Below are 71853 nucleotides of genomic sequence, written 5' to 3'. Positions count from 1 at the left end.
ATGTGGCTGCTAATAGGTAGGGGGGTTTCTTTGGGAGGTGATGAAAATGTTCTAATATTGATTGTAGTGATGGTCACACAACTCTGTGAATAGACTGAAAACCACTGAATTGTATACTTTAAATATGTGAACTGTATCTGAGTAAGTGAAAGTGTTAGTCACTCAGTCTTGTCTGACTCTTTGTGACCCCATGGATTGTAGCCCACCAGGCTCCTCTATCCATGGAATTCTTTAGGCAAGAATACTGGAGTGGGTTGCCATTCCCTTCTCCAGGGGATCTTCCTGACCCAGGGATTGAACTCAGGTCTCCTGTACTGCAGGCAGATTCTTTACCGTCTGAGCCACCAGGAAAGCCTATATCTCAGTAAAGGTGTTAAAAAGATGTGGATCTAGGGAAAAGAAACGAATTGCTTCTCTCAGCTATGTGCTCTTCCATGTATCTACTCCGGCAAGCAGTCATCTCGTAGGGAAAGAAACAAGATCCTAACAGTGGGTTTGAGACAGATTTCTGACCATCAGTTCTTCCTTTCCCTGCTCAGCAGAGAATAGTCAAGTATCAGAGTGGCCTTTAACATTCATTTTGCATTCTGAGTTTCTCCATTTACTTCCTTCTTCCTTCTTCTCTTCAAGGACCCCATTGTCCTGCGAGGGGACGAGGTGGACCACAGCTTGGATTACAGAACTGCGACAGCCAGTCTGTCTGGAAAGGGCATTGAGTATAACACCGATTCAGGGAACTTCAAGTGCATGTGGATTCAAGATGGTCCTTCAGCTTTTCTCTGTGCAAGATGCTGTAAAGATGGTCCCCGCCTGTAGAAAGCTTGTGGTCAAGCAGGGAGATTGGCCAGCTCATGTCAAAAAAGAGCTCAGAATGCAGGTAAAATTCCTGCCTTTTTCTCGATGAAATATTAAACTTGAGGCTGCCCATGGGAGGTCAGTTGTGGCTAGGAGGTACAGACAGAAAGGAATGGCTACCCACTTCGATGTTCTTGCCTGAAAATCCCAGCCCGTGGGGTCGCAAAAAGTTGACAATTGAGCAATTAACACTTACTTAAATTAAAGGCAATCCAGTTAAATTTGAATTTCAGAGAAATGAGTAATTTTTTAGTGTGTGTCCCATGCAATAATCTTTTCATGTTTGTCACCAAAATGTGTTCAATGTGGAAAACTTGCTTTTCTTACAAATGAACACTGTTTTCTGTCCCATTGAACACTGAGACTGTGCACCTCAAAGCAATGTTGATCCAACTTACTTTAAAAGCTAGGAGACATACGGGAAAGTGGCATTCAAGCCAAGGAAGGCCACAGAGTATTCCAAACTGCTGGAGTATTCCAGAAGTTTACCTTGATTCCATAAGAGGTACGACAGGGCAGGAACAGCTGGATGCGTGCAGTGATGTGGAGCAAACCAGGGAGTTGAGTTAACCATTAGGGCTTTGGCCCCTGAAGACTGTGTCACACTGTAGATGTTGAGATTGTGCTGTAATAATTGCTGACTTGTTTCATGTTGCTTTCATATCCCTTGAAGTATGCCAGCCCAAATTCTAGTGTTTGACATAGCTGAGAGAGCTAGTGATTATCTACTTATTTCCTAAAGTCCCTTCTGATTAAGATTGCTGGGTAAAATACAGGAAGGGCTTCTCTGGTGGCTCAGACAATAAAGAATAAGCCTGCAATACAGGACACCTGGGTTCAATCCCTGGGTCAGGAAGATCCTCTGAAGAAAGGAATGGCAACCCACTTCAATCTTCTTGCCTGAAAAATCCTATGTGTGGGGTGTTTTTTTGCCTTTTAAACCTTATTTTTTAACTTTTCATCTTGCATTGGGATATAGCCGATTAATAGGGCTTCCCTGGTGGCTCAGATGATAAAGAATCCACCTGGAATGCAGGAGACCTGGGTTTGATACCCTGAGTTGGGAAGATCCACTGGAGAAAGGAATGGCTACCCACTTCAATATTCTTGCCTGAAAATCCCAGCCCGTGGGGTCACAAAAAGTTGACAATTGAGCAATTAACACTTACTTACTTAAATTAAAGGCAATCCAGTTAAATTTGAATTTCAGAGAAATAAGTAATTTTTAAATGTGTGTCCCAGGCAATATTCATTGATCTGAAATTGAAGTTTAACTGGGAGTCTTCTATTTTTATCTACTAAATCTGGCAACCTTACCTCTGATTCCCTTCTAGTCACCACAAAAATGATAAATGCAGCCCCACTTCAGGGCTAATATTTTGTGATGTGCACCATCTAGTGGTTACACGAAGAGGAAACGAGGAACCGTCTCTTGAGAAACAACTTGAAAACTGCAAACCAGAAAGCTGAAGAGAAACAACTAGGCTTTAATTTTTAAAATTCTTAAAGAAGTTTTTTTTTACTTACTTCTTGGGTTTGCTGCCTGTGATCAGGTCAGCCCCTTAAAATGTCCGGCAAATATCTGAAATCTTTGGTAAATTGGCCAATGTTTAAACAGCAACCCTTGCTAGGCTGAGGCTCTGGGCTCCTCCGTTAATACCTAAAGGCAAACACCCAGGCTTGTCCTGGTCTGTTGTGGTCCCCAGCGTTCCTGGTGATGCTTTACAATAAGCATGTGGCATCCAGCCATATCCATCAAGTACAGTAAATGTCAGGCTAGTGCAATTTTATTAAACCCAGCCAGGCCTGCATGAAGACTGGAGGAAGCAAGTATTTCCTGTTTACTATTTTACCAAGAGGGTACAGGGTAAGTGCCAAAGGGAATTGGTCCGATCTGATGGGCCTCTAGCTGCACATTGCTATCACTTGTGGTGGTTTTTGCCTTTTAAACCTAATTGTTTTTATTTTTTAGCTTTTTATTTTGTATCGGGATATAGCCGATTAATAAGGCTTCCCTGGTGGCTCAGATAATAATCCACCTGGAATGCAGGAGACCTGGGTTCGATACCCTGAGTTGAGAAGATCCACTGGAGAAAGGAATGGCTACCCACTCTAGTATTCATGCCTCAATAACTCCATGGACAGAGGAGCCCAGCGAGCTACAGTCCATGGGGTCACAAAGAGTTGGACGTGACTGAGCATGCATGCACGCATCATTGACTAATAGTGTCGACTTAAGAAATAGTCACAACCTAAAAGCTAAGAGCTACGTTTTATTTGGTGGGAATTTTTAGGACTTCAAGCCCGGGGAAACAGCATCTCAAGTGACCCTGAGAGAACTGTTCCAAGGAGGAGGCGGTGGGGAGGAGTCAGATTATATAGAAGTTTGCAATGGGAGGGGAGGGGGTGCTGGAAGGTGGGGAGGTGGAGGGGGTGTGGGAGGGCAGCTAGTCTGAACATCAGAAGATTATTGTTAAGGAAAACCAGATATCTCAAGTTAAGGAATTTAGTGCTTTTCTATGTATGGGAAGATGGCTAGAGTCTGGGCTTACTGAAATCATGCCTTTAATATGCATCTCAGCTATCTGGGGCCAGTATCTAGTGTGTTCACATCCCCTCAGCTCCTTAGTGCTCACTGTAGGGAGTGGCTGCAGCTCTAAGGCTGCTAGATAGCAGGCATTGTTCTTTCTGGTTGCCCTCTGGGCTCAGAAATTCACTTTCGGAGGGCCGGAATCACTGATGCCTGCAACATCCTTATTTATTGACATGGCAGGAAATCCTCCATTTCTCAATAGTGTTGTGATAGTTTCAGATGGACAACTCAGCCAAAATAAACATATCCATTCTCACCTGGTGGCGCTAGTGGAAAAGAACCCCCCTGCTAATGCAGGGGACGTAAGAGACGTGGGTTCGATCCTTGGGTTGGGAAGATGCCCTGGAGGAGGAAGTGGCAACCCACTCCAGTACTTTTGCCTGGAGAATCCCATGGACAGAGGAGCCTGGTGGGCTATAGTTCATGGGGTTGCAAAGAGTTGGACATGACTGAGCGACTGAGCATTCTCACCGGGAGTGTTTTTGAAAGTCCCAGAGCCTGTGCCTTCCCACTTCAGCCTCTGTCTTTCCCTTCTCTTCCCTTGCCCTTCCTTCTCTTCTCTTTTTCTCCTATTTAAATCATGTGAGTTTATACATCTACGTGGGGTTACTCTAAAGGCCAAGCTGACAACAGTAAGAGATGGTCAGATTTCCGAAAACTGAAAACAGATTTCACCCTAGAACTTGAGATATTTTACGGACAAAACCTCAGCATATTCACTGAGGCCCTCTCTGGGTTCTTTTGCTTTACAGACCAGGCTGAAAGGCAAAGGAGCTTCCCTGCAGCCAATTCAGTGTCTGTGGTTCTGTGATTTCATCACAAATGCTCCTTACAAAATGATATAGAAACTCCACTGGCAGTTTAGCCTGGGAGAAAATTCCAGAGCTCAATTTGTTCTTTGAATAGGTTTTAGAATAAACTGGAAGGGGAGAGAGAATTTGGGGGATAGAAATTGAATTTCATAATACCCTCCAAATGGACAAGTTGTCTCTATCATAATAACAATTTTAATAGTGAAAACTAATACCTGCAATTTTTGATGGTCCCTTATTGATCAGGATGGTTTGCACACACACTATCCTCTTTAACTCTCAGAGCAACCCTAGGTGGCTGGGGACTATATCCCCATATCGCATGCATGCATGCATGCTAAGTCACTTCAGTCATGTCTGACTCTTTGTGACCCTATGGACTGTAGCCCGCCAGGCTCCTCTGTTCATGGGATTCTGCAGGCAAGAATACTGGAGTGGGTTGCTGTGCCCTTCTCCAGGGGATTTTCCTGATCCAGGGATTGAATTTGCATCTCCTATGTCTCCTGCATCGATAGATGGATTCCCTGGTAACTCAGCTGGTAAAAAAAAAATCCACCTGCAATGCAGAAGACCCCGGTTCAATTCCTGGGTTGGGAAGATCTTCTGGAGAAGGGATAGGCTACCCACTCCAGTGTTCTTGGGCTTCCCTTGTGGCTCAGCTGGTAAAGAATCTGCCTGCAATGTGGGAGACCTGGGTTTGATCCCTGGGTTGGGAAGTATTCTGGCCTGGAGAATTCCATGGACTGTATAGTCCATGGGGTTGCAAAGAGTCAGACACGACTGAGCGATTTTCACTTTATGACTAGCGCCACCTGGGAAGCCCATATTACGCACAAGCAAACTGAGGCTCAGGATTGGTGTAAATATTTCCCGCAAGGACACAACTGGTGAGCGGCACAGCTGCTTTTCACACCCAGCGTTCTCTGACTGCAAATCCTGGGCTCTTCCTGCTCTGATATTCTGCCAAGACTACAATGCATAGTGCTGCAGATTCCTTTGCCTTTTGGCTCAGGCTTGTGATGGAGAGCTCTCTGCCAAGTCACTCACATGTCAATGACACTCCATTGCCAGCCACAGCTGCCCAGTATGTTAAGGCCCTTGAAACCAGATTTTCAAAAATATTCACTTCCTTCTGGCTGGCTCAAGGAAGTCAAAAAGCAGTTTTCAGTTTTTATGACACTTACCTTTGGGTAGCTGAATCACCTTGGGGAGCCTTACTGGGGCTTTGGTGAGGATATTAAATAAAGGCTGTCTCTAAGGATCTGTGGAGCCCTCCTTGGAAAGAGCAACAGGAAACAACCACTGGTGAAAGGAATAGTGTAGATATACCAACCCAGAAACCGTGTTGCAGAATCAATTCATTCCTCCTGTTTGACGGCCCCTCATGCTGAAATGTCACCTCCTGTGAGAAGCCTTCTGGGATCTGCCTCTGTCCCAGGCCCATGTCCTTCTCACCCCACTGCCATTGGCACTGGCCTCTGCTCTCCTTCTCAGCACACAGGAATCAGAAGCGGGAGTGTGTGCACATACATCTTTCTTTGAGCAGAGCTGGTCTAGACTGGTTCAGGCTTCCAGAGTGAATCCGTGGGTGTCCAGAAGATGGGGTCCCAAGGAGTAGGCATAGGTGGTGGGCTGGAAGGAGGCAATTTTGCAAGACTTTGCTTGGTGATTCAGGGTCACATGGGTTAGTCACTGGGAGGGTTTTGAAAATCTTTACAGTGTCCTGGTACGGTCAACCTTGTCTATGTCACAGCCTGGGTTTTTCAGAGCACACTAGGTTTTCCCAAGCACCTTTAGCCTCTCCTCTGTGATCTGTCCTAGGACTTAACACACTTAATCTTTCATTCAACAAATATTTCTTGAGAGCTTGTTCGGGCCCAGGCACTATGCTGGGTACTGGAATCAGTAATAAACAAATCTGGATTTCCCCTGTAGTCCAGTGGTTAAGACTCAGTGTTCTCAGTGCAGGAAGCACAGATTTGATCCCTGGTCATGGAACTAAGATCCAGCATGCCGCAGGGCACAGCCAAATAATAATAATAATATAACCATCAGGGCAGTTGAGTGGTTTTATATATTCACAAGGTTGTACAACCATCACCACTATCTCATAGCAGATCGTTTTTATCAGCCCCACAATAAACCCCACGCCCATTAGCAATCACTGGTCACCCTCCCTGCCCCCAAGCTCTGGAAGCCATTCATCTGCTTCCTGTCCTCTGGGTTTGCCTTTTCTAGACATTTCACATAAATGAGATCATGCAATAATGTGGTCTTCTGTGACTAACTTCTTTCACTTAGTGTAATATTTCCAAGATTCATCCATGTTGGACCAGGGCTCCGTTCCTTTTTATGGCCAATATTATCCCACTCTGAATATTCCACCTTCTGTTTGTGCAGCCATTGGTGGCTCAGTTCAGTTCAGTCACTCAGTTGTGTCTGATTCTGCAACCCCATGGACTACAGCACGCCAGGCTTCCCTGTCCATCACCAATTCCCGGAGCTTGTTCAAACTCATGTCCATCGAATCAGTGATGCCATTTGACCCTTCTCCTCCCGCCTTCAATCTTTCCCAGCATCAGGGTCTTTTCCAGTGAGTCATTTCTTCACATCACGTGGCCAAAGTATCAGAGTTTCAGCTTCAGCATCAGTCCTTCCGATGAATATTCAGGACTGATCTTTAGGATTGACTGGTTTGATCTCCTTGCAGTCCAAGGGACTCTCAAGAGTCTTCTCCAACACCACAGTTCATGGGTGGCTAGACTGTTACTTTAAAAAAAAATCCGTTTATATTTAATGTAATTGTTCAGAAGGTGGGATTTATGTGTGCCAATTTGCTGTTTAATCTCTATATGACATACTTTTTTTTGGCACCATGCTGCATGTGGGCTCTTAGTTCCCTGACCAGGGGTTGAACCCACACTCCCTGCATTGAAAATATAAGATTTTTTTTAAAAAATAATTTTATCTATTTATTTATTTTTGGTTGTGCTGAGTCTTCATTGCTGTGAGCACTTTTCTCCAGTTGTTGCTAGTGGGAGGCTGCTCTCTAGCTTCGGTGCAGAGCTCCTCATCTTGCGGCTTCTCTTGTTGTGGAGCACCGGCTGTAAGATGCTCGGGCTTCTGCGGCACGTGGGCTCTGTATCATGACTCCTGGGCTCTAGAGCACGGGCTCAACAGCTGTGGAGCACGAACTTAGTTGTTCTGCCACGTGTGGGGTCTTCCCAGATCGGGGATTGAACCCACATCTCCTGCACTGGCAGGCAAGATTCTTCACTGCTGAGCCACCTGGAAAGTACAAAATCTTAACCCCTGGATTGCCCGGCAGTCCAGTGACAGTCACTTTTGAAGTCTGTACATTGCTGCCTTCCTGCTCCCTCTCACCCTGTCCTCTTGCCTGCCTCTCTCCTCTCTCCTTCACTCCTTCTCTCCCTGTTCCTGTTTTCCTCGCTCCGATGCTTGTTACTCCACACATTATGAGCCCTGTGATTAAACATCTCAGAAAGGTTCCAATCTAAGGGACCATTTAAAAGTTTTTAAGTAAATGCTTTATTTTGAAATAGTTTTAGGTGTATAGAAAGGCTGCGGAGATGGTAGAGAATTCCCACACACCCATCACCCAGTTTTCCCCACTGTTAACATCTTACATACTGTGGAACATTTGTTCCGACAAGGGAGCCTGGTAGGAGGCCGTCTATGGGGTTGCACAGAGTTGGACACGACTGAAGCGACTTAGCAGCAGCAGCAGCATCAAGGAGTCAGCATTGTTACCTTACTATTGACTAAACTCTGCCCTGTATTCAGATTTCGCTATCTTTTCCCTGATGGCCATTTCCTGTCCTAGGATCCCACCCAGGACACCTCACTGCATTTGATTATCATTGTCTCATTAGACTCTGCTCCTCTGTGACGGTCTCTCAGGCTTCCCTGTTTCTGATGACCTGGCTGGCTTTGAGGAGGACTGGGACCGTTCTTGGTGGAATGGCTCTACATTGGGGTTTGTCTGATGTTTTTCTCATGGTTAGGTGGGGGATTATGGGTTTGGAGCAGGGGGATGACCACTGAAGTGACATAAATTGCTGAAAAGCCCCGGAACTAAGAAAGGAGACTCGATTTTTCAAAATTACTCAGAAAAAGCTGGGAAACTTGACTTTGAACACCTTCAAATGGAAGAAGTGCTGTGTGGGAGGATTCCCTGATCTTTTTTCCAGAGAGAGTGCTAGGCTGCCTGTCCTCAGGGTGACGAGGAAGTGAGTTTTTATCGGACGTGTGAGCACAATGGGACACGTGGTCTCTCTCCTGTCGGCGCTACAGTGACCTTGGGTGAGTCGAGCCCTCTTTCTCGGTGTCTGTAGGACTGGGAAGTTCAGACCCACGAAAACTCCAGGGCCTCTTCCCACTGCAACTGTTTATACTCTGAGAGATGACCCATCGGTCCCTGCAACATCCGAGCGATTTCCAAAATTTGGCTTCCCGTTCTTTCTTGTCAGTCGCAGGCTGTCTGTATTCAGTTGTATCTTGTTCCCAAAGGATAAGCCCACCCCAATCCTACTTTTTTGTTTGCTTCCTGATTCATGTGTCCGTTCATCTCTGTCTGGCTGCATGGGGCCTTCACTGCTGTGCTCGCTTCTCTCCTCTTGTGGCGAGCGGGGGCTCCTTTCTAGTTGCAGTGCCTGGGCCTCTCATTGCGGTGGTGTCTCTTGTTGGGGAACCCAGGCTCTAGGTACATGGGCTCAGTAATTGTGGCTCGAGGGCTTAGCTGCTCTGTGGCACGTGGGATCCTCCGGGCCCAGGGATCAAACCCATGTCCCCTGCACTGCAAGGCAGACCCTCAACCATTGGACTGCCAGCGAAGCCCCCAATTCCATTTTTAAAACGTTTCTTGCAGACAAACAGACTGAAAAAAGCCAATCCAGCCCTTGGCCCCCAAGCCACACTGAGGGGCCCAGTGAGCATCCCAGAGCAGCAGTGCCCTGGGGAGGGGGGAACCCCACACTGGTCTCCCAGCTCCCCTGCTGACACAGCACGAGGCCCAGAGGAGGGTCACAGGCACATCCACAGCCTCACGGTGCTGGACGCTCTTCACCCCAAGGGGCTGTTTTGGTTCAGCAGCTCCCGGGGCTCGAATAAGTTAATCACTGATGACAAGAGATTAATTTGTAACTGCCCGGCAGACAAGATAGTTCAGACTCCGGTGGGGCGGCACTGAACTGTGACGTGGGCATGTCTCAGAAGCTTGGCGCAGAGGCTGAGAACTTAGGATCCACACCGCTTCCTAGAGGCCACCCCTCATCCCTCCAAAGGGAGGGGTGGTGTGCCGAAGACTCTCCCTTCCTCTCTGCAGTGTGTGCACTGGCCTTAGAAAACCTATCCACGCACCGGCCAGGCTCAGTAGCAAAGTTCAGCTTATTTTTTAAAAGTTATTTATTTTTAAAGGTATTTATTTGATCTGTCAGTTAAATACATCTTTTTGACATCTTTTTTTTTTTTTTTTTTTTTTATTTGGCTGCAGTGGGTGGCAAGTGGGATCTTCAATCCTCATTGTGGCCTGGGGCTCTTTAGTTGATCTTTAGCTATGGCATGTGAACCCTTTCGCTGCAGCATGTGGGGTTTAGTTCCCGGACCAGGGATCGAACCCAGGGCCCCTGCGTTGGGAGCACAGAGTCTTGGCCACTGGACTACCACGGAAGTCCCAAAAAGTCCAGTTTGAAAAACCCAGATAAGGGGGAGCGTCTGCTTACCAACCGAGCCAAGGCCTGTGGACCAAACCTTGTGGGAAGGGAGGAGAGGAGGGGATGAGTAAGGAGAGAGGAGGCGATGGACGAATGTGGAAGGATGGATGGGACCTCAGGGTGGTAGGTGGTGGGTAGTGAGAGATGTTTCCTACAGCCTGAAGCCCGCAGCTTGTGGATTGCAGTCACTCCAGGAAAGCCAGGTCATTGAGGGTCTGCTCTCCCACCCCAAGAGCATCCCCTCTGTCATTCCCAACCTTAGCTCCCACCCCACCCCCCATTCTGGGCCCAGGAAAGACAGGTGAGTCATGACACGCAGGTGCCCTGGGGGCCTGACACTTGTGCTCCAAACATCACTTCTATATCAAGTAAAATGACTCTTTCCTGACACCCTGGACATCCATGGCCACAGATGTTGGCTGTGGGTGCTGCCATTCGCCAGTTTGAACCATCTCTTCTTTCTAGCCAGGACAGTTTGGAATTCTTAAGTCAAGCCTATTTATCAAGACAGGCCCTGGCAGTAGTGCCCTGATGGCCTTGGGCTCAGAAGGCTATTCTTTAATGCCACAGTCTCACTAGAGAAAGAAGACAAGAAAAAGTGAGTGGAACCCAAAGTAGGAATGGGGCCTGCATTAAAAAAGGGGTGCAGAGGAAATTCTCTGTGGGCTGCTGGAATGTGGGTTCCCTATCTAGAAGGCTCTGGAGCTCAGTTGAGTAGTGGGTGATTTGTGCTTGACTTTTTTTTTTTTTTTTTTGGCCACACCACATGGCGGGATTGTAGTTCCTTGACCAGGGCTCAAACCTAGGTCACAGCAGTGACAGCAGCCAGTCCTAACCACTGGACCACCAGGAACTTCCCTGGGCTTGATTTTCTACCAGGAACTCAGCGCCTGTCATTTTGGTTCAATCCCACTGCCCTTGCCCATGAGTGTGCCCCATGCAGTCTCCTGTCTCTCTTTTGGTTCATGCTGTTCCTTCTGCCTGTGAGGTCCTTCTCTCCTTTTCCATGTCACTCACTTTGATCAAGACCTGGCTGAGGCATCATTTCCACCAGAAAGCCTTCATGAGCCTTCAGGATGGCCCTCAGTTCCCTCTCTTTGGTATCTAGGCTTCCTTATACCCATCACAACCACATCTGTGGGTTCTCAACCATGATGGGTGGCTTGAAATCACATGAGGCACCTTGCTAAACATACAAATACTGGATGCCTGGGTAAACTTGGAAAACTGTATTTCTTTTTCTTTCTTTTTTTTTTTAATGAGTTTGGCTGTGTTGGGTCTCAGCTGCAGCCCTTGGGCTCTTCGTTGCCATGCCCGGGCTTGTGGTGTTTGGCTTAGATGCCCTGTGGCATGTGGGACCTTAGATCCCTGACCAGGGATCGAACTTGCATCCCCTGCATTGGGGGATGCAATGACTGGACAACCAGGGAAACCCCGGGAAGCTGTATTTTTATTAGTCTTCGTGTGTGTTTTGGATGCCAGGCCAGGGTTGGGTGTTTCTTCTCTAGTCTTTGTCCCCTGGGCCTGGGCACAGGGCTGAGGTCATGCAGACTGCATGTCCCTGTGCCCAGACGGCCCCTGTGGTTGTTCAGTTGCTAAGTCGTGCCCGACTCTTTGTGACCCCATGGATTGTAGGCTACCAGGCTTCTCTGTCCTCTACTATCTCCCAGAGTTTGCTTAAATTCGTGTCCATTGAGTTGGTGATACTATCTAACCATCTCATCCTCTGTCCTCTTCTCCCGGCTGGAAAGGGCTGCAGAAGTACAAGACCCATGCCCTTTCATTCACGCTCCATTCATAGTTCCTGCCCCAGATGCTGTGCTGGGGATCCAAGAGCAAAACCCAACATAGTCTGCCTCGTACAGCTGACAATATGGTCAGAGAGACAGATGAACCAAATTACCTACACACATCTTATTGCAAAGTACAACATGAACTTTACAGAGGGAAAGCTGAGCTGCTCTGAGAACCCGTAACAGGGACTCTATCATCAGCTGGGAGGTCAGGGAAGGCAGGGTGGAGCCCTACGTGAAGGGTAGTAGGGAGCGGTCCCACTGCGTTCTTCCCAGTGGTCTTTTGGGAATTGACTGGGAGGCACTGGGGGGTCTAAGCCCCTCCAAATGCTAAGATGGTTTCCAGAAGGAGCTTCTCCCCACATTCACCCCATGACCTTCCTTTGATTCTGCCTGCCTGCTCTCTCTTCTCGCCATGAGCTCTGGAAAATGGTGTATTTGTAAGCAGGGGTTAGGCTGTATCTCCAAACAGGGGCTGTCTGCTAACATCTGCAATGATGTTGCTGAATTTCCAAAAGGTTCACCTCTCTTTGACCCAACATAATCATGTCATGTACTGGACACATGGCTTGGCTAGGGAAGGACAGGCTCCCCTCCAGAGTCCCTCCCCACTCATCAGCGGAACACCCTTGTGCAGCCAACAACACAGGCAACCTTCCGTGGTCGGCTTGCTGCCATCTCAAACAGGACATTCTTGCTTCTTGGCTCTCCCTTGTAGCTAGAAGATTCCCTTTATCCCAGAAGGAGATAATTACATCTTCTGTGACCATAACTCTATTTGGTCATTTAGACACAAATTTATATGTATTTTCTGGAGGACTGGGTGATTTTCTTATCTGAATTGAAAAGAGGCTTTCTTTAAGTATGGTCCAAGAGAGCTCTTTCATATGGTAATTCACACACACACTCTGGCGGATAAGCCCTAGACTTGGCAGAAGGTTCAAAGCAAAAATTGTGTTCAGATGAGGCCCATGGACGTTTTTGATCGATTTGCTTTTGCCACTGACGTTGGGATGATTCTGGCCTCTGAGTGGCAGTGGGCCTCAAACACCTGGTAAAGGGAAATCTTTTTAAACAAAGTCCGAACCATGTAGAGTGAGTAGAGGAGTCCTTGTTACATTTGAGAGCTGGAAAAAGAAGCATTTTCTGGTGGAAGCAACTCATGTCACAAGCTGGCTAAGCTGGAGTGGCCCTAGAGAGGCAGCTCATCTCTTCCTGTTACCAGTGGGGAAACTGAGGCTTGGAGAGAGAACACAGATTAGCTTAGGTCACCAACTGAGTGGCAGAGCCAGGCTGACTCCTCACAGGCACTTCCTTCTGCACCCGAACCCTGCTGATGGCCAGCAGTGGCCAGTGTGAGGATGGAATGAGCTATGTGGGTGACCGTGTGTATGGGAAGGTGAGAGGGGACACATGGGCTGGAAGACAGGGTGTCTCACCAGGTCTAGTGGGACCCCCTCCTGTTTCAGATATGGGAAGCCGCTTTTCCTACTTAGGAAGGCTTAAGCATAAGCATCACCTACAGGATGGGTTTCCCTAGTGGCTCAGATGGTCAAGAATCTACTTGCAATGCAGAAGACGCAGGAGACACATGCTCAATCCCTGGATTGGGGAGATCCCTTGAAGAAGGGAATGGCTCTCCAGTCTGGTATTTTTGCCTGGAGAATCCCATGGACAGAGGAGCCTGACTGGCTGCAAAGAGTCGGACACGACTGAGCGACTAACACTGCTTCTAGTACTACAGGAGAGGACGCTGGCCATCGAGCGGGAACTGGGAGGGAAGAGGAAGGGGGACGTGCGCCTTACACACACCAGAGAACGACGCGTGAGCCACGTGCCGTGTGGCTGTTTCACAAATGGCTGTAGTACTACTTGGAGCTGGAGGAGGATTGGCTGTCATCAGAGTGATATGCTCCCTCGGGCACCATATCTTCCCATGTCTGACCTGTGTGAAGACACTTCTGGTTGTGCAGATAACTTGAACTTCCTGAGCACCCACTAGTTGAGCAACCTCGTGAGTGCTCAGTAGAGATCCTGCGAAGAATGGGGGCAGAGGAAGGGTACATGCTTTCTCCTTCAATTCCCCTTAACGATAGCTTCGAAAGGTATGATTCTCTCTACCTACCAGATGAGGAAACAGAGAGGCTAAGTTTCCTGCCCATGTCACACAGCTCAGCAGCAGCAGAGCCCAACTCCCACGGTTCTGTTTCCATCAGCATGCCTCCCCTCAGCTTCCACTGAAAATGCCTTTCCAAGCCTCCAGGCCCTGCCGCCCCTCCCCAAAGGACAGGCAACAGACACGGTCACAGAACCTGAGTGCCTTTGAGCAGAGGCAGGGTGCCTCGTGCATAAGCTCTGATGTGGGGAGGCATATGTTGGTGGTTCAAGCATTTGAGCACTTCCAATGCTGGAAGTGGGAGTCTCTCTCCCCAAAACGCAAGGTCGGCAGACACTGGGGGACATACCTGGGTGTGTTAGTTTTTCACTCCAAGACCAGCTTGTTTGGAGCAGGCCCAAGCTCCACCGGTATGCCAGGACCCTGTTCTGATGGAGACTTAGAAAGTCAGCATACACATCTCCACTGAGGCTGCTCCTTCTTGGGTCTGAGAAATCCAGGGACCCTCCTCTTCCTTGCTCTTGTCTCCTGGTTCCTCTGCTTCTGGTGACAAGACAGGGACAGCTTGGAACGAAGGCCTTCATCATTTCTGTTGTGAAACTGTCCCAAGATTTTGGCAACTGTGAGTTTTTGTTTTTTTTTTTAATCAATATTCATTTCTCTAGTGAATTTCAACAAGATTAACTCTAAAAAAATAAAATTTAACATTTCCATTCCCTGTGAAGGGTGTTGGTGGCTATGGAAAGAGAAGTTCTAAAGATGAAATTGCCTACCTTGGAAGGGCGCATGCAGGAGTCCTGACTGAGGGTGAGGGTGAGGAGACCTACTCTGTGGTCCTGACTCCCTCCTGCTGTCTGTGTGTCTTGGGTAAGTTGCTTGACCTCTCTGGGTCTCCGTGCTTGCTAAGGACTCTTTCGGTGCAACTATGTTATTATTATAAATAGGGAAAGAATCCTCTCAATTGTGTAGTTCCTTTGTAGAGCTGACTTTCACACATTTGCCATGGACAATGGTACTTGAGTTATTTCCAACAGTGACTCTAGGTCTGTGGGTTTGGTAGGTCCATCAGGCTGTAGCCTGCGTGCTCAGTCACTTCAGCCATGTCTGACTCTTTGCGACCCATGGACTGTAGCCTGCCATGCTCCTTTGTCCATGGGGTTCTCCAGGCAAGAATATTGGAGTGGCTTGCCATTTCCTCTCCCAGGGGATCTTCCCAACTTACGGAATCAAACCTGCATCTCCTGCATCGCAAGTAATTCTTTACTCACTGAACCACCTAGAGCCATATGCATTTTACACTGTAAAAATACTTCCCATTTGCTTAAATTAAAATCCTGGACATAAAATATGGTGCATACATTTCATGGTCTAAAGATACTGAAGTCATACAGAGTCTGTTCTCTTATCATTGTGGAATTATGTTAGACATCAATATCGAAAGATTGTTTTTATGTCCCTGGCTATGTTCCAGTGTTTCCTAATTTATAGTCCATGGAAACGTGAATAGAATTTATATCCTACTGTGGTGTGAAAATTGTGTACATCTTAATTATGTTGAAAAAAAAAATCCTAGAGGTAAAATGGTATGTCCAAATTGCTCTGAATTGTAGCCTCAAAACTAGAGAACCAGACCATGTGATCCAAACTCCTCAGTTTATAGGTATGAGGGCCTAGCATCAAGGAAGGAAGAACCCCAGGACTCAGGGAGAATTTGAACAGAAGGGAAGCTAGAACCTGGATACCATCACACCCAGTCTAGGGCTTCACTTATGTCCTCTCTGTATGCATAAAATCGAGTAAAAGCCAACTGGAAGAGTAAAAGGATTATAAATATCAGACTGTAATCTTAAGAACAACCTTAATCCATGTAAATACTGGCCCAGAGATTTCTATTTATATTTTCAGTTTAACACACATCAAAACCCTGTCGTCTTCAGACACCGCTATGGACATTCTATTTGCATTTCCTGAAGCCACCCCAGTGAGCAACTCTGAAATAAATTAAAAAGAGTGGTCAAGCCTGAATGCACACCGAGGTTTCCATGTGCTCAGCTCAGCAGATTCAGGTATGACCCCTACAGAGCTTGGACTCTGGACTGGCACTAACATTCTCTACGCTCAATGACCATTTCACACAATGAATTCATCTGTGTAATTGTGCTTAGCTGTCCCCAGATTAACTCCATGTTTGCATGAAGATCAAAATGCTTACTTTAAAAAGTTTGGTTTTCTTCCATTTCTGTCTTATCTGGGGAGGTATTCATGCTTGGAATTTCTTGGGCTTTTCTTTTTCGAATCTCTTCTAGGGATTGAGACTGTGAGGGTGTGTGTGTGTGTGTGTGTGTGTGTGTGTGTGTGGTAGAGGTGCTTTACCTTTTATTGTTCTTTTTTAGAACAACTGGCAATCATTCTTCACTGTTTTGATGTCCTCTTGTCAAAGTCAAACCAGCACATTGGGAGCCTAAAGTGAGTGGCAGCATTCTTGATTGCCTCCACTCCCAGATCCTACATTAGTTAGGATTCTAGAATTCTGCTTTATTAAACATTTTTATCCTGGGTTACAGTGTACGTAAAGAGAACGCACCGGAAGTGTGCCTTTTGGGACACTTTTATATGTGTCTGTACTTCTGCTTTGCTTATACCTTTAGTTACTGCTTGGTGGCACTCAGTAGTGAAATATCCGTCCTGAGTTTTCCCAAAGGCTGCCACATTGCGTGGGGTGGAGGCTGAGGTTTGGAGTTGCTGGGAGGGTGGTGGTGTGATTGGAGTCAAGAGGATTCACTTACCACTGTTTGACCTCACTTGCACCCTAGGCACAAGTTCTGGGAGGGACCCTGGAAGGCACACTGTGCTTTCGCTCGCCATGGGGATCTACAAGGAGGAGGGAGACTTTCAAGGGGGTGGGGCGTTGCCACTTAATCATTACCACTGCTGACACCAATGGAAAGCCGGCAGTGGGGATCGTCTGCCTGGACACCTACGATGAGTAGAAAGGAGGCTGGATTCTTATTAAGTGTTAGGATGAGGTAGGGATGGGCAGAATATAAAACTGAGAAGGGGAGAGCAGAGTGTATTTCAGCTTCAGTGTTCAATTCATTTTTGCAGTCAAAGGGTCCAAATTGCCCTGGTTATTTCCAAACACTATCAGGAGAGGAACGGTTGTGTTTTCCAGCACCCCAGTGGGTGCCCAGCATACGAGGCAGCCTTGGGGACAAATATGTCCTTCCCTGAAATAGGAAGCCAACTATTTACTTACACAAATAACACTAGAAAAGGGCTTTATAAGCAGAATTGCAGCACCTGAGCTTTGGACGAAACCCTAGATTCGTCTCAAAAGGTTCCTTCCGGAGGAAGGAAAGTCCTAAGACTCTTAGGTGGAGCACTGGCTCAAACAACAATTTAAATCAAGTACAGCCTCCACGGTCTCCAGGTTGAACCTGCCCAGACAAACACCCTCGAGACCGCTTCCGAACAAAGATGACAATACTACCATTTCAACCCGAACGGGCATCACAACCTGGTTTCAGTATTCACTGTGTGAAATTAAAAAATCATATATATATCTATATAGTATAAAAAAGAAAATTCCCTTTTAAATCCTATGAATTTTCATCTTATTCACTTTCTCACCCCCTTCCTTCGTCACACTCCTATGACAAAACCACAACCCTGGTTAGATCTGACTCTCTGCTCACTTAGCTCCTGACCTCCATGTACCTGAAATGAGATTTGAAAAAAAGCACAGCAAAGCCAGGCTGGCAGCTCACACTTCAGATTCACGACCCCGAACTTCAGTGATGCCTTAGTGCTGCTAGGCAACCGTACGATACACCCCCAGCCAATGTAGGTTGCTATATATCCCACTCAACCCCACTGAGTGAATGGATTAAATAAATAAACTTTATTTAGGGTCCTGTTGATGCTACAGTTATGCTTGTCCGAGTTTAAAAGTGAATTTTATTTTAGAAACATTTTTTTTAAGGTGAGCACTGGCCTTGGCATATTACCAGGTCAAAGAGAAGTATAGTGAAAAACGCACTAAATCCAGAATCAGGGGACAAAGTTTCCATCATTTTGCCACTAGCTCTTGGTATTCATCTGGGCAAGCCACTTACCTCTTCTGACACTTGGTTTCTTTCTTTTTTTTAAATTGAGGTGTGGTTGATTCACAACTTTGTTATTAACATTGGTTTCAGATATGCAGCAAAGTGATTCAGTTATATATATATATATGTATATATTATTTTTTGGATTCTCTTCTGTTACAGGCTATTATAAGATATTGAATATTAAAAATAAAAAATAAAGTGAGCACTGTTCTTGTACCCAGAAGACTTACATTCCAGGCCACGCCCTTCCACTTCCTAGCTGGATGGCCCTAAGAGAGTCATGTTTCCTCCCTGGGACTCGGTCTCCTGTATGAGTGGGGCAGCTGGACCAGGACTCTTAAAGATGGAGAGTCTCTCTAGGTATTGGTTGTATGAGTGAGATGAGGTCCCTACTTTCTGCCGGAGTTCACAGATCCATGATTCTTCCAGCCAAGCAAGCCCATAGCTGGGTGTCAAGCAGGAGAGAGAGACTAGAGGTCTCTGACATTTAAAGGAACCAAGGAGAAACACCGGCAGGAGGACGTGTCTCATCTTTATTGGTCTCTGGTTTTGATTTCTGGTCCTGCAGCTGGGATGAGTTTCCAAAGTACGCAAACCTCTCACACTAAAAGCAAACAGTGACTTTGGAGATGATATTGGACTGGGGTTCAAGGACCCGGATTCTAACCCAACTCTGTCACTGATGTTTGGTCCCACCCTCTTCTTGGGCCTTGGTTTCTTCATCTGTATAATGAGTAAGTTTGTGTCCTACTCTTGTTGTTTAGCCGACAAGTCGTGTCTGACTCTTTGCGACCCCATGGACTGTAGCCCACCAGGCTCCTCTGTCCATGAGAATTTCCAGGCAAGAATCATGGAGTGAGTTGCCATTTTCTCCTCCAGGGGATCTTCTTCACCCAGGGAGGGGACCCACATCCCCTGCTTAGCAGGCAGATTCTTTACCACTGAGCCATTAGGAAAGAGCCTAAGTATTCTAAGGATTTTTTTAAAAAATTATTTATTTATTTATATTTATTTATTTGGCTGCACCAGGTCTTAATTGAGGCACGAAGGATTTTTGATTCTCGTGGCAAGCAGACTCTTAGTGGGATCTAGCTCCCAGATCAGGCATCAAACCTGTTTCCCCTGCATTGGGAGTGCAGAGTCTTAGCCACTGGACTACCCCGCCAGGGAAGTCCCCAAGTGTCGTAAGCTTTTATCTGGCCTCTGCTATTTCCCAGTACTGGTCGTATCCTTTTCCCCTTTTAAACTTGCCTGTCCTGTGTTAAATCAGAATTGGCACAGCATCAGCATGTTTATGGTTTTACAAGCCCTGAAACATGCTTTGCAATTAAATGATGAAGTCATTGGAGTATTGCATGGAAACACCAAGGTCTTGAACAAGGGTAGGACTTTGGAATTGTAAGAGGAATGGAAAGGCGTTCATGGTAGAAACACCTGTCCTTGATCTTGAAACCGGCTGGACCAGTGACCACAGACTGAGGGAGACCCACTGTTTTGGGAATACTGTCTGGCACATTCCCCTAGGATGTGGCATAGGGGGCAGTTTGGGTGCTACTTGGGCAAATCACTAAAAACAAATCAAAATCTCCAGGGAAAAGGTCATTTCAAATATCTTTCAGTCTTCCTGATTCTTTTAAGAGGCCAGTTGTGGGGCTCAGACATTTTAATAACTCTCAAACCTTTGCTATTCTGTCCCTCTATCCCCACTTTTTACTAAACAGAGCTCAGGCTTGGAATCTTTACCAGTCTAGAATTTGATAATATTGTCTTGCTTTACTGCATTTATTTTGTGGTTACTTTCCATGAGTGAAAGTTGGTATTTTTTTTCCATTTATCTTAAAAGACATATATTTAAGTTAAAAAAAAAAAGAGCTGATTTCTATAAAATTATTAAGGAATAGCATGTGTTCTACACAGATACTACAACATAGGGCCTGTGGTCCCTGGGGTTTGGTGGACAGCATTCCCCAGCCCAAACTGGCATCATTCAGATAGGGGAGGGTTTTCTGGATACCACGATAGTGCTTCTAATGCCATTTAGATCTACTGGATAACTCAGATTTTGGTCATTTTTTTTTTCCTTTTAAAATCAATGTTTATCTTTTCCTGATTAATTTGTGCAAAACCTGGAACTACACAAAAACATGTAGAATTAAAGGAGAAAATACTTTAAAAAATATATGGAATATAATGAAAAATAATTATCTCTCTATTCAGAAATAAACACTCTGAGTATGTTGGAAAGTTTTTATTCCTCAGAGCACCAACATAGCCGTTATTATAATGTACATGTTTTATTTTTGTAGCCAATTTTGCTGCCTTAACATATAACATAAATGCGACCCCACACCATTCAAGACTCTTTATAAACATCTTAAATGGCTGTAAGGTTTTTAACACAGAGAAGCCCCATAGTGGATTTCACCATTTCCCAGCTGCTGGAAATCTGGGTTATGTCCAATTTTGTCTATTAAAATGTGATGAATAGTTTTATGCATGTTTTGCCTGCATTTGGGTTTCTTAAAAAGTTTTTTTATTAGAGTATAGTCGATTTACAATGTGGTGTTACTTTCAAGCGTACAGCAAAGAGAATTGGATCAGTTATACATATACATACATCCACTGTTTTTTTAGATTCTTTCCCCATATGAGTCATTACAGAGTAGTAAGTAGAGTCCCCTGTGATATACGGTAGGTGTTGCTTGCATTTTGGGTGGTTTCTTAAAAATAATTCGAGAAGTGGCATTCCTAGGTGGGAAGATTTTTAAGGCTTTTGGGATACATATTGCCAAGCTTTTTCCAAAAGCGTGGGAACCTGAAGCTACTCTGATCTGAACTGATGTGATTAAACACACTCAGGTTTGTGCTTTTAAGGTGGCCTTGTTATTGGAAAGAGTGCAGACTGGGCCACTTCGGGCCAGTTACCGAAACTTACCACCTCCTGCTGATGCAGGTCTGAGTAGCCCCTCCCCCATCTGTAATTCAAAAGCAAGTTTTCTCCACAGCTAGGCTCTCAAGTGTTCATATTTTGGCTCAGAAAGTACACGTGTCATGAACTTCACCTTATGTGATTCTTCGTCATGTAAAGGGATCAACAACTGTTTTTTTCTTTTTTTTGGCTGTGCCAGGTCTTAGCTGTGACGTGGGATCCTCATTCTAGCACGTCGGATCTAGTTCCCTGACCAGAGATGAAGCGTGGGTCCCTACATTGGAGCGTGGACTCTTAGCCACTGGACCACCAGACAAATTCCAGGAACCGTCAATTTTTGTTTGAGGAATCTCCATACTGTTTTCCACAGTGGTTGCACCAATGTACACGCCCACAAACAGGGACCAAGGGTTCCCTTTTCTCCTATCCTTGCCAACACTTGTTATTTGTTTCTATTTGATGATAGCCCCTGCAAGAGGTGTGAAAAGGTATCTCATTGTGGTTCTGATTGCCCTGATGATTAGTGATGTTGAGCATCTTATCATGTGTTTATTGGCCTTTATATATCTTTCTTGGAAAAATGTCTATTCAGGTCCTCTACCCATTTTTAAACTGCGTGACAGTGAAAGTCGCTCAGTCATGTCCGACTCTTTGTGACCCCAGGGACTGTAGCCTGCCAGGCTCCTCTGTCCATGGAATTCTTCAGGCCAGAATACTGGAGTGGGTAGTCAGCCATTCCCTTCTCCAGGGGATCTTCCCAACCCAGGGATTGAACCCAGGTCTCCTGCATTGCAGGCAGATTCTTTACTGTCTGAGCCACCAGGGAAGCCCAATTCAGAGGACCTTTGAATTGGGATTGGGCTTCAGGTCTTTTTTTGGGGGGGGGGGCTTCAGGTCTATTCAGGTCCTCTGCCCATTTTTAAATCGGGTAGCTGGTTTTTATGATGTTGAATTATATGAGTTCTTTGTATATTTTGGATATTAACCCCTTGTTAAATATATCATTTGAAAGTATGTTCTCTCGAGTGGAAATATGTCCTCCCGTTCAGGAGGACATATTTTCATTTTGTCGATAGCTTCCTTTGCTACGTAAAAGCTTTTCAGTTTGGTGCAGCCCCATTTGTTTACTTTTGCTCTTTTTTCCATTGCTTGAGGAGACATATCTAAAAAAAAAAAAATACTGCCTTTGCTTTCTCCTAAAGGTTTCATGGTTTCAGGTCTTACATTTGTCATTAATCTGTTTTGAGCTTATTTTTGTGCATGGTGTGAGAAAGTAGTCCAGTGTGTTTATTTGCAGGTGACTGTCCAGATTTTACTGTATCGTTGGTCACCTCTGGGAGTTCATCTATCAACACCAGGTAACCCTTCTTGGGAGTCTCTGTGCCTGATTTGGGGAGGTGTGTTTGTGCCTCATACGTAAGACAGGGCACAGCAGCCTTCAAACCTAAGAATGAGATACATTTGGGATATGTTGGTCTTTAACCTTCTTTCGTAGGTCGAAGTTCTCATTATTTTCCTCCTCCGTGCCAACAGAATAAAATGCAAAACCACTCACCACCGTTAACAGAGCCCTATCCTTTTCACCTGGCTGTGTCCTAGCTTCCCTGTGCTCTGTTCTGGAACACTTTCCCACTAAAATGAGCTCTGTGTTCTAAGAAAACGCCCTGTCCCCAAATTCCTGTCTATCTTATCCCTTCCAAGCCTTGCCCAGGCAGTCACCTCTGCCTGCTCCGTGTCACTGTCCCACTTCACCCCCACGCTGCCTGACAATCTCTGCAATGTTGAGCTCAAGTCCCACCTCCTAGAAGCTTCTGGAAGCCAGCATCGGGCTTTGGCATTAAACAGCCTGTGTTCAAACTCCAGTTCTGTCCCAGACAGGGCAGCTGTAAATATGTTACTCAGTTTTTCTGAGCCTCAGTTTCCTGATCTGTTAAAAAAAAAAAAAATAATAAGAGAGGGGGATATGTACTTCACAGTTTTAAAGATTAAATGAGATGACATGAGTGAAACCACCTGGTACGGAGGGGACAGTCCAGAACTATTTCAACTATTGATGTTAATTTCCCTCCTGGACAAGTTGGATTTACTCTCCCTTTTCTGCAGTTCCAGAGCATTCTGTACCTCACTCCTGCCCTGATGGAGAGACTCCAGTGTTTGTGAGGTGGGATCGGAAGCTTATTTTACTCACCTTGGTATCTGCCCTGGGGCCTTTAGTATAATATTTGTGCTCAAAAAGTAAAATTAAATTGAACCAACTCTTTGGGTTTTGCTCTCTTTTTTTCTGTGACATTCATTCTAACAGCCTCTGAGTCTGAAGTCAGTGAAGCTGCCCGATTTTTGGGGGGTGCTCTGGCCTCACCAGTCTGCTCAAGGGACATCTCCACATAAAGGCCTCCTAAGCACCCCCCCTCCACTTCCTGTGCACACTCCCCCCTACAGTCTGGAGCAGCGGTTCTCAGCCAGGGCGCTTTTGCTCCCCAGGGGATGTTTGGCAGTGGCTGGAGGTGTTTTGGGTTGTCACACAAGAGTGGAGGGGGCTCCTCCTGGCACCAGTAGCGATCAGGGATGATGCAAAACATCCCATGTCCCCAGGACAGCCGCCAGACGAGGAATTATCCTGCCCCAAGGGTCGACAGCACCGAGGCTGGGAGACCAGAAGGAGAGGGCAGCTTGTGTAAGGCAGTGAGACCGCGGTGCCCCTCTGCTCACAGCCTTCTCAAAGCCCCCATCTTCCCAGGGTAAAATCCGCAGTCCTCACACCTCCCCTTTCTCTAACAGCTTTGTTGACATTATAATCTGCACAGAACCCATTCTTCTAACGTGTAAAATCCAGTGGCTTTTAGGAATCAGTCATGCTTCCATGGCCACCATGGATTTCATGTTTTATTGGTGTACTTATTTTTTAAAAACAGTCTATTCATTTAGTTTTGGCTGTGCTGGGTTTTCGTTGCTGAGAGGGCTTTTCTGTGGTTGCGGTGAGCAGGGCTCCTCTCCAGTCGTGGTGCGCGGGCTTCTCAGGGCAGTGGCTTCTCTTGTTGCGGAGCGCGGGCTCTAGGTGCACGGGCTTCCAAGGGGATGTTTGTGGCTTCTGGGCTCAGTAGTTGCGGCTCCCGAGCTCTACAGAACAGGCTCAGCAGTTGGCACACGGGCTTAGTTGCTCCCCGGCATGTGGGATCTTCCCAAATCAGGGATCGAACCCATGTCTCCTGCATTGGCAGGCAGGTTCTTTACCACTGAGCCACCAGGGAAGCCTTCACCATGGATTTTGGAATACTCTGATTATTCCTCCCAAGAAAACCCACCTACACCGCCTAAGCCATCAGTTCCCAGTCTTGCCTTCCCCCTAAGTCCTAGGCAAGCACTGGTCTACTTTCTGTCTCTACAGAGTTGCCTATTCTAGACATTTCATATAAGTGGAATCATACAATATGTGTGTGTGCTTCCTCTGTTACTGACTTCTTTGACTCAGCGTAAAGTTTTCAAGGTCCACTCATGCTGTAACGTGTATCAGTGTTTCATTCTTCTTTTCAAGGAATAACACTCTATAGTCATGATTTGCCACATCTTATTTATCCCTCCAATAGTCGATGGACATTTGGGTTGTTGCTACTTTTGGGCTATCATGAAGAGTGCTGCATGAACATTTGTATACAAGTTTTTTTTTTTTTTTTTGGCGAACATGTTTTCATTTCTCTTGGGTGTGCGTCTAAGTGGTTGGGTGATCTGAAAACTCTATGTGTAACCTTTTGAGGAGTTGCCTGGCCGCTTTCTCCTCCCTTTTCTCTAAGGATACACATCTGACCAACCACTGCAGGCTGCGGTTCTTCTGCCTGAATGTGCGTCTTCCTCTGTCTCCAGACTTCTCACCTGGATGGCCACAGTGCCTCCTAATAGGGACCCCCGGAGAAACAGGGACCCCAGAGCACTTCCTGCACCCTGTCTGGAGGCTGGCCCGGGCATCAGCCTTTCTGACGCTCCCCAGGTGGCGTCGATGGACGGCCTAGTGGGAGAACCACAGCGCCTCCTTCCCTCCAATCGGTCATCACCCTGCCACCTGAACGCGTTTTCTAAACTAAATCGGATCGTATCACCCACATGCTTCTCGAAACCCCTCTTTGGCTCCCCCACAATAAAATCTGAACACCCTGGGTTGTGCACAGGTTTCTGTGATCTCCATCTGCCCACCCCCCAGTCTTTCCTCCTTTCCCTTCCCGATTCAGGGCGCAGGCACACCCGGCCATGCTGAGGCACACACTCTTTCTTCCGTGTGCCCACTCGCCACACGTCTGTGCCCTTTCTCCAGAGCCTTTTTTCGTCTTTCCAGCCTCCTCTGGCAAGTCTTGCCTGACTGCTTCCCTGGGGACCTGGCTCAGGCTGAGTGAGTCTCCCTTTGGGCAGCCTTCCCTCCCCACGCTGTCATGCCTGTGTTCATTGGCCTCGCGTCCGTCAGGGCCAGGGCTTGTATGTCATCTATCTCTGCACCCTCCGCCTGCTGACACCCAGGTGCCGTTTGTCTGTCTGGGTTGGTGTGAAGGGTGAAGAGGTAAAAGCCTGTTGACCCACGGGGGCAGGGACCAGGGAGGAGACCCTACCATCTGCCCAGCGGTCCACTCCCGAGTCCCAACAGGAGCCCTGGGGCAGCCAGCAGGCTGCTCAGGGGCCTCCCTGCCTGGACCCGTGAGTCCCCATGCCTTCCACCCTGCATCTTCATCCAGCTGCATCTCCCGCCCCGAGGCATGGCCAGCAGGAAAGGGGGAGGGGTGCTGGGTGGGACAGTCCTTCTGCAGCTAAAGGCCAAGTACCCCAGCGCAGAGATAAATCAGATGCTTCTACTTTCAAAGGGCCCCAGTGGGGTGGAACGTCCCCTCTCCCGTCTTTGGCCATAAACCTCCAGGCTCAAGAAGTTAATTGTTCTCTGCTGGAGAAGCTATAAAGAGCAGGTCTCATCAACGGTCGGCAGAGAACACAGGCTGGACCGACCCCCCGTGCGCGGCCCCGGCTGCAGGCGCCCCACCTGTTCAACCTCCTGGGCCTCCCCTCCCGGGGTGGGCCGCACTGTCTTTGGGGGGACCTATTGGAGGCTGCAGGCCTTGACTGCTGTTGCTGGAGGCCCCTGGGTGTTTGCGCCCTATAAATCCTGGGCTCCTTTCTGCCGCTCCGTCTATGCGGATGCCGCTTCACTTGCCGTGACTAAGAGGAGCACTGGAAAGAGTGTCTGGCTCTGCTGTCAGCCACGTGACCGTGGACGACTCCCTTCCCCTTTCGGGTTCGTGGTTCCCTCTGAAGTTCGGGGATGGGGTGGGGTGGACCAGGTGACCCTGAAGGCAGCTGTCAACTCCAATGTCACAGTTCGTCCCACCTGAGTGCAAAGCTGAGTGAAGTCTTCCTCTTAGGGCCTGAGTTGTTAGGAAAACTATAGTTGGGAAGATCTGAGCCAAACACAGCAAAAAAAAATAGCAAACTTGAAAGTAACTCCTCTTTGTATTTTCATATGTTCTACATCTGGCCTCTGCACACACCAGGGGAGAACAGCACTGGAAGAAGCATCTCCCAGACCTGAGTTCCGCTCCTGCTCTGACAGGCAGTGCCCTCTGGGGCCAGTCACTTTCCCCTCCGTAGGCCTCAGTTTTCTGATTGGAAAATGGGGACACTCATATCTCTACCCGTCATTCAAGAGACACGTGCTGAGAGTCTCCTGTAGGCGTGGCCTAGCCCCAGGTTGGGGAGGAGATGGAAGGTGGGTGAGATGCGATGCAAACTCGCAAGGAACTCCAGGTCGAGCCTGGAGACAGCCACATAAACAATTGTGGTCCACGATACTGAGGGATGCAAGAATCGCAGTAAAAGAACGACAAGAGCTGGCATTCAGCTAGGGCTTCTCAGCGCTGGGCTCTCAGGGGCTTGCTTGTTGCATTCAGTCCTGGATCGACCCTACGAGCTGACACCACAAACATCCTCGTTTCACAGGTGCTTAGGAAAGGTGCCCTAGAGGAAAGGGTGTGTGTGTCTGTCGAGACCTGCGGTGTGTGTAGGAGCTTGTAATGTGCAGTCTGAAGGGTGAACCAAGGCCTGGGCCCACAAGCCCATACAGCTGGAGCCCATGTAGGGCTGGGTGGGTTGGGGGCTGGTGATGACAAGGAGGTGGGGGAGCAGCCACGAGGGCTCTTGTGAGCCGTGTGAAGGGGTGAGGAAGGCCCCAAGGAACCAGCTTGGTGGCCGGTGGTTCAGAGAATAGGTTGAGCAGGCTGAGAAAGGAGACTGGAGCCCCACAGACCTGCCAGTGACTGAGGCCCTCCTGGAGAATGTTGTCATAGTTTTCAGGAAGAGGTGAGGACCTGAGCTGAGGGCTGGAGGGCAGAGGGAACTGATGGCCTAAGCAGGTGACCATGCATCATGGGGGCAGAGGGTGGTCAAGGCCAGTGGGGTCATGCACCAGGTGGGCTCCTGGAAAGCTGGAGCCCAGGTTCCAGCACCAGGTTCATTGCCAGAATGACCACTGGCCCACCTGCCACCCCAGCTGTCAACATGTGGGGAAGGACCCAGAGGTGGAGAAGGACCAAGCCTTCCTGGCCTGGCAAGGATTCTGCAGAACAAAGATGCCAGGAGGCCAGACCTTACAGAAAAATAACTTTATGGACCTTTGTTAAACGGAAACAAAACAAAACAAAACATTTCTTCCTCTTACAGCTTATATTCATTTCCTCTTAAATACGAGGTGTTTAAAAGTCAATACTAAATGTTCAATAATGATTAGCTGCATCTGAGATTCCCAAGCGAAAGATGGAGTCAATTGCCCTGTCTAGTCAAGAAAGCAAGGGCAGAACCAGACTTGTCTGGTGGGTCATCTGGCTACTGAACTTCCTACTACAAAGTCCAAGAGTTAAAGAGGGTTGGGACAAGCATGGGGATAGAGGAGCAGCAGAATGAAGACCAGGGAGCACACACAGTCCTGCGGGAAGATAAGAGTGTGGTGACTGGGCAAGGAGGCATGGCAGACCTGGGGGGAAGGATGGCATGATCACTGTTTCTATTACTATACATTGGTGGTTCAGCACCCGGCTGCCTGCTTGGGAAGGCATGGAGTTATCTCTCTGCCTCACCCCACACGTCCCCCACAAAACCCTAACATCTATGGTAGAGTGCATATAAATCAACAAACACCTGGAAAACAATGTCCAATAGAGAACTGGATATGTTATGGGATACTGATGCTATGAACTATTATCAAATCGTTGAAGTCAGGTTTTAGAATATTTAGTGCTCATGGTATATTATTAGGTGAAATGGCAGGCTACAAGAAAGTATACAGGTTATAACCACAATTTTGTTGACTGTTTTCTCACAATATATCTGGAAGAGTGTTTATTTATTTATTTTTTTTGGCTGCAAGGCACGTGGGGTCTTAGCCCGTGGAGCAGGGATCGAGCCCGGTATTGGAGGGTGAAGTCTTAACCACTGGACCACCAGGGAAGTCCTGATAATAGAGCTAATCTCAAGACATTTTTTACTTACATATTTGCTGCTGCTGTTCAGTTACCCAGGCTTGTTTAACTCTTTGCAACCCCGTGGACTGCAGCACGCCAGGCCTCCCTGCCCCTCATCATCTCCCAGAGTCTGCCCAAGTTCATGTCCATTGAATCAGTGGTGCCATCCAGCCTTCTCATCCTCTGTCACCCCCTTCTCCTTCTGCCTTCAAGCATACTTACATAGACTTACTGTTTTGTTTTTTCTTAAACTTCCACAATGAAGATTCGTCACTTGTATAATATGAAAAATCAATAAATATTATTAGGAAATAAACCTAATATTAAAATGATTTAAACCCTTTGGTGAACGAGAGTGGAAGCAAGTTGGGAGAGCCTCCCTCTTGAAGGCTGGGTTGCGGTTGCCGGAGCAGCTCTACTTCTTCCTGATGTCCTGCGGCGGAATGACCACACATGGCTATAAACTTCTGGAACCTGACACCGCGTGTAGGCTGTGCTCTGCTGAGGGAACCTGCTGGCCCAGTCTAGGAACCTGCTCTTGTGTGACACCAGACAGTTGAGGGGTGACCATCTCTCCATTTCCAGGGGGGAAATTAAGTTCACGGTTAGCATTTTCTCAATTAAAAATGTTCTCCTATAAAATGTTCTTAAACATTTGACACCTGATGTTACCCTGATATATTACCATCCAGTTTTGAGACTGTACCAGATTTAGTCCTTTTTTTTTTTTTTTTTAGCTGCACTGGGTCTTCATTGCAAAGCGCAGGCCCTTCATGGCGGCGTGGGGCCTTCTCTAGTTGTGGTGTGTGGGCTTCGTTTGCTGTGGAGCACCAGCTCTAGGCGGGCTCGGTAGTTACGGTGTGCAGGCTTCTCTAGGTGGCGGCTCGTGGGCTTAGCTGCCAGGCAGCATGTGGGATCTTAGTCCTCCAACCAGGGACTGAATCTGCACTGGAAGATAGATTCTTAACCACCGGACCACCAGGGAAATCCCAGATTTATTCTTGATTTTATATCTAACTGTCTTAAGCTGATGGGCTTCCCTGGCAGCTCAGCTGGTAAAGAATCCGCCCGCAAGGCAGGAGACCCCAGTTTGATCCCTGGGTCTGGAAGATCCCCTGGAGAAGGGATAGTCTACTTACTCCAGTATTCTGGCCTGGAGAATCCCATGGACTATAAAGAGTCACAAAGAGTTGGACATGACTGAGCAACTTTCACTTTCACTTTTTCACTAAGTTGATACATCAACATTTCAGTATGCACTGGTTCTTGAAAGAATGAAGATTACAACAGCCTGGGTGTCTGTTTTTCACAAGTTCCTCTACGTGATTCTGAAACGTATCAGCTTGAGACCTCCTGTTGGTGTGTGTTTTAAAGTAGTGGGCCTCACAGTTTGCTATAATTAAAATCATTTGTGCGATTTTAAACCTCCCCATGGCAAAAGTACACCCCAGAAAATGGGGAAAAAATGGAAACAGTGGCAGATTTTATTTTCTTGGGCTCCAAAATTCCTCTGGATGGTGACCACAGCCATGAAATTAAAAGACGCTTTCCTTGGAAGAAAAGCTATGAAAAATCTAGACAGCATATTAAAAAGCAGAAACATAATTTTGCCAACAAAGGTCCATATAATCAAAGCTATGTTTTTTCCAGTAGTCATGTATGGATGTGAGAGGTGGACCATAAAGAAGACTGAATGCCAAAGAATTGAGGCTTTCAAACTGTGGTGCTGGCGAAGACTCCTGAGAGTCCCTTGGACTGCAAGGAGATCAAACCAGTCAATCCTAAAGGAAGTTAACCTTGAATATTTATTGGAAGGATAGATGCTGAAGCTGAGGCTCCAATACTTTGGCCACCTGATGTGAAGAGCCGAATCATTAGGAAAGACGCTGATGGTGGGAAAGATTGAGGGCAGGAGGAGAAGAGAGTGACAGAGAATGAGATGGTTGGATGGCATCATTGACTCGATGAACATGAGTTTGAGCAAACTCCGGGAGGCAGTGAAGGACAGGGAAGCCTGGCGTGCTGTAGTCCATGGGTTCACAAAAAGCTGGACACGGCTTAGTGACTGACACCAACAGATCACTAAACTCAGAATTGGTATTTTTTTAAGTCCCCCAGGTAATTCCAATGTGCAGTCCAGTTTGAGAACCACTGTTCTAATGAAAGCAACCTGAAATTCAGGTGCTGTGGCTCCGGAGCCTGAGAAACACAGCTTTGGTGAAAAGCCTGCGTCTGACTCATTTTGTGTCCTCTGTCTCCATCTCTTGGCCATTCTGCTACATTGCTATAGTTTGCAGTTTGAGTTTCCAAGACATGCTGCTGCTTTTAAGAATGTTTGTCAACTACTGAATATAACAAAAAAAGGAAGCAGTTTCACGGATACAGAGAACAAACTAGTGGCTATCAATCGGGGAAGTGATGGGGGAGGGTCAAAATAGGAGTAGGAGATTAAGAGGCACAAACTACTTTGTATAAGATAAATAAACCACAAGGATATACTGTATATAGCTCAGGGTTTATAGCCAATGTTTTATAACAACTATAAATGCAGTATAACCGTTAAAGACTGTGAGTCACTATGTTGTACACCTGAAACTTATTATATAAGTTTATTTATATATATAACATATGTATTTATTATATATATTTATGTTTATATATATTATCATATAATATATAATGTTATATATAAAAAATATCTCAACTTTTAAAAAAGAATATTTACTGAAAGAAATCAGAGAACCAAAAAAAGTTAAAACTTTTAAGTAACAGAAATAGCTGCAAAATATATTCTTATTTATAATAGGATGATTTAAGTGTTAGAAAAAGAAGTAATGTAATGCATCTAGGATCTTTTCTGCGCTTGGCAAATAAAAAGCAACCAATGGGGTAAAGAATCCACCTGCAATGCAGGAGATGTAGGAGATGCAGTTTTGATCCCTGAGTTGGAAATATCCCCTGGAGGAGGGCATGGCAACCCACTCCAGTATCCTTGCCTGGAGAATCCCATGGACAGAGGGGCCTGGGTGGGCTACAGTCCGTGGGGTCGAAAGAATTAGACACGACTGAGCATTATAAATTTTCATCAAAGCCTTGCTTTAACTGTACCTATACATTTTGATATATTTTCATTTTTGCTAAGTTTCAAATATTTTCTTATATGCTTTGAGACTTCCCCCTTTGACCTACGGATTAATTAGAAGTATATTATTTATTTTCAAGTACTTAAGAGATTTCCTGGTGATTGATTTCCGGCTTAATTCCATTATGGTCAGAGATCATAGATGGCATGATTTCGACTCTTTCAAATCTGTCCAGGTTTGTTTCATGATGCAGAATATGGTCGAGCTGTTCTGTTGGTTGCTGAGAAAGGAGTGAGTGCTGAAGTCGACAACGGTAATTGCTGACTCGTCGTTTCTCCTTTCAGTTCTACGGTCTTTGTTTCATGTGTTTTGAAGCTGTGTTGTTAGGTTCACAGCCATTTAGGATTGTTAGGCCTTGTCTGTGACGTGACACTCTTATCTTTATACAATTTCCCTGTTTATTCCTAATAAGTTTTCTTGCTCCAAAGTCTATCGTGTCTGATAGCATATAGCTACTCCAAATTCTTTTTTATTAGTACTAATATTTGCATGGTATAGTTTTCTTTTTTTCCTTTCAAACTTCACTAATTTTAAATGGATTTCTTATAAATAGCATATAGTTGGATCTTGGATGGGCTTCCCAGGTGGCAGTAGTGGTAAAGAACCCGCTTGCTGGTGCAGGAGACATAAGAGACGTGGGTTCGATTCCTGGGTCGGGAAGATCCCCTAGAGAAGGAAATGGCAACCTACTTCAGTATTCCTGCCTGGAAAACCATGGACAGAGGAGCCTGGCGGGCTACAGTCCACAGGATCGCACAGAGTCAGACACGACTGAATCACTAGCCTTAGCACAAATCTTGGGTATTTTTACATTCTGACAATCTCTTTTAATTAGTGTATTTAGACTGTTCAAACTTAATGTAATTGTTGATATGCTTGGATCTACTATTTTGGGTTTTCTATTTGTCCCCCATGTTTTTCATTCCTGCCTTCTTCTGTATTATTTGAATAATTTTTAATACTCCACCTTAATCATCTAGTGAGTTTTTGAATGTATCTTTTGTGTAATCTGTGTGTGTGCATGTGGTTTCTCTAGCGACTACAAAATACTTTTAACTTTTTATAGGTTGTTTGGAATTTACATTTTATTGTTCAAGTGAAATATAGAAATCTTAACTACCATATAGATCTCTTTACCCTTCCTCTTTAGATGGTAATTTTTACGTGAATAATTGGGCTTCCCAGATGGCACAGTGGTAAAGAATCTGCCTGCCAACACACGAGACGTAAGAGATGAGGGTTTGATCTGTGGGTTGGGAAGATCCCCTGGAATAGGAAATGGCAACCCACTCCAGTATTCTTGCCTGGAAAATTCCATGGACAGAAAAGCCTGGTGGGCTACAGTCCAAGCCGGTCACACATAGTCAGACCCAACTGAGCACACACACACATACATACCTATATTCACTGAAGATTCTATCAGACAATATTAGAAGTTTGTACATGTTATGAAAAGCTTAAGATGAGAAAAACAGTCTATTTACCCAAATATTTCCCACATCTATTGCTCTTCCTTCATTCCCAAAGTTTCAAATTTCCCTCTGGTGTCATAGTTTTATCCACAAAATGTTCCCATGTCAAGAGGTCAAGTGAGAAAAACGCAGAGAGCAAGGGAAAGCAATGGGCTTCACTCTCGTGCTGTTGGGACCACACTTCCTCTGGTCAGAGAAGGGCTCCCCTCCCTGAAGCTTTAGGCACCTGCCTGGCTGTGGCAGCCACGGCTGCGTTGAGATTGCCAGGGGGCAGGGGCGGGAGGGGAGAGAAGCAACAAACAGGGCTGTGGCCCTCTCTCCCTGACCCACACAGTCCCTCGTGCCCCATCCTAGGGCCAGAAACAGAGAGCTTCGCTGGGAGCTCAGTCCGCGTGGTGTGCGGGTCCAGGATTCTGTCCATCTGGGGTCCAGGCCAGGAGACACCAGGGGGCGGTAACAGCAAACTTTCTGTCAGCTGGGTGGTGCTGAGTTCCCCTTTCCTTCCCTGGTGTTCCTGTCATGCTTTCCTTTTCTAGATAGCAGCTGTACACATTGAGTCCCGGCACTCTAGCTGTGTTCAGAGGGAGGGAGAGGGTGGACCAGCACTGGAGTAAGAATGAGAGATGGATTTTTATATCACAAACAGAGCCGTGGATTTATAAAGGCTGAAAAACGCGATGCACCCTTAGGGCACCCTATAGCGTATAGCGTATAGTGAAGTCGCTCAGTTGTGTCCGACTCTTTGCGACCCCGTGGACTGTAGCCTACCAGGCTTCTCCATCCATGGGATTCTCCAGACAAGGATACTGGAGTGGAGTGCCATTTCCCTCTCCAGGGGAACTTCCCGACCCAGGGATCAAACCCGGGTCTCCCGCATTGGAGGCAGACGCTTTAACCTCTGAGCCACCAGGGAAGCCGTAGGGCACCCTAACTGAGGATAAATTCTCTCCCTGCACACCCTTCCCCCTTACCCCCCGACCCTGCTCCGCTAGAGCGTGGTGTGGTGGCTAAAAGTCGAATTCCTTGGTTTGAATTTTTACGTCCATTTTTCCAGATGAACCTTAGAATCATTTTGCCATTAAAAGTATTTTTTTTTTAATCCTGATAGAAATTTAGCTAAATTTCTGGATTCAGAGAGAAATAGTCTTTTTATAATTTTGGTTCCTTCTATCTAGGAACATGGTAGATCTTTTCATTTTTTAAAAATGTCTTCTTCAATGACATTTTTAAAAATTTCAGTTAAAAAAATTTCTTCTACAAAATCCTTGTGTTACAATTTGGTTCGATTACTCCTGGTATTTTGTCAGTACTGCAATGAGATCTTTTAAACATAAAATCTTAATGGTTATAGCTGATATATAGAAGAGCTATTGATTTTGGCCTAATTTGTAACCAGCTACCTTACAAAACTTTTGGAATTTATTTTCTTGATTTTCTACAAATAATGATTCATGAATTCAGTCTCTCAGACTGGTGTTTTACAAATAATGCTAATTTGGAATCTCTCTTTGAAAAAATTTCTGAAAAATTCTGCTTTTGGTTTATTTAATCATCAGTCAGTCAGTCAGTTCAGTTGCTCAGTCGTGTCCGACTCTTTGCAACCCCATGAATCGCAGCACGCCAGGCCTCCCTGTCCATCACCAACTCCCGGAGTTCACTCAGACTCATGTCCATCCAGTCAGTGATGCCATCCAGCCATCTCATCCTCTGTTGTCCCCTTCTCCTCCTGCCCCCCATCTCTCCCAGCATCAGAGTCTTTTCCAATGAGTCAACTCTTCGCATGAGGTGGCCAAAGAACTGGAGTTTCAGCTTTAGCATCATTCCTTCCAAAGAAATCCCAGGGCGGATCTCCTTCAGAATGGACTGGTTGGATCTCCTTGCAGTCCAAGGGACTCTCAAGAGTCTTCTCCAACACCACAGTTCAAAAGTATCAATTCTTTGGCACTCAGCTTTCTTCACAGTCCAACTCTCACATCCATACATGATCACTGGAAAAACCATAGCCTTGACTAGACAGACCTTTGTTGGCAAAGTAATGTCTCTGCTTTTCAATATGCTATCTAGGTTGGTCATAACTTCTTCCAAGGAGTGTCTTTTAATTTCATGGCTGCAGTCACCATCTGCAACTGACCATCAAATCTTATACAATGTTAGGTAACAGTGGTGATGATAGACTTGTCTTGGTTGTGATTTTAGTAAAGTCACTCTTCAAGATAGAAATATTTCATGATGTTAATATCTTTTAAAATTCTTTTTTAAAGGAATTTTGATCAGAAAAGGGCACTGAGTTTTATCAAACACTCTTTCACTATCCATAAAATGACCATTTGCATTTTCTTACTTGACCTATTAATGCGGTAATATTTTAATAGAGCTGTTAAAAAAAAAACCTGTGTTCCTACAGTCAATCCTAGTAGGTCACAGAATAGATTGCAGAGCAATTAATTCTCAAGGGAAGGGCTTTTCCCCAACACAGGTGCTTTTCTTTGAATTATGTCCCCAGAGAGGCCATACCACCACCACCTTCCCCCTGGTTACTGTTACTGGAGGCAGCATGAGGGTCCTTGGGAGTGTTGGGCAGAAATGGCAAGTGAATGCTGGTTTGCTGAGAATTTGACACAACCCTAATATACTTTGGCCACCGAATGCGAAGAACTGACTTATTGGAAAAGACCCCAATGCTGGGAAAGGTTGAAGGCAGGAGGATAAGGGGACAATAGAGGATGAGATGGTTGGATGGCATCACTGACTCAATGGACATGAGTTTGAGTAAACTTTAGGGAGTTGGTGATGGACAGGGAGGCCCGGCATGCTGCAGTCCATGGGGTTGAAGAGAGTCGGATACGACTGAGCGACTGAACTGAACTGACTGAATATAACATCCTCACCCACTAGAGCTGAGCTTTAGTTTAGACCTGAGGACTCAAGGACAGTCCTAGAAGTAGATTAGAAGCTCCTTCCCCAGGATCCCACTCCAGAGATCTCACCCTAGTGAGGATGAGGAGACAGTAAGCCCAGGGAGGAAGTTAAAGAAAAGGGTAACGAGGGCAGCATCTGCTTTGTGCCGGCTCCAAGACAATGCTTTACATGTATTATGTGACCGACTCCTGAAACTCTATGAGGTAGTTATCCCCTTTTTACTGATTAGAGGTCTAGAAACTTGCCCAAGGACATAATTACTAAGAAGAGTTGTTATTTAAAAAACGGGTGTAATTCCGAAGTTTGTGTAAACTGGATCTGTAATTTCTGAAGACTGGCCCTAGGGATGGGTCACGAGGCAGAACTCACTTGCAGTCCTTGCCCTTGCCCATTAGGGATCTGTGGGGACCCACAGGGGGCTGTTTCTGGCTGGCCACAGACATCCTGGGGACAGTGCCCATCCCACCCTGCTGGATCCAGGTTCACTGCCTAGAAGTGCAGTCAGGGGATTCCAGCTGTTCAACCAGCATCACAGAAGCGCATGGTGTTGACAGTTTCTGCCTGGTGCTCAGAAAATTCAAGGAAAGCAAACATCTGATTTTATTGAGTACCAAAAGTTGTTTAAAGAACTTTCCATGTGTTAACAAATTTCACTGTTATAACATCCTTATGAGGCAGGCACCATCATCCCCATTTCACAGATGAGAAAATCAGGCATGAGAGGTGAAGTAACATTCGCAGATGGACAGCAAAGCCAGGATTTAAGCCCAGGCTCTCAACCACTGCACTCTGTTAATGACATGAAGGCCAAATGAACCAGAGTAACTAGAACTCACTTCAGCTGGTGGTGAGCTTCTGCTCCTGGTCTGGATTCACGCACAAATATCAGAATCAGGGGAGCTGTTGCCTGGTTTCCTCGATGAGGTTTCTGTCTGACCTCTCATCACCTTAGGGCACTGACTCTACCATTAACTAAATCTGCAAGAGGTTACAGTGCATTTTCCTCGGGCTCTAGGAGTGGGTTTATTATCAGTGAGTTTCACAGCAAAGGTTGGAAGGTAAGTGATGTTTCCTGATGCTCTTGATTCAATGAGTTTGCTCTACACTTCTGTGCCAAGCTGACTCCTCCTCCAAATTTCTTCTTTTAAATATCAGGAGAAACATCGGTATCATGTATCAAAAGAAAGTTCAGAATGTGGCATTCTGAATCAGAGCCAGACTTCCTACTGTTTCTGCAGCATATAAATCCTGGCCCTTTATTCTCTGGGTGGCTTCCTTCCAAGACGGCAGCTTTCCGGAGCCTTCAGCCTGGGTGTACAGCCACAAAGTCACAGGGCGAAGAGAAGCAGCATCCGACCCGGACAGAAGCCCTCAGTCCACACTTACGGATTTCTGGGAGTGCTTATTAGCCTTGGTTTCTTCCTGCATATGAACGTTAACATCTGTTTTCAGAAACCTGGAAACCTCAAAGGCAGTGAAAGGTTTAGAAAGAAAAAAAATTTTCTTCAAAGTAAGCAAATGGTAAGAGTGAATCAGCAAGGGAAACCGTTCAAAATCATTTCAGAGATATTTTATCAAGAAACCCACCAGTGAAAGCTCAAAGAACCAGGCATGAGTTATATATGGCATATTTTTACTTTTATGAAAATAGCAAGTAAACAAGCTGCTACTTAAGAATATAGTCCTTCAAGAAAAGGAAGTTCTAAGATTCAAGACAGGGTTGGTACAGGTTCAACTCAGTTCCATGGGCTCTGTAACAATTCTTGCCCAGAATCCTCCAAAGAAAATCAAGTCTAGAGAATGTTTCATATGGTGGTTTTTACTGTGCTGGTAGTCTCATGCTTTGGAAACTGGTATTCTAGCAACAAAAAGAAGTGAGACTTCAGCTATTTGAATACTCTGCTCCCTAGTCTCTGCCTAAACGTATTTTCTGAACAAAGCAACATAGATGGGAGAGGGTAACTTAAGGGTAAAGGAGAAGAAATGGACACATGGATGCTCTGAAATACGTATTTTAAGCTAAGTTAACTGCAGTTAAATGATATACTGCCAAATATCGTTAGTCACTCGGTAATGTCTGACTCTTTGCGACCCCAGGGACTCTGGCCCACCAGGCTCTTCCATCATTGGAATTCTCCAGGCAGTAACACTGGTGTGGGTAGCCATTCTTTCCTCCAGGGGATCTTCCCAACCCAGGGATCAAACCTGGTCTCCAGGATTGCAGGCGGACTCTACCGTCTGAGTCGTAATCTACTGCCAAAACTCACTCTATGTACCCTGATTCTTAATTATCCACATCAAGTGGAAGTATGGGATCTTTTACCATATATCTCTTAAATTCCTGACTGAAATCACTTACGATAAAGTTGGTGGTCAAGAGACATGCAAAATTTAAACATAAATAATGTTTCAGTGAGAAATGACTTTTATAACTGCTTGGGCATTATCAAAATATAATCTAAAAACCTCTCCTTGTTATCATGTAAATTAAACAAATAATCCTTTTTAAGGCACAAATCCAAAGGTGGCAAAATCACCAAAAATTCAGTGTAGGGGACCACATTCTCCTAAGGGGCGTTAGGAAATTCAAATAGAAGCTGATGTTATGGCCAGGCTGAAATGGACACAGGTCTTGGCCAGAGGGCCCTGAACGCTAGTTCATCTTTACAGGGCTGTGGAGGGGGCATGAAGGGGGCTTCCAGGGGTGCCACTCGGGGAGCTCAGTGCAACAGCTATTTATCAACCTGAAAGGAACCGACTCAGTATTTTAGCAACCGATGCAGCTGAACCAGCACGAACTGGCTGAAGAGCAGCTCTGCTTGCAGCTTTCTATAAATGCAACTTGACAAAAATGGTAGACTATGGGCACACTGCTTTTACATGAGTTTATTACAAAAGAAAAACAATTCCCAGAGACACAATATACAACATTCTAACTCCTAAATCCTTTTGCTTTTTCCTTTTTTTAATACTCTTCTGAGACCACTCTTCAGAACCCAAGCCTACTCAGTCCACAGGACAACCCAACTCCTTGGCTCCCAGATGCACAAGTCAGAGGTTCCAGCAGCCACAGCCAAAGCCAAGGCAGTGAAACCACTCTGCAACGTGGATGAGCCCTCTGAGAAAAGTTTCAACAGCTGCTAACCCGCTCTAAATAAACAGTTAAAGGACTGTTTCTGCCCCTAAGATGAAACCCCACACATCTGATGCTCAAGCTCAGGTCTTCCTGTTTTCACTTGACACCTGGAAAGTATGGTAGACTATTCACTGATGGGTTAATCCTAAGGCTGCTACTTGAGATCCAGATGAGTCAAAATAAATGGTCAGGGTATCTTCCAAGAAGGCCACGATGGCCCTTTTGGCTGGGTCGCCAGCCAGTGCCTGGACACTGTTTATGTGCCCCAGGGCCGTTCTGACCATCTGGTCTCTTTCCTGCGGGTGGTGGGGTGCTCCAGTGTCATCTCTCTCTGTTCCTGATTTTAAAAACTGTAGGATATAGGACTGGACCATGTCCCCATGCAGTTCGAGGGTTTTCCTGATGCAGGACAGGTCTGAGGGGCTGGCCAAGCTCAGGAGGTGAATCAGTGCCTGGCAGATTTGGGTCCGCAGGCTGGCACAGTACTTGAACTCCAGAAAGTCTGTGGTGTCTTCGCTCTTCTGCAAGGCGGTGACCAGGGCATCCCAGATCTGAGCGTACTGCTCGACAGATCCATAGTGCTCCCTCCTGCGGGGAACGGCCAGGGCAGCGGCTGATCTGATGCGCACTTTGAAGTTCTTGCATGACGTCACAACTGATGTCAGGGCGTCGTAGGCCTGGGAGGTCCACGGGGCTGTTTCTAGAAAGAATCCACAGTCATTAGAGCAAATGCAGGTTTAAAAGTAAGTGGGGGGAGAGAGAGGGGGGCTGAGGGAAGCACATACACTAGTGCTCAAGTTAGTCCATGTTTTCACCTAATTCTCACTTAAAAAGCGGGTCCTGCATTTTATTGCAAAGGAAAAGAAAATACTGTTTAGGCAGTGACTGGGGGACAGAGTACTCAGATTAACTGGAGGCTCAATTTCCTAATACTGAGAAGATGCCCAGATTTCTGTCTTGGCTCCCTTCCTGTTGGCCCCAGAAAGTCAGCCAGCTTTATTCCTCGTCAGAGCTACCACTACACGCTCCGTTTTGGGAGTTCTTATTCCTTAAGATAGGCAGCAGAGTGAAATGCAGCTTCCTTAACGCTCCCAGCCCTTCCCGACTCCTCTGCTTCCTCTGAAGACAGGAGGGAGATACCCAGTTCAAAGAGTGCCAATGCCAAAGGCCACTTCAGGCTGCTTCCTCAGTGGATGAAGCCACGAGGCTCCCGGCTGACTGGTCTGCCTGGACGCTTCTGGAAGTACAAGGAGCAGAACAGACCTCCCTAAGGCGATGTAGGTTCTGCTGGTTCAGAAGAACGTCACCTCTCCAGGAAGCTGGCAATTCAAGCAAGTGGGATCTGGAGGCTGTGATCCAGACCCCAGAGCAGCTATCAGCCACTGATGATGTACCGAGGTGCAGGGCCTGTCATCCTGAGGCAGATCCCTCCCTGCCTGCAGCATTCCACCCCGGGGCCAACATCTCCTGTAGGATTTCCAGTTAAACCCTCTTTCTCCCATGTCTGTTTCCCCTTTAACTTTTTTCCCTGTTTGCTAAAACAATGTATGCTCACTGCAGAAAATTTTGAAAAATAAAAGCAGAAAAGAATCCTATTTATCATCCCATTGAGAGACAATCACTGTCAATATTTAGGTTAATTTCCTTTCAGTCTTTTTTCTACCCATTTATTGAGATCATACTGTAGAAACAATTTCCATATTTCATTTTCATTTGCTTAACATCAGAACTATCTTCCTAGATTATCAAAAACTTTCTGTAAATGTAATTTTAAGTGGCAACACAATACCCCTTTAAATATACAGACCATGATTTACCTCACCTTTTCCTTAAACTAGGGTGTTCAGTAAAATACCATGAATAACAGTGTGGTTTTATTAATAATGGAGACTGGTGTGTATTGCCCAAAGAAGCCCTCCATCAGAGAGAAGAAGGAGACGTTCTTACCGAGGGGAAGAGCAGGATTTTTAAATACATTTCCCATCGCATAACAGGCATTCCATCGGACTTTCATGGCAGCCTCAATCAGAACAGTAGAAATCAGGGCCTGGATAGCCTCCTCAATGATTTCAGCAAATCTGGGTTTTTCTATATGAGAAGGTTGCAGAAAATGGAGCAAATTTCCAAGGGCTCGGACTGCATTGCTTTTTACCTGGAGTAAGATGTAAAAGCATTAGAAATCTGTTTTGCCAAAGATATGTGTCAGAAAGTATAATTTTAGTTTAGAAAAAAAAAATCAAAGCACCAAACAGGAGGCCCAAAACATCTTAAAGCAATGAGATAATGAAAATGTAGCTTGTAAAGGTGCAAGTTCTTAGAACTCTGCAAGGTCTCGTGGGGTCAACATTCTGAGTCATCAGAGAGGTGAGGTTCTACAGTTCCTTGCCCTGATTTTTTTAATGTCAGACCCATCTGACATTCAGATGGCCTTCAGAGAGGTCTATCTTCCTTGTTTTACAGAGATGGTGTGTAAGGCCCAGGGGCAAAAGGACATGGCTGATTTGCAGCAAGGCTTGGAAAACCTAGGTTTCATAATTCCAGTCCAACACTTTTCTGCCTAAAGTCTCAAACTTTGTAGCATACTAGAATCATCTGGGGAGCTTTTTTTAAGAAAACAAAAACCAATTCTGATTGAATTAACCTATGGAAGGGTTTCTCGGGTCTTCAGAACCACTAAGTCAAGCACTTGGTTTGGCCTGGTGCTATGCTAGGTGCTGTAATAAAAGGCATCTTGGAGTCCAATGAGGTATATGGAATGATTTTCAGGTCACAGATGAGGAAACTCACCTTCAGAGAAGTTAAATAATGCACCAAAGGTCACTCAGCTACTAAAGGGCAAGCCGGGATTTGAACTCGGCTGATGTCTGCTGACCCTAAAGTGCACGTCTACACTTTTAAAACTTAATAGCGTAACAGGGAATATTCAAAGCCAAGCTGCTCATCTTTCTGACTTGTCAATTCTACTAAGAGATTTTTGGAAAAAGCAAGCATGGAATAGTCTTACAAACGGCACTGATATTTTTCATGAGATAGGAAGGAAACTGTTGTATGGAGTGTACACTATACACCCTGAGCACACTCTCCATCTCCTTTGAACAGGGATAAATTTGGTGAGAGAGAACTGTAATACACCAAGTGTCTCACTGAGAAATATGAGGTTGTGCTGTCAGTCTACCTTGTCTTTATCCTTGGAAGCATCTATAGCTGACTGCAGCATCTTCAAGAGCAGGAGGCCTGAGAACTCTTCCTGGAAACTTGGGTCTGGTGTTTCCCTGTCCCACCCAAAGCAAGCAAAACATGTTAACTGTAAAACCCACCTAAACATACACATGTACAAATATACTCACTCAGTGTAATTACAGAAACAGCTCCACAAATCTGTTCAGATTACACTGAGAACTTATTTAGGGTTTACACCTTTTGATTTAGTAGGTCTACATCTAGGGATATAACCAAAAAGGGTATCTCACAATGGAGATTTCACGCACAAAAATGTTCAATGCATATAAAAGCCTACACTAACACGAACGTTCAGTTACAGGGAATGGCAAAATAATGAGTACATAGTGAAGACTGTGTAATAACAAATAACAACTTATAAACAGTCTACACAAGTCAGCAGAATGCTTATACATGTTACATGTCTACAGTGAAGGAACAAAAAGCAAGATACTTGTGTATGTGTAAGAGCAGTGGCCTCTGGAGAGGGAAGTTAGGGGATAAAGCTGTGAATATGTTACTTAAAAATATACAAATACAATATTTAAAAACAGGGCAACTATTACCAAGGTTTTGATTTTCTACTTTTATAGTTTTCACATTTTCTATAATGTGGATATATTACTTGTATCAGCATACAGTATTTTATATATATATATTAAAAACAGGTTACTAATAGTATATAAAACAAATATAAATACAGAATATAAAACAAAACAAAGCAGCAAGACTGACTACATAATGTAAGGGAATTACTGCTAATTCCTTTCTAGTAGGATCAAAGATGTCCTCTTAGGACCTTGGCCTTGGAAGTCAACCAGAGACAATGAGCTGAGTCACCTACATGTTGACAATCAGAGTGTCGGTCAGGTTGCCGAGGGACCAGGCTGCTTTGGCCCGGACATTAGGAGACTTGTCCTGAAGTGACGTCAATATTGCATTGGCTGTGTCTGCAACAAATATGACATCCTGTGAGGTAAACAAAACAGAACACTGTAGTTACCTTAAGAGTTCACACTGCTGCCTTCAAAGTTCTCAAATCTGTTTTCAGATAAAGCTATATAAGCCTTTACCACAAACTTGTATTTTTAAATCAAAGTTCATTTAATCAATTTACTGTTTTCTTATATGAAATTTAGACACTCATTAAAATTCTAGGGGAAGGTCTCCCACGATTCTGATACATGCCATACACACTCAAGGAGACTACAGATTTTGCTCTTGCAAACATCTTATAACCTGGCCTGTGACAATTATCTGTGAATCCTGCGCTTGGCTTGATGTCCACCTTGGGAAAAGATGTGAACAATGAAACACATTTGTAAGCACATCCTGTTCACTTACACACTTCTCAGTGAGATAAAGGTCACAAATAAGAGTGAAGGAGAAATTTGTCTCTTTGTATTAAAATTTTATTAACTTTCTAAATTATTACTATTGTATGGTAATGTCCCATTTCACTTCTTTTTTTCACTATATATTACTTTAAACATTCACTGGCCTAGGGTCCTGGGCAGAGTGCAAAATAGTTAAATGAACTATCAGTCAGTTCAGTCGCTCAGTCATGTCTGACTCTTTGTGACCCCATGAATCGCAGCACGCCAGGCCTCCCTGTCCATCACCAACTCCCGGAGTTCACTCAAACTCACGTCCATCGAGTCAGTGATGCCATCCAGCCATCTCATCCTCTGTCGTCCCCTTCTCCTCCTGCCCCCAATCCCTCCCAGCATCAGAGTCTTTTCCAATGAGTCAACTCTTAAAGACATTAGCATATTTTAGTAGCAATTAAGGAAACCAGATTACAAACCAATTTAATTGCCTTTACTGTCCACTTCAGGAGCTCTATATCATCACAAAGAGTAATAAAATGACTATAAAGAGGCACGGTGGAGCTATGTGGGCTCACTGACCTGTCTGAGACAAGGAAAAAGCACGTAGACCCCGAGGGCTCGCGAGGTAGCAGCTTTCACTAAACGGTTCTTGCTGTCGTTCAGCCCCAGCAGCATCGTGATGCACAGGATCTGCCTGTCGCTCTGCAATGAGAAAGGGAGGCCACGCAAAAGCGTGAGTGAAATAGTTGTGAGCCACTGCCTTCGACAAGTGACTGTGACACGTCTGTGTTGAATCCACAGTCAGGGAGGTGAGCACAACTGAGTCTTTGAGGCTAACTTGGCAGAGAACAAAGGTTCAACTCAGATCCAGTTAACATCAGAGGACCCACTCGAGACAGGGCTCACACAGCCTCGTGACTACATGTAACCTCTACCACTGTGGGAATCAGGTCATTTTGTTCTCCTACTTTAATCATGCTGCCTTCCTTATAAAAACTAATTTATATAAATAAGAAGGGATGCAAATGCCATTAAGGGCTAAAGGAAGCAGCAGTCTAAACACAACATGTATTGGGCACCAAAGTAGGCATTTTCACATGCTTCACATTATCACACATATCATTTCCATCTTACAGGTGATAAAACTAAATTTTATAGAAGTTAAGATAACCAAAGAGCTAGAAGGCAGAAGAGCTACTAGGATTTAAACCAACTAGGATTCAAATCCAAAGAGCTAGGATTTTCTAACTTATAGATTTGAAATCCTAAAATGTGACTTCAAAGCCTCTGCTACTCTCCCTCCCCTCCACCCCCAATCCTGCCTTCTAAGCACAGGGAGGAAAAACTCCCCTGAGACATTAAGATTTCAGTGCTGTTCTCCTCTGCCCTCACCCTATACTCAGGTAGAACATGCACCTTTTCCTCAGAGATGATGTTGAATACTGGTTCAAAAGAGTCAAAATCAAACTCAAGCTCTCATGCTTAGCATCACAAATTAAAGATGAGAAAACACCCCGAAGGTTACCGGCAGACTGCCGAAGGCTTCCGGCAAGATGGAAGACAGGGCGTCACAGGCGCTGGCCTGCAGCGTCGGGTGCTCTGCGTTCTGCAGGGCTCTGGGTAAAGGACCGTTGAGCATCGCGGTCCAGAACGCCAGCACCTGGAACAGGCAGAGCTGTAAGCGTGGCCCGGGAGACGGCAGTGGAGCCAGCGCGCCGCTCACACTACCGCTCACACTACCGCCAGCACCAGTGGCGGCGTGCTTTCCTTAAAGCAGTCGCTCGCTGTCAACGCTTTCACTAGTACCTCCTAGCAGCAATGAAAGGAACTTTAGAAAGCACCTGCTTAAACGCTTCCACAGTCTGGTACAGTGAGGCAGCAACAGTGACAGCAGTAATGGGGACAAGAAGAGGACAGCATCAGCTTATACTCTAGACAGCTTCCCAGCGCCAGGCGCTGCCCTGCGTGCTTCCCACGTATCAACGCACTGCATGTTTAAAAAACATTTATTTATTTATTTAGGCTGTATTGAGTCTTAGCTGAGGCACCTGGGATCTTCTTGCTCGTGGCATGTGACCTCTTAGTTGCGGCATGTGGGATCTAGTGCTCCCACATGACCAGGCATCAAACCCAGGCCCCCTGCACTGGGAGCATGCAGTCTTAGCCACTGGACCACCAGGGAAGTCCCCCCATGAACTCTTTAATTTCAGCCCAACTAAATGAAGAATATATCATTATCTCCATTTTCACACAAGGAAACTGAGGCACAAAGAGGTAACCTGCTAGTGGGCAGCAGGGCTGGACTTGAATCAGATCAACTGGCCCGCAGCCAGGCGCTCTTTCCACCTGCCCTCGGTGGGCGCAGGTTGGAGCTCCAGGGTGGCCCAGAGGCTGTGCGCTGGATCCAGAGGCAGAGCTGGGGCTGAGGCCTCCAGCCGCTGCTTCCAGTCTTGCAGCCTTGGGCGGTCGCTGAACCTAAGTTTTGGTTCCTCTTCAGTAAAAGCAGGGCAAAAACATCTACTTGGCAGAGTTTGTGTGATAATAAAATGTAAGACTGTGTGTAAAGTCTCCAGCACAGCGCCTAGTGCACAGTGGAGATTCTTCAACTGAACAATAAGCTCTGTTTTGAGCACTTGGAAGATGTTCTCACTTCAGTGCCCCTCAAGGGAGGTATCTGCAAGTGCCTTTAACAGTTTCCTTCTTATGCTTTTAAAAGCCCTGAAGAATCACGCCCCAGATGCAAATCTGTCTGGGCTTTTGGTGTCTCCATTTCCTCCCCATGGACCTAGTCCTGAATCTTACCATGTACCCATGTGCCAGTTCTTTCACCTCCACAATCCTATCACCCAGACCCCCAATCTGGGCCCTCTTGCCCCAAACCAGAAGATGACAGACAGGTGTGGCTGCTAGCCTTCAAGCTGGCCCCCAAGGATTCTCACCTCCTGATGTTTAGGAGGCCATCCCCTTCCACACTGACTTGGGCTGATCAGTGAGGAACTTCCAAAGCTAGGTCATAAAAATCCTATAGCTCTATCTTGCTCTCTTAATTAAACTGCTATAATGGTGGCCAGGGCATTCCTGTGGCTCGGTGGTAAAGAACCCACTGTGGGAGATGCAGGAAACGTGGGTTCAACCCCTGGGTCAGGAAGATACCCTGGAGTAGGAAATGGCAACCCACTCCAGTATTCTTGCCTGGGAAATCCCACAGACAGAGGAGCCTGGTGGGCTACAGTCTTTAGGGTCACAAAAAGTGAGACACGACTTAGCAACTGAGCACGGGTGGCCGGCTGCCTTGTGCAGAGAAGACTCCAGCAGCTCTCTGGGGAGGTCCTCAAGGGGAGCGAGCGAGTGAGATCTGCCGCCAGGCAGCGCTAAGCTGCAAGGTATGTGGCTGAGAGAGACACCGCAGAAGAGGTGCCACCCTCCTTGGTTTAATTCGGCTGACTGCAGCGCCTGCCAGCGTCTGGCTGTAGCCTCATGAGACCTCAGCCAGAACCATCAGGTCAGCTGCCCCCAGTTCCTGGCCCACAGAAACTATGTGAGAGAATAAATGTAGGATATGGCTTTAAGCTGCTAAGTGTTTAGGATAATATCAGTCAACAGTATATCAGTAATACAGAAAGTCTATCCCTTTTTGACATATGAAATAATACCGAAGTGTGAGTGGTTAAGAGTCTTGCCCAAAGTCACACGGAGCAAGAGAACAAGACCTGGATTAAACCCAGGTCTGTCTGATGGCGAAGCTCAACAACTCCCTGCGAATGGTGACACTTCAGTTTTAGTGACTGTCTAGGGAAGGACCAGGGCTACACATTCTTAATTCCCTACAAGGACGACAGAAACAGGGAAGAGCAAAGGAACGGGCAGGCTGAGGAGGGCAGAGGGAGAAAACCTCACTCATGTAGAGTTGACTTTGCTTTTGGCACATGTAGAAGGCTTCTCTGGTGGGCTCACGTGTTCCTCCTCCAGAGAATAACTGGCACAGTGTGGAGGGAACACAAAGAATCGATGATCACAAAATCTAATGGAAATAATGGGGAAAGGGGCTGGCAGTGAAGGGGTTAAGGAAATTAAGATTCATTGAACATCTATCTGGCAGTTTTCACACCTCATTCAATCTTCCAAAAGTCCAATGAGTCAAGGATTTTTATTCTGCTTTATAACAAGGAAATTATGTTCATAATATTCATTAAGTGGTTTAATCTCATGACTTTGTATTCCAAATCCTGGGCTCCTCCCAGCATTCTAGTCTGTCTCTTGGGCATAATGAGTAACAGAATTAGGTTTTGTGCAACAAAACTGGTTCCTCCATTGCTGGCTCTATGTTACACATTACCACATATTGAACTGCCAATAAAATGAAATGCAAATAAAACCTACTCATCCTAAATTATAAACCATAATTTCCGATACTGAAAGAAACCAAAAATACTTTCTGATACCGAAAGAAACCATCACTGAACCTCAAAATAAAACTGACTGAAGCACTAAGAAAAGAGAAAACCATGAATACACATTTACTTACCAAGGGGACTGGAACTCTCTGATCAGGTGCTACGGAAGAATCTGGTTTATACTGGTGTATTAAGCTGGTACCCAGTTCTTCCAGAAGCTGCCAAGATAAAATAAACAGATTATCAGAGATGAATATTAGAACCAAGGAGGTAAAAAGCAACTTCAATTTACAGATTACTTCAAATCAAGGGGAAAAATAATTTCCAATTGCTTTTCTTTCTTTCCTCAGCAACTCCCATCTCGGAGGCATTCTCAACAGGAGCAAAATCACCAAGTATATTTCATTAATTTATTACCAAATCAATTTTTTTGGTTTATATGTAGAGCTGAAAATAGAAGAACGTATCACTTCCCTCCCTGAAACGTCCTAAAGAAACTCAGAACTCATGGACATGTGGCAGAGGATAGAACCTAAAAGGAGGAAAAGAGAAAAGCACATGGCTTTTAATGAAAATTACCTTTGCTCCATGAAGCTGGATAGATGGATCTGCCTCCCCCAGGCACTTGCAAATCACCTCTCCAAGCTCCATCAAGTAGACCTGCGTCATTGAAAAGTAGCCCCTTGCCAGATGAGCCAACACCTGCAAAGAAAACGGGATTAACCCTGAGAACGGAATGCAGGATTGCAAGATCCAAAAGTGTTCCAGTATTTCAGAAATCACTCACACTCAACAAGGGGCTTAAACCTGATGTTGAATAACATGAAAAACAACCACAATCTTTATTTTATGACTAAAAATCAACTAAGCGCTATCATATAATTTTATGGTGCTTTATAATCTACAAAATGTGTTTAAGATTATAATTATTGTCTCAAGCTGGGAACAATTTTTCAAAGGTGGTATTAACTAATTAGTCTAGCTGAAGAAACTATGACTGAAAAAGTTTAAGAGGTTAAAGTCTTGTGCATTAGTCGCTCAGTTGTGTCCAACTCTTTGTGACCCCATGGACTGTAGCCCACCAGACTCCTCTGTCCATGGAATTCTCCAGGCAAGAATACTGGAGTGGTTGCCATTCCCTTCTCCAGGGGATCTTCCTGATCCAGAGATTGAACCCAGGTCTCCTGCACTGCAGGCAGATTCTTTACCAACTGAACCACCAAGAGAAACCCTAAGAGGTTAAAGGACATGTGTAATATCAATCAGATAATTAGCAGCAGACGCCAAGACCAAACCTGTGTCTTAGGTCATACCTGAATACAGAAAAAACCAACACTTTAATATTCAGTTCCCAGTTACAGCTAGCTGCACTGGGAGCCAACCCCATACACTAACACACCTGCAGAAAGCACAGCCCAGGAGCAACAGAAGGGCAGTCGCCACTCACAGAGGGGACACTCCTGGAGCACTGGGCTCTGGTGACCTGTGGGAACCATACTACCAGGTCTCAGAGTTCACCTTCTACACTTAGCCACTCTACCAAGAACAGGAGATGCAGCTGCTCTACCTGATACATACAAACAGAGGATTAGGCAAAATAAGTGCCGAATTAATAAGATTAAACAAACACTTTAATCTAGGGTGTCTACTAATAAAGCAGATCTAACAAAATATTTTGTTGTCTCTAAGCAGATATAACAAAATATTTATTCCTTCAAAGGAAGAGAACCACCCTAGATTAAAGTTTTTGTTTTTTCTGTATTCAGGTATGACCTAAGACACAGGTTTGCCAACAAAGGTCCATCTAGTCAAGGCTATGGTTCTTCCAGTAGTCATGTATGGATATGAGAGTTGGACTGTGAAGAAAGCTGAGTGCCAAAGAATTGATGCTTTTGAACTGTGGTGTTGGAGAAGACTCTTGAGAGTCCCTTGGACTGCAAGGAGATCCAACCAGTCCATTCTGAAGGAGATCAGCCCTGGGATTTCTTTGGAAGGATGATGCTAAAGCTGAAACTCCTGTACTTAGGCCACCTCATGCAAAGGGTTGACTCACTGGAAAAGACTCTGATGCTGGGAGGGATTGGGGGCAGGAGGAGAAGGGGACGACAGAGGATGAGATGGCTGGATGGCATCACAGACTCAATGGACGTGAGTTTGAGTGAACTCCAGGAGTTGGTGATGGACACGGAGGCCTGGCGTGCTGAGATTCATGGGGTCGCCGAGTCGGACACGACTGAGTGACTGAACTAAACTGAAGCAGATATAAGACCAAAGAGAAGTAAAGTAAACATTTATTTTAATTTTCAGATGCAGATATCAAAGATAAACTCTATAATTTCTTTCAGAATTATTATATAATCTATAACACCGATTGGCCATATAATACCTGAGATGACTAAAATGGCTGGCAACGGATGAATCTGACATTTTACAACCAAGCCCCTCCACCTATCCCCCCAAAACAAAACAACAAAGCATTCACACCTAAAACGTGAATTCACGCACAATTCCCACTAATACCAATGACACATGGCTTGGTTTTACATTATTTTCAGACTTACTCCTCATGAAGTAATCACGCTGTGAAGAAAGAATGTGTGTGTGTGTGTGCGCATGCGCATGCTAGGTCACTTCAGTTGTGTCTGACTCTTTGTGACCGGCTCCTCTGTCCAAGAGATTCTCCAGGTGAGAATACTAGAGTGGGTTGCCATGCCCTCCTCCAGGGACTCTTCCCAACCCAGGGATCAAACCTGTGACTCCTGCTTTGCAGGCAGATTCTTTACTGCTGAGCCACCAGGTAAGCCCCGTGAAGAAAGAACGATTACTTCCATTTCAGAGAAGAGGAAATGAAACCTCCTACCTGCAAGGCCTCCAACCGCATGGGGAATGGCTCATACACGCTTCCTCCTGCAGAACCAGCATCGCTACCTGAACAGGAATCCTCCCTGGGCAGAACAACAATGGAAATGCAAAGTCGAATGAGCCAGCAGGGCTCTGAAGACAACTTTGGTGAGCTAACAGCTCCTTCTTCTACATAGGGTCCTGAAGGGGCCTTCTTCCACCATTCAGGAGGACTGAGGTGAGGAGTGGCTGAGCTGCTGCCGCTGAGTCCGGAAGAACAGGGCTGTTGTAGAAGTAGCTGGACTTCAGGTAAAGGTGCATGAGTGGACACTATGGCTCCCAACAGTGTGAGACTTGACACACGAACATTAACGTCTGTCAAAGGGAACAGTAAGAACCTATCACCATGGGAACGGTGACCATAGAGATCATAATTATCTCTGCAGGCAATTAAGAATTCTGACTTTCTTGTTTAACCTGAATCTAATTAAACCTCTAGACAGTACTTCCAGTTTACAGGAAACACATGTGTAAGTTAAACAACATCATAAGGAAAATATCCCACAAATTGAGGGTGAGACATACTGTAACAACTGGTAGGACTTCCCGGGTGTTCCAGTGGTTAAGAATCCACCTTCCAATGTAGGGGACACGGGTTAGACCCCTGGTTGGGGAACTAAGGTCCCATGTGACTCAAGCAACTAGGGAGATGCCCCTGCACACCACAAAGAAGACCCAGTGCAGCCAAAAAAAAAGACAACTGGCTTAGACCCTTCCAAAATCAATCATGAAAGAAAAGAAAAAGAGTGGTGGGCCACTGTAGAGTCCAAAAGGCTAACGTGAGGGGACAGGACAAGATGGCACAGTAGGAAGATGCTAGGCTCTCTTCTCATAGAGAGGAAAATTACAGTCATGTAGAGCTACCATCTCAGAGAACAACCTGATGACCAGCAGAAAAAATTTTCCACAACTAAATTTTTTTTTTAAAGCCATATTGAGACAGGTAGGAGGGGCAGAGACATGGTCTGGGAGGGACCTACACCCCTTGAGTGTTACAAACCATAGGCAGGAGGGATTTCACAGCCTCAGAGGTCCTCCTGAGGAGTGAGGGTTCTGAACCCAATGTTGGGCTTCCCAGCCCAGGGGACCTGCACCAGGAAGATGATTCCCCCATAAACCAGTGGGGGTTACACCTGAAAGAGAGTCGGAGGGCTGTAGAGAATTGTAAATCCACTCCAAAAGGCTGTGCACAAAAACTCACTGGCTCCAGGTTATGGCACACAGACAGCAGTTTGAAAAGAAGCTCATCAAAGGAGGAGGTTCACTGACTACTAATAAAGCATGAGCCTGAGGGTTTCTGACAAGCTAGCGAGTGCCACTTAAAAAAAAAATTTTTTTTCCCCCCGTCTCTCTTGCTCTCTCTACTTAGCCAGGCACTGGCAGGTACCTGTTCTGACTCTCGCCATTTAATTTATTAGCATGCATCTGTGGATCCCACCCAACACATGCTTGTCTAATTCAGTTCCCAGTTACAGCCAGCTGCACTGGGAGCCAACCCCATACACTAACACACCTGCAGAAAGCGCGGCCCAGGAGCAACAGAAGGGCAGCTGCCACTCACACAGGGACACTCCTGGAGCACTGGGCTCTGGTGACCTGCGGGAACCATACTCCCGGGCCTCAGAGTTCACCTTCTACACTTAGCCACTCTACCAAGAACAGGAGATGCAGCTGCTCTACCTGATACATACAAACAAAAGAGGATTAGGCAAAATAAGACAGGTCTCAATAAGTTTAATAAGACTGAAATCATATCAAGCATCTTTTCAGACTAAAATCCTATGAGACAAGAAATCAACTACTAGAAAAACACAAACAAGTGGAGTCTAAACAACATGCCACTAAACAACTGAAAAAAATCAAAAAGCAAAACCTTGAGACAAATGAAAATGCAAACACAGTGTTTCAAAATCTACTGCGTAAAGCAAAGGCTGTTCTAAAAGAGAGATTCATAGCAATACAGGCCTACCTCAGAAAGTAAGAGAAATCTCAAACAAACCATTTAACCTCATACCTAAAGGAACTGAAAAAAGAAAAACAAACTCAAAGGGAAAATAAAGATCAGAGTAGAAATAAATAAAATGATACACACACACACAAAAACAATAGAAAAGATCAATGAAACCAAAAACTGGTTCTCAAAAAGATAAACAAAATTGAAAAATCTTTAGCCAGACTCATCAAGAAAAATAGAGGGTCCAAATCAATAAAAGTTCTGAATAAAAGGGCCCAAATTGCAAAGAGTCAGACTTGACTGAGCGACTGAACTGAACCGAAATCTGTAAAATCAGAAATGAAAGAGAAGATACAACCACCACAAAGGATTTACAAGAGATTACTATAAACAGTTCTATGCCAACAAATTGGACAACCAAGAAGAAATGGATAAATTTCTAAAAACATTCAATGACCAATTACTAGTAATGAAATCAAATCACTGATCAAAAAATTCCACCCAAAACAAAAGCCCAGGACCAGATGGCTTCAAGGGTGAGGTAAATTCTACCAAACATTTAAAGAAGACTTAATACCAATCCTTCTCAAACTATTCTAAAAAACTGAAGAGGAAGAAATACTTCCACATTCACTGTATCAGGCCAACATTACCCTGATAGCAAACTAGGTTTTATATTCTACTTCTTTCCAAAAAGAGGAGGATGTCTATATGTCTATCCATTTTCTACTTATATCTAAAGACTATGAATTATTATATACCAGAGCAGAAGTGAAGGAGTGAAGTCAAAATCGCTCAGTTGTGTCCAACTCTTTTGAGACCCCCATGGACTATATAGTCCATGGAATTCTCCAGGCCAGAATACTGGAATGGGTTGCCTTTCCCTTCTCCAGGGGATCTTCCCAACCCAGGGATTGAACCCAGGTCTCCCACATTGTGGGCGGATTCTTTACCAGCTGAGCCACGAGGGAAGCCCCACTAGAGCAGAACCCCTACAATTTGCTCAGTCTTAATTCTAAAGGGATACTCCAGTCACTGCACTGATGCATTGAAAAGGCACTGAACTTTACAGCTGATTCTCCAAGTTATTTCTTATCAAAAGTAGGGTTCTGGCGATAGCTGGTTCCCCTCAAAGTTTGAGGATAATAAACAGAATTATCTTAGTGTTATAAAAATGTTCTGAATATTTTAAACTAGTAATCTAGATTTTATTGATATAAAGAAGCAATCAAACTACCACCAACCTTTGTGGCGGATATAAGGTTTTATCTGGTTCCAGACTTTGGTCAGCAGGCTGAGTTTCAGACGGTTATAAGGTGAATTTGATACCAAGTTTGCAAGACACTACAAAACACAAAGAGTAGCTCATTAATGGGCCTGATTAAGCCGCAGCACAGAGACAAAATTTAAAGCATTTAATTAAAAAACAAAAGTCTTTATATTCATTTGAAAATCAGTCTTTTTTTTTCTTTTCCCTTTGTAAAGGGAAAAGGGCACTTAGTACAACTTAAAAGGAACTGTCTTAGTAAATCATTTATTTGGCCATACAAAGAGATCACATATACAAAGATCACATATAGCTGTGATCAGACAAGTAGGAAGAACAGACTTCCAATCAGGTTATCTTTAATAAAATTACTTATATTCTTAAGTCAATTTATTTGTGGGCAATATAAACATTACACAAAACTGAAGTAGAGAAAGTGCCTCTGCCAACTCACTGATATCTTGGCACATTTACCTTAATTATCTGAGTGAGGGTCTGTGAGGATGATTCCGCCACCAAAGCTAACAAAAGACATCTGTGCAACTCTTTAATGCTGGAAGCGATCATTACGGAAAAGGGAGTGAAAGCCCTTTTGTGGTCACTGGTATCTTCAGCAACGGAAAGAAACTGCTTTGAGCCTTCCAAGATGGCAGATAAAACTTGGAGGGCACAGGCACGTGTCTGAAATTTCAGAAGGATTCACTTCAGTGAGTTAAAAATCAGGAGTCAAATCCCCTTCTTCCTATATATACTTTTCATTTTCAAAGTATTTAGATAATTTTAATTAGACGAATAAAGGCAATGCGATTTCTATCAGGTCCTAAAAGTAGCTGTGGACTAAGGCACTTGCACCGTCATTCCCTACCCTCACTTAAAAAAAAAACAAAGAACTTTAAATCACATTGCTCTTAGGTTTTCTTACTATAGGGAATGAGTCTAAGCTATACCATAGTATAGAAACCTAAAATCACGAGCATGAAAATAACTTAAGGACGAGAAGCCTAGTTTAGTCAAGCATAAAGCCAACGGACAAGAGATAAGTCAACAGCCTGTGGGGTGGAAAAAGATAGACCCATCTACAATCTGTTTTACATCAAAGTTCCTGAGGACATTCTGCTTTACATTCTACCCTAAAGCATCCATGAGCGCTCAGTGTCAATTAAATAGGATATGTGGAACTCCATGCATACTCAGCTTGGCAGACACCATTACTGACCAACTTTCAAAAATATTCTTAGGTACAGAAAATAACACTAGCTCCAATAAAAACCTTTGATACTCAAAGAAATACTATTAAACATAACCTTATGGATGGAAGGAAAGTGCGCACACCTCTGTCAGCAGGCTGCTGGCATCTGTCAGGGATAGTGCCTTTGAATCGAGATTTTCTTTATAAGCTTAATTACTTTTAATTGGTACTCTGACAATTCTGCGGCATTAAAAATCAGACAGCAAAAAATAAACGGAAAGAAAGCCAAATTTAACCAAAATGGAATGTAGGTGATAAATGCAGGACTACTAATGAAACAGTACTGTACCATCTTTGGCCAGCTCACCCCAAAAGGCCAATTGAAAAGACTTAAAAAGCAAGGAATCAACATTATAACTTTAGGATCTAATCTAAATATTTACTCAGTAAGAAGCACATCGGAGTTTGGTGTGAAAAAGGTTTTCCAGAAAATCTTCAACTGTGTTATCTCCAAATTGCTGTTGTTGTTCAGGAGTTAAGTTGAAACATTTCATTTCTACATGCCTTTTATAGAGTAGAATCATAAACAAAAAAACCAAAGTTTTTGTGAGAACAAATTTATAGTACAGCAGAATGAGTCTTTGGAATTAAGCATAATCACTTGTTAGGAAGTTGACAATGTATGAGGACAGTGGTGTGTGTGTGTATGTGTGTGGTGTGTGTGCGTGGGGGGGCGGGGGTGGACAGAGAGCTCTCAAGCACAAGTCAGCTGATTCAAGAACTTAGATAAGGGGTTACCAAAACTTTTCTGTAAAGGGCCAGTAGTACAAATTTTATATTCTAGATTTTGCACACCACAGAGTCTTTGTTGCAACCACTCAACTCTGCTATGGCAGCACAGACACTGTATAAATAAATAAATGTTTCTGTTTTCAAATAAAATTTTTCTTTTTGACAGTGAAATCTAAATTTCATATAATTTTTGCATGTCACAAAATATTCTTTTTACTAAAAAAAATTAAAGCATTAAAAACCACTTAACTCATAGATCATACAAAATCTGGTAGTGAGCCAGATTCAGCCCATTGGCCATAGTCTGCCAACCCTCTGATGAGACGACTGGCTGGTCTTAACTGAAAAAGGAAGATGTTATGCTCAAGAAACTGCCATTTCTATAAAATGTAATTAAAATCTACAATTTCAAGAGCTTGCCAACCAAACAAAATTAAAAGCCAAGCTGTAAACAGAAACTAATATTCAAAATAAGAAGTTTTCAGCTCAATTAACTTTGCTTCCTAACTGGGAAAAAGCATTTGTAACTATCACAGATGAAAACAAAAGAATGTCAGTGAGGGGCTTCCCTGGTGGCTCAGTGGTAAAGCACCCACCTGCCAATGCAGGAGACACAGTCTGGTCCACATCCTGGCCCTGTATGACCCCACAGGCCTGTGCAGAGCAACTAAGCCTGTGCACCACATTGTCGAGCCTGCACCCTAGAGCCCATGCTCCGCAACAAGAGATGCCACCTGCGCACCGCAACTAGAGAAGAGCCCCCACTCAGCGCAGCTAGAGAACAGTCCACAAAGCAAAGAAGACCCAGTACAGCCAAAGTAAATAAATAAAATTATACATAAAAAATTTCTCAGTATGTCAGTGATGACTGTGCTTCCAGCTGAATCCACCACAGGTTTACACCAGAGCTGCCATGACCTGCAAGCCATCATCAGTGTGCACGTGCGGAGGAGGCATGACACTACCCTCCTGTCATGTTTCATCCTGGCTGAGGGAGACTTCAGTCTCTGCCCCCAACTCCATACTCAACAAGCACCCAAGAAAACGACCACTCAGCTCTTACACGTGGCTGCACCTTTAAATCTAGGTCTGATCAATCCAGAATGCTATTCCATTCCAGTGACATGAACTAGGTACTTTTCATTTTCACACATAACTTTCTAGCAGTCTTTCTAAAAAGCCTCTCTCACCGATAAAACACTTCTTAACATCATTAAACATTTCAAAAATAAAAAAGATATAAATATCATGAAAATTATGTCAACCTACTTTCTTCTGCATATTCTCAGCTATTTACTGCAGTTCTGTTCAGCTGGAGGGTCTTCAAAAATATAAATACATATATATATTTTTTCAATTTTTAAAGCAGTTTTCCTTCCAATTACTAGAATGTCCTCATTAGTTATTATTTGCCACCATCATTTTCCATTTTCCTCCCAGGTTCTCATTTGTTTATGATTCAGTCAGTCGGAAACATTTTTACCAGTTTAACTATTTAGTATAGAGAGTATCTGAAATTACCCTATAAAACATTTTTTGTGCTCATAATTGAGGCTAGTTTATTTTTCTTCACTCTATGAAAAATGTCGAAGGGTCATTTAGAAGTTTCCTTATATAGTAATTAGCTAATCAAGGAGATGATCAAAGGGAGTTCCAATGCATTATGAATTGCTAGCCTTCCTCCTTGCTTTTAAGGGAAAAATTCTAAAAACAGAAAAGAAATAATACTATTGACCTCATTAAAACTATTTACTTTGAGAAAGTAGGTTGGTTACCTGAGGACATGAGATACCATTCAGCATGACTTTTTAATGTTCATTATTGTAAGGGGAATCTAAACAGCAGACTACTTTCCTTATTTGGGTAAAAAGCTAACTTCCGGAGAAGAGTTAACATATCCAAGAAGAGGCAAATATCTGATCAGCCACAGCTACCTTGCTGTAGCTATCCACGACTGCCAAGTTATTTTTTCTTCTTTTTTAAAAACAAGTTTTTCTCATTAGACTATGTATTACTATTTATTACTATGATTTGAAAAATACGGAAAAGTAGGAAGAAAAAAAACGTTGGGATCATAAAATTCTCTATCCAATACTTTCATAAAACATCATCCACATTCCCCAGCCTTACATATCTTTCATAACCACTATATCATGATATTCCAGTGTGTATTTAAGCCATTTTGAATTTTTTTTCTATTGTAAACACCATGGCAACACTATCATAAAAGAAACAGACGCACAGCTGCTTCAGTGCAGTTCAGAGAGGACACTGAAGCAGCAACGCAGCGTGCTCATGCTCCAAGCCAGCCCTGGGGCAGGAGGCCGCAGCGTGGTCTCCTTCAACCTGACAGCCACGTAAGCCCTATCCTCCTATCCCCCTGCCCATCGAGTGCTTCTCAAGTCAGGACTTGGGTCAGTATTAGTAACAGCCTTGTTCTGATATGATCAGATGGGGCAGAGGGAACAACAAAGATTTGTGAAGTCGTCCTAGTTGTAACACTTAGAATTTAAATGCTCTTACCTTTGGAGAAGGATCTTTTAGCGTAAGAGTCATCAGGGACACAGACTGTGGGCTTCCAAGCTCTGGTGTATCAGGAACAAAGGCTGACCAGTAGCCATATAGAACTTTTTTTTCTATTGATTTTATAGTAGAAAGAAAACACGCTAATGCTCCTTGGCGAACTCTGGCTTGGTAAGACCTTTAACAACCAAAAGAAGGAAGAAAAAAGTCTTTTAATTGCTTTTAAAAACATGAGCATGAAACACTATTTTTTTACAGGCAACTCAAATGATACAGTGAGAAATTCAGCATTCCACTCCACATAAGTCTGAAAGATGCTAACATATTTTTTAAATTATTTCAAAATGTGGTCAAAACATGTTAAAGCAATTTGTTTACATAACAAGTTAATAGGGTTGATAGTTAAAAAAAAAAAAACTACTAGCTAGCAAATAAGAGGGCAACATTTTGATATTAGGAAATTAGTATACAATATGAGATACTCCAGAGTACCCATTCATCCAACAGACAGGTACTGAGAATACCTAAGTATGTGCCAGGCACTGCGCTGAGGCTGGAAGACAGAAACAAAGCTCCTGCCCTTGACAAGCTTATTATGGCAAAGAAAGACAGTTAAAGAGACTTTAGCACAGTAATCAGAGATGAGTCACATAAGGGAGTGACTGGAATAGGGAGTCAGAAAAGGTTTCTCAGAGCGTGACTGTTGAGCTCACATAGAAGATGAGTAGTGGTTAATAAGGCAAGAGGCAAAAAAAAGGAAAAGAAAGAATAAATCCAGGCAGAGGAACCACATGGACAAAGGCAGAGGAGAGAACAATGCAAACTGCAGAGTAATGCAAAATCCCACATAAATGAGAATCTTCAAGTTACAGCACGTGCAATAGACTTTAAAGTTATGAGCTTATACACTCAATTCAGAATATAAAGCATAAAAATATAACAAAATACTACTACCTCACTTTATTCTGCATGCCTCCTTCAGCATCAGAATAGTCTGACTCACTACTGCTGACCCTCTTCCAACTGGAAGAGCTGAAGGGTGAAGAGACTCGGTCTTTTCCTGCTGCTCCACTTGCAGCTAACAGCAAACTCTGAGCACCCGGGGGGGAGGGGCACTGAGTGTCCCCTCTGTGCAGGTTCAGTCTGCCTGCGCCAGCGACTGGGGCCACTTCTCTTTCACCACTGGACTCCTCCTCCTCCTCCTCCTCTCTTTGCTGGATTTTCTTCGCTTTTACTTTTGATTTTTTCTTTTTATTCTGATTTTAGGAGCAAATGAAAACATGCACATGATAGCTATTGGTAACTTCTCATTTGATAATTACTTAGTATGTCCCCAACATGTAGTATGGACAAAGAAGAGGAGAAGAGAAAAAAGCGGCACTCACTCAACACTCTCTGTGTCAGGCACTACGCTAAGTGCTGACGTACACCTTTCTGTACTGTAAGAAACAAGGTGTGAGATACATGGGACAGAGCAAAACGTGTCATCTGGGTTTAAACACTATTGCTGTGAGCCGGGGCAAATCATTTAGCTTCGCTGAGCTTGCCCGTCCTCATCTGTTTAAGTACGAGCTAATGCCACCTGCCTTGCACGGCTGTGAAAGCATTCAGGCTTTTCAACAGAGGTTCTGCAAGAGATTGAGGTCACAGAAAATGACCTAGGTGACTGTCTTCTCAGTTCTCCCAGATAGGATACACAGCTAGTACCACTCTAGATGCCTAGGAGAAACGTGACTCCATTACATACAATCTATGTTTTAGGGCACTGCTGCTGCTGCTAAGGCGCTTCAGTCGTGTCCGACTCTGTGCGACCCCATAGACGGCAGCCCACTGGGGCTTTGTAAATACAATGTAAACACCAATTTCTTCCTTTCTTCTACTTGCTTCTCTCAGACATCCAAAGGTCTTTGGAATCTGTGCCCTCCTCTGCATGCCCAAGGTCCCTAACCTCATCACCTCTACCTTGGATAATTACTGTGGCTCCAGACTTCTTACCCTTTTACTTGCTACCACCGAGATTTTTCTGAAATGCAAATCTGATCATATCACTCCCCTACGTTAAGATTCTTCATTTCTACCACCTAAAAGATAAAAACCCAACCTCCTTAGCACAGGGTTGAAAGACCCTTATGATTTGGCCTCTGCTACATACCTGCCCCACCTTCCCTTCTACACACCTGACACTCTAGCCCACTGGTTAATAAATAGGCTGCATGCATTCACACTCCCCATGGTTGTTATCCATTGCTCTCTCAGGAAAAAACTCGCTCCTTCCTTCTCTGTACTCATTCCTGAGGCTCCGGTGAGCTACTGTGTCTTTTAAAAAAGCACTCCTTACTTGTCTATTGGTTGCCCTGAATGTGCCCCTAGAATATGCTGTAGATATTCTGATGAAAGAAATCATAAGACTGCAATATGGTTGTTTGTTTATCCACCTTCACCTTCTCCCTCAAATTCCTAAAACCAGAGTCAATGTTCCTGCCTAGCACAATGTCTGGGATATAATAGGTGCTCAGTAAATGATGAGTAAGTCAATGAGTGAAATAATTTCGAATTATAAGCATTTCTCAGGTAATATACTTTTAGGTGCAATACCTAGGCCGTGTATCTGTACGGTACTCCAACAGAAACATGAGGGAGATGGCAGCTGTCTGGAAAGACCGAGAAATCTGACAGTGGCAACAGAGGCCTATAATGTTTTGCAACCAGACTTTTAGAGAAAACGTCTGCTGAGCTGTGGTCCAGAGCATTTGAGGGGTGAGGATGACTGGCTATGGGTATAAAGTGAATGCCCATGTTTATAGCTGTTATACTGCCTGAACCACTTACAAGTATTAAGATGCTCTAACTGGTATTTTTAGCCATCTGATGAATTTAAACTTACTATGCTAAAAATCCTAAGCTGAAATAAAATTCAAGGTGAGCCTTGGCACAGCAGTGATGCAAATCATAGAAAACACACGGAGCAAGCAAGTAAAAACAGTCCATAGCTTAAATCTAAATAGACGCAAGTGTACCACAGCCGGGCGAGAAGTGCTAGACTCCGACTGCTGCGGCTGGATGGGCGGCCGTCCGTCGTACTGAGGAAGCGGAGTGGGGTACAACACAGTGGGCATCTCTATGTTTAGTCCAGGGAGTCCGTGGAACATGGATTTCTAATAAAGATTAAGGAGACACACACACACAATGAATCATAAAACAAGGTTATTCACCATATTCTGAATCACACAGATGAACAAACTGATGTTTAAAAGCTTTACAAAGAAAACTAAAATGGGATAGAAAATAGATTCCCTGAAGGATTAGGGCTTAAAGAGGAGTTTAATCTCATCTAGTCCAGAGAGATCTGGTTTGGCTAGGTTTAACTTAAAATTTTATTTACTTATTACTTTTGCTTCTTAATTTAAAAAATTTATCCAATAAGTTTTACCTAATTATTTTATCTGTGATTTTTTAAAACTCATCTCTCATATCCATATCCAAATCTAGCTGTCTATGTATTTGGAAGCAGGGGTGATGGCACAGGAAAAAAAAATCAAAATTTTAGTCATAATAAAGCAAAGTTATCATACGTGGCTTTGATCTAAGACCACCACAAAGTTCTTACTATTTCCCAGTTGAATTGAAGACAGCTGGATCCTCAGAGAGGCTGACCTGACTTTCCCACTGACTGGCAGGCTCAGAAGCCAAAGGATGACAGCCTAATGATACATGTCTTTTTTTTTTTTGGCAGCACCTCACGGCATGTGGAATCTTAGTTTCCCAGCCAGGAATGGAATTTGGGCCCCCTCCATTGGAAATGCGGAGTCTTAACTGCTCTACTGCCAGGGAAGTTCCCCTAATGATACACATCTTGACTGGCCTGCCTACTAGATGGGAGCTAAAGGCAAGGAGAATATCTGGTTCTTCTTCCAAGTCCAAACAGATTCAAGATAAACTAAAATAATCTCAGATCATACCTCATTAACTAGTCCTGATAAAATTTTAGAATTTTGATAAATCTACTAAAGCAAGATTTATTCTTTTCAGTTCTTAATTTTAAATATGTTTGAAAATGAACATTTTATTCTTCTCTCTTAAAATATGATATTCTAAAGCTAGCCTTGGAGTAAAGAGGTAAGGCAGTCCTTATGCCTGAGGTGTCAACAGGAAAGACACTAACCACAGTGAGGACTTGGGGTTTAAAGAGGCAATGCCTTACCTTCAACACAGCTAGAAGAGCTCCCAGTTCATCAGTCTGTGTCAGTTTCATCTTCCCACCATTTAGGAGAGACTGTATACCTTTTAAGGCATTTTGCAACAACTAGGGGGAGAAAAGAGAAAAAGTTAAAAAGTAAATGAAATTTGTTTGTCCAGGGATCAACTTTCTAGCACTTTGTAGGATGGAAAAGAAAAGACCTTTAGGCGATTAAAAAAAAAACAAACTTTAGATGTGGGACGGGGAGAGAAAAGCAAAGATGAGGATCCAGAGAACAGAGCTGATGATCAACTACCAATTATTTTCTAGAAGAATAGAGTGCTTTTATTGAGTACGAGTGGTCTTTTTGTACATGTTCCTAAGCCAGCATATACTAATGGTGAGCAAGAAAAAAAAAAAAGATGTTTAGTGGGAAGAATATGATAGGAATAAAAATGTGGCGGCAGAGATCAGAAACAGGAAATCTCTTTTATCATGTAGTAACCACAGGAGCTCTTTTATCTTATTTTTTTTTTACAGCAGCTTTTAAAAGCAAAGGAATGCATGCGAGAACAGGATTCTGGAGGGCAATTCTGATCAGCATTAACTTTTTGGCCAGTAATCTCATTTATAGGATTCTGTCCTTAAGAAAAACTCTTTACAGGGAGAGGATATGAACTGTAGCCTTGTTTAAAGTAGTAGATATGCTGAAAAAAACTTTCATTTCCATCAGTTATGACAATGATTATTTAAGAAGCTAAACCTCTGCTACATATGAAACTTAACAATAACAGCAAGCACTTTCCCAAGCATTTTAAATGCTTTTAGATCATATACACCTCATAAGACCTCTACAAGGTAGTTATAACCTCTGTCCCATTCCAGAGATGAAGAACACCTAGGCTCAAGATCTTGCCAAGGTCTCCCAGCCGTAGCAGTTGCAAAACATGAGGTACATCAAGAGGTACTAAAAAGATGTTCAAGATGTATTAACTTTAAAAAGGAGAGTTGCAAAACAGCACACTAAATATGGTCCCATTTAAAAATTTAAAATATGCTCATTTTTTAGAAATACAGAAAAAGAAAACCTGGGGGCATGGAGAACAAACTGCTCCCAGTAGTTTTATCTAGGCAGACTTTATATAAGAAATTTTCACCATCTTTGATCTATAATTTTTGAAAAGTGTTACTGAATTTAAATCACATTAATAAACTATCATCTTTGCATCAGATTTTTTTAAAAAGAAATAAAATACTGCAGATTTTGTTGAAATCCACCCCTTTCCCTTCCATCTAAAAGACAGTCACTAGTCTGAAACTGTACAGCTTTTAAAGTCAGGAGTGGAAAAGTAGTTTTAAGAACTCAGAATTGCAAAACAAAAAACAATGGCAAAACAAAACAAACAAAAACAATTTCTTGTGATTTAAATCTGAAAGATGATTTCAGTCTTTTTAGGTTATAATCATTCCCCTTATGCATGTATCTCTAGACAAAACTAATACAAGCAACCAAATTAAACTCTTAATAGCAGCTTTCATTCCACTGCTGCTTCTAGACACATCGGTAACCGTCATAAGATTAGAGGTAGTCTCACCCACCATGCAGAACGTGATGTCATCCATGTCAGATGATTTTGGAGACTGTAAAGTGGTCAAGAAAACTTGGAAGCAGATATTTTGGTAGGGCTCCTCCAAGTACGGCTGTCCGGGCACACTAAAACACATACAGAGAAAGCAACTCAAAATGCAGTTGCCTTTGAAATAGGGCTTGCAAAAGAATAACAGTACCATTGACTAATGGAATTGGGATATATCCTGAATCAAACTGTATCACAGAAGATTATGCACTTTGGTTAACTACTGCTGTGGATAGGCACAAGGCTGGAAGGAACAGGAAGAAGAAGGGTTTCCTCAGGGAAACGTTACAGAAGTTGGTAGGGAAACAAATATACAGAAAGAGAAATCTTTTTTATTCTGCTTTTCGGTTCTTAGAGGGAAATAATACAGATGTCCAGCTAGAATCACACCGTTGGACCTGCCTCCTCAACCACTGGACAATACGGCAATGTGGAAACAAGATATTACACATCCGTTCAAGCTTGGATTGCTCACTTTCTATTGCATAAATCCAGAACTGGACAGCTGGTATTGCTTCTATTTTCTTTAAATAAATTGGCCATGACAGATATATCTCACCAAAGCTTAAATTCGTATGAATATATCCTTCTAAAAGATTTAATACGGTTACAATTTATACCAACAGAAAAACAAAACCTCAACACACTGCACATATTATCACTTTCACCATATTTTAGAAATAAGGCCCTAGTCTATTTTTTCCTTTACTTCTTTATGAGCTTTCTTTACAAGCAATGTTAAAATTAAAAATAAACAACATAAGATGATCTTATTAGCAAAGAGCATGAGAAATACAACATAAGATTATTTTTCTAAGTTGGCTCTGGCTTCAGACAGATTGAACCACCTACAAAAGGCCCATGAGAGGCCCTATCTTATCACAGCTTGGGAAATGATTGAATCCACATACCTGAGACATAAGTTTGCCATACAATGCACTGCAGCTCTCCTAACTTCAGGGTCCGACTGAGCCAAGTCGCTCAACTTCATCAAAAGTCCACTCTTGCCAAGCAAGTCTGGAAGGTACTGAAACAAAATCACAGCCAATGTTGGCCGAAGGAAAGCTGCTAGGAAAATATTATTTTTTTAAACAGATTTCATTTTTTTTTTTTCCAACTAAAGGAAATTTAAGTACCGAAAGACTAGTTGCTAGGTAAATCCTTCAGATAGGCATACAAAAATATGCCAAAAAACATCAGTAAGGATCAGTACTCTCAGCCAAGCCTGCTGCTGAAGCTCTCTCGTCTTGGCTTGGCCGAATAGATGAAAGGTAATGATAATAACGATTGATATGTACCAAGTCCCAAGCACTTTACAAGTGAGACTTCACCCCCAGAGGAACTATTTTACACATGAGGAAACAAGGCTCAGAGTGACTGAGTAAGGGTTACTCAAGGTTACACATTTAAGTAATGGCAGGAGAGAAATCTGAACACATGCCTGCGGGTTTAGAGCCTGTGTTCTCAACCTTCAAAGGAAAGACAGAACACAGTTTACCTTTTGACACTTGGAGCCATTGCAGTAAACCAGGGCTGCCAGAGCTTGGAGAATCTGCATGTGTGTCCAGGAACTGCACTGCTGAATAGCAGAAATAGTATATGCCAACAGAAAATCCAGGTTCTGCTCGTCAACAATCACCTATCAAGAGGGAAAAATAAATATGATCTAACTTTTAAAAAATACTCCTTTTCAGACATGAATGCTCACCTGAATCAAGCTGTGTGTGAGAGAGCACGTGTGTGTCCATATTTTTTTTTTTTTTGTCAAAAAGATCAGCTTTAGAGACCTTGTAAGTCTGATCCAGAGAACCTTCTTCTTGCCCCGGTGTCTGCTCCCTTCTTTCCCTTTAATCCTTCCACTCCAAATAGAACCTGGCAAAGTCCTTGTAACTTTTTCTTGAACTAACCAGACAGTGGCAGTTGTAAATACACAGATGTTAAGTCTGATCCACTGAAAAGACATTTTTTAAATTTTATTTTTTTAATGTTTACAATGTTGTATTGGTTTCAACTATGTTTCTTTATACCTGGTAAATGCTTGACAAACACACTGTGACTAAATATGCCTGCTAAATAGCTATTATGTCTCTGCTATGATGTGGGGAATATAACAGGAAGAAATGGCATATGCCTGTCCTTAAGGAGTTTATGATTTTATTGGAGAAAGTACACTAATCCAAGTATCAATTCATGGACAACTAAAATAAACTGTCTTCAAATGCCAGAAACTTGTTCAGGGCTGTGGGTGCCATGTGTCATCAGGAACTTTCCTAACTGTGAGTGTTAAAAAGGTGATATAGCTAAGAATGTAGGCTTTCCAGGTGCTGCTGCTGCTGGTGCTGCTAAGTCACTTCAGTCCTGTCCGACTCTGTGCGACCCCATTGACGGCAGCCCACCAGGCTCCTCCGTCCCTGGGATTCTCCAGGCAAGAACAGGTGGTGCTAGTGGTAAAGAAACCAACTGCCAATGCAGGAGATACAAGAGACGCAGGTTCGATCCCTGGGTTGGGAGGATCCCCTGGAGAAGGAACTGGCAAGCTGCTCCAGAATTCTTGCCTCGAGAATCCCACGGACAGAGGAGCCTGGTAGGCTATAATCCATAGGGTCACAGTCCATAGAGTTGGACATGACTGAAGCGGCTTATTAGCACACATAGCTAAGGACAGCCAACGTTCAGACACCACCACATTAGTCTGAAAAATTCTGAACTCTAAAACCGTCTTATTTCATTTAGGAGGTCACAAGTAGCAGACACAGTTGGCCACCTGCAGCATTCATCTCCTCTTTCCTTGCTGGCAGAGGACTGATCTTATTTGGATGTCCACCTTTCCCACATGAGACCTGAAGGTAAATCCCAATTCTGCTAAGACAGTGGTTTTCCACCAGTGGCGATTCTGTCCCCCAGGGAACGCCTGGCGCTGTCTGTAGACACTTTTGACTGTCACAGCTGGAGGAATGCTACTGGCATCTGCTGCGTAGAGGCCAGGATGCTGCTAAACATCTTCCAATGCACACGACAACCCCTCATAACACAGATTTATCCAATCCAAAATATCAACAGTGCTGAAGATGAGAAACCCTGACAAAAGGGCTGAGCTGCATACTGTTAATCATTTAGGGAGCAGAAGTCCTCCAGGTGATTCTAATGAGCAGTCGAGGTTGAAATCCCTGGTTTAAGCCATTCACGGTAATTCCATTCCCTGATTAGACTGCTACAGAGGGGTCCTAATACCACCTAGGTCTCTCCAGCCTGGTATCAGGGAAAATCTGCTGGAGAGTCTGGGGGGTAAGCTTGCTCATTCTTAAATAAAAGAGAAAGAAAATAAATAGTCCTTTTGCTTGCGCTGGGTGTTATTTACTTATTTTCCATGGGATTCCTGGATTTTAGGCATCTTATGAGTGTGAGAGATGTTAGCTCAGGACAACCCATCCACTTAGCATGGCAGAATGGAAAGATGCCAGAAAGCTTCTTAATTATTAAATGCCCTTAAAGCCGCATTCTTTGGAGCATGTGATGTAAGATAATTAAAAAAAAAATTATTTAGCTATTCTGGGTTGTCTCTTCTGTTTCTTGCAACCAGAAGCACCTCAGATTACTTAGTTGGTAAGTTTTGTGCTAACTACATTCAAATACTCATGTAGTAGTTTACAGTAAGAGCCTCAATTTTTGAACTGTTCCTAAAAAAGATATCAGGGATCTTTTTATCTAGGGCCCCACCCCCGCTAAGCAACTTCTTAGGTTAGATGACAAAAATGGTAGCTTTGGGAGAGGGAAAAAAAATATTGATAGGAAAGAGGTTGGGGATATTTCAACTTATTCTTAGATATACGTTTAGTCAAATGTTAATACATCTTTCCTGAAAAATTCTAAGGTCTGGGGGCTTGAATGATATTGGCTTCCTGAAACAAACAGACAGGAATCCCTCTGATGGACAAATTGGCAGAATACTTTCTTTTTTTGGTCAGTTATATTTGTTTTGATATAATTCTTTGTAAGGCAATTGTTTCTCATATTTGCAAAGCTTTTGAAAAGACCAGCCTATCATTTCTAACACAGATGTAGTATCTCAAAGATAGTTACTTATTCTCAAAAGTCATGATCTGAACTCTAAAGTTACCTACAGGATTACCTGTAACGTGTTAAGTAAATGGTGGATAAGCTGAGACAGTTTGCTGACAAGATGATTCTGATTAAGAGGCACGAGTCGGCACGCTTGGACAAGAAGAGTACTGACATCCTACAAAAAACAAACAAACAAAAAGAATGAAAAGGTGCTACACCTATTAGTCAAGGGAAGACCCGCCCCCAACAGCCAAATGAGAAACTAAAAGTGAACATTCACACTCAAAATGAGTTAAGATGAAAGCATAAACACAGCATGTGCTAAAAAAGGAGGAAAAGAATCAATGATTTTTATATGGCCAAGGACTCCAGAGTCTCTACATATGTAGAGACAGTACAAATAAACAACCTAGGAAAGGATTCTAGAATATAATAGCACACACCAAAATTAAAAATACCAAAGGTAAGCAAACCGAATTTGCAATGCCACTGGGAAAATCAGAAATCACACTTGCATAAATTTAATGCAGTTAGAAAATCTTTTTTTTTTTTTAAAGGAAACTATCTGGAAATCACACCTTTCTTTCATCTCTTGATGTTTATTGAACTAAAAGGCTCTGAGCACCTGCTTTGTGCCAGGTCTTTGGGCTCCAAACGTGAACATATTCCTGAACCTCAAAGAGCTCACAATCTAGCGAGGGAGACAGAAATAGTGCTCACAAATAATTAAAGTGAATTGGGTGCTGAAAGAATTAACTGCAAATTCTATGGGGAAACAGTAATTAGGGAAGTCCTGTAGAGACAATTTTTAAACAGAACCTAGAATGATCTGAAGGATGAGTACAACTGCCAGTCAAGGTTGTAGACATCAAGGTCATGGACAATGCAAGCAAAGGGAATGGAGTGGGCAGGTCTGGAACAAACACCAGTACCTGCCTGAGGAACAGCAAGTTTCAAATGACTGCACACAACGCACAAAAGCAAGAGTGACAGAAGACTGGAAAGGCACAAATTATACAAATAAAGCAAAAGTCTCCGACTCCTCCCTTAATTCCACTCTGCTCCCTGGTGACACAAACTATTACTGCATTGTAAACTCTCCCATACATTGTTTTGAACTTTTTGCATCTATAAACGTATATTTATTTTCAAGCCCTCCGCACCCTATAGTGGTCTCATACTGTAACTTTGCTTTGGCCAGTTACCAATATGCACTGAAGATCTTCCCAGGTCAGAGTTTTACTTTTCTAATGAGAGTCCTTTCCCACTAAAGAAAAGACCACTCCCACAGGAGAGCAAATATTGGTGTGCAGAAGGGCTGCAGACAGTTAGAGGAGACTGGTGAACAGTCCAGGAGAGTCATCTTGCCTAAGGCATTCGCAATGCAAATAGACATGAAGGGATGGAACTGAGAAACATTTCCTAGATAGATTCTGAAGAATCCAAATTGGAAGGATCTGGAAGGAAGGGTGAAGAACCAGTGTCTGCACCTGTGTCCTATGTGACTGGGCGCACTCTATATGTTTGTATGTGTTGGGGCATGTGACAGATTGGGGATGGAGTGGGTGTACGGAGATAATGAACCAATTTTTGAGAACTGTCAAGTCTGAGATGCCTGTGAGCTCCAGAAGACAGCTTATGACTGGGTTTACAGAATTTAGTAAGTAAGTAGTATCCAAGGCCTGATACAAAAAGTACTTCTAAACAGGCAGAGAGGGTGGAACTAGCATGGAGGAACTTCTAGAAAATGGCCAAAACTCATAGTTTTCATTCTAGTTCTGCCTTTTGCCAGCAATATTAGAGTGGACCCTTGTAAGCGTCCTTATGTTTATCAGTAAAATAGACCTAATAATATCAAGGTGAAAGAGGAGAGTGAAAAAGTAGGCTTAAAACTCAACATTCAGAAAACGAAGATCATGGCATCTGGTCCCATCACTTCATGGGAAATAGATGGGGAAACAGTGTCAGACTTTATTTTTTTGGGCTCCAAAATCACTGCAGATGGTGACTGCAGCCGTGAAATTAAAAGACGCTTACTCCTTGGAAGCAAAGTTATGATGAACCTAGACAGCATATTAAAAAGCAGAGACATTACTTTGCCAAAAAAGGTCCGTCTAGTCAAGGCTATGGTTTTTCCAGTGGTCATGTATGGATGTGAGAGTTGGACTGTTAAGAAAAGAAAAGAAAGCTAAGCACCGAAGAATTGATGCTTTTGAACTGTGGTCTGACACGACTGAGCGACTGAATTGAATAACATCCAAGGTTCCAGTGAAGAACGTGGTAGTGGGGAATTTTATACACAGAGTTCTGGACGCGGGGAGCGGAGGGACGGGAAAGCGGCACCAGAGATGACACCTGCGATGTTATCAGAGCACAAGTCGGCAAGCTGGAATTTTAAAGAAGCGACTTTACCAGGCACCGCAGTGTCGTCCAGAAAGAGGAGGCTAGAGACTGCACCACGGTCGGAGGGAGCAAACAAGCCTGCGACTAAACACCGTGAAGCAAGGGTGGGAAAAGGCCACAGGCCGAGCTCCCTGAAGGGCGGGGCCCAGGCCAGCGGGCCTACCTCAGGGGCCACGCCGCAGCCCTCGCTGTAGGTCTCGGAGATGAGCTGGTCGAAGAGCAGGTGGATCTCCGTGCGGCCGGAACTGCTGTCATCCGGGCGAAGGGCGCAGAGCCTGGCCGACAAACAGCGAAACCCACGCCCCTGCTCGAAGGGTGGCTCCCCCGGCGTCTCTGACGGCGGCCCGCCTGGCAGGGAACCCGCGACTTGCGCCGCCGCCATCTTTCCTACATAGGACAACAGACAAACACTTCCGGGGCAGCCCCCCGCCTCCACGCGCCAGTTCCGGAAATGCCTGTTTCGGATCGGAACCTGAGGTGGGAGGGGTTCTGAGACTATAGGCTCCTTCTTTGAACTGCTACTACTAAGTCGCTTCAGTCGTGTTCGACTCTGTGCGACCCCAGAGACGGCAGCGCACCAGGCTTCCCCATCCCTGGGATTCTCCAGGCAAGAACACTGGAGTGGGTTGCTATTTCCTTCTCCAATGCGTGAAAGTGAAGTCGCTCAGTCGTGTCCAACTCTTAGCAACCCCATGGACTGCAGCCCACCAGGCTCCTCTGTCCATGGGATTTTCCAGGCAAGAGTACTGGAGTGGGCTGCCATTGCCTTCTCCTCTTCTTTGGACTAGTACCTTGTGAAAACGTATCAGAAATTCTCTGGGAGACTGTTTGGCGCCCGCCTCTCCTTGAACCCTGACTAAAAAGCGAGGACTGTTATTTGTGTCCCTACCCCCCGGAGGGTTTGTTATTGG

General features: G+C 44.3%; 1 protein-coding gene across 3 annotated transcripts; it reads right to left on the bottom strand.

Annotated features, from left to right (window-relative positions):
- Positions 1–38828: 38828 nt before the first annotated feature.
- HEATR6 (HEAT repeat containing 6) lies at positions 38829–71354 on the bottom strand. 3 transcript variants are annotated; one of them, XM_055577320.1, is made up of 20 exons: positions 71106–71354; positions 68607–68714; positions 65976–66116; positions 65389–65504; positions 64440–64554; positions 62865–62966; positions 61681–61818; positions 59618–59919; positions 58664–58841; positions 54634–54840; positions 54137–54236; positions 50898–51253; positions 48617–48739; positions 48169–48255; positions 45169–45303; positions 44223–44345; positions 43157–43281; positions 42269–42365; positions 41041–41245; positions 38829–39793 (listed from the first exon to the last, which is right to left on the bottom strand). In XM_055577320.1, exons 1-20 carry the CDS (start codon positions 71322–71324, stop codon positions 39222–39224), a joined length of 3549 nt encoding a protein of 1182 aa, XP_055433295.1. In that variant the 5' UTR covers positions 71325–71354; the 3' UTR covers positions 38829–39221. The 3 variants fall into 3 exon arrangements, with proteins under 3 accessions (XP_055433295.1, XP_055433296.1, XP_055433298.1); XM_055577321.1 differs by lacking the exon at positions 45169–45303; XM_055577323.1 differs by lacking the exons at positions 65976–66116; positions 68607–68714; positions 71106–71354 and having other exon boundaries at positions 64436–64554.
- Between the last annotated feature and the right edge of the window lie 499 nt (positions 71355–71853).

Source organism: Bubalus kerabau, chromosome 4 (genome assembly GCF_029407905.1).
Source record: "Bubalus kerabau isolate K-KA32 ecotype Philippines breed swamp buffalo chromosome 4, PCC_UOA_SB_1v2, whole genome shotgun sequence".
Lineage (NCBI taxonomy): Eukaryota > Metazoa > Chordata > Mammalia > Artiodactyla > Bovidae > Bubalus > Bubalus kerabau.
The sequence above is the reverse complement of the archived record's forward strand: the minus strand, read 5'-3'. Positions and strand labels throughout refer to the sequence as shown.

Bases quoted from the DNA above. Each gene is read 5' to 3' on its own strand.
- HEATR6 (XM_055577320.1), bottom strand. From the start codon at position 71,324: ATGGCGGCGGCGCAAGTCGCGGGTTCCCTGCCAGGCGGGCCGCCGTCA. The intron at 54,841-58,663 runs GTAAGAGCATTT...CTGAAATTTCAG, and splicing joins TAAAAGATCCTTCTCCAAAG to ACACGTGCCTGTGCCCTCCA. The intron at 39,794-41,040 runs GTAAGAACGTCT...GATTCTTTCTAG, and splicing joins AAATCCTGCTCTTCCCCTCG to AAACAGCCCCGTGGACCTCC.